The sequence below is a fragment of the Schistocerca piceifrons genome, chromosome 3 (genome assembly GCF_021461385.2).
Source record: "Schistocerca piceifrons isolate TAMUIC-IGC-003096 chromosome 3, iqSchPice1.1, whole genome shotgun sequence".
Lineage (NCBI taxonomy): Eukaryota > Metazoa > Arthropoda > Insecta > Orthoptera > Acrididae > Schistocerca > Schistocerca piceifrons.
In genome coordinates this window covers 20,925,215-20,997,303 of record NC_060140.1, presented here as the reverse complement: position 1 = coordinate 20,997,303, position 72,089 = coordinate 20,925,215, and positions in this window count along the sequence as shown.

Genomic DNA, 72,089 nt, shown 5'->3' with positions numbered 1-72,089 from the left:
ATATTCTTTTGCAGGGGACTACCAACGACTAGCTGAATAGATTACACATCGTGCTGCTGATCTACGCTGGGGAAAAAGGAGGTCCTACGCCATATTAGGAGGTTTCCCATGACTTTAGGCACCTCATTGTGCACTGTAAGTAGCGAGACTGCCATTGCTCCAGAACCAGAGGGGCAGACAAGAGGACCAAACACTGAGACTGTGAGCTCGGAAACAGTCGTATTTAAGCTGGATATAGCGTCATTGCAGCCAACGATGCAGTCGTTTGTCCCCTGTATCTAAAGGTGTCAGTGGACTTCTCACGGTCGTGCTGACTCAGTTATTGTCAGTTCCCCATGGCTTCGGAATTTCCATCAGTGCCACCACGCCGTGGAGCAGCTGAACTCAGAGGTTGTGGCCCTGTAGTGCAAGACTGAGCAGAATGAGCCATTAGGTGGTGTCTGCACTTCTTGATTACAGCTCGGCTCAGTGTGGAAAAGTTTTCCTCTGCAACTTTGCACTCCTTCCTTGCCCCAGATTTTCTTGTAACTCACAGCATGAGCCAGATCTGGTTCCTCGGTACCAACGCCAAGTAATAACATCAAAAAGTTACAGATGCACCGAGAAACTTATTTTGACGTGCACCAATATTCACTCTATTGTCTTTTCCCATACGACATTAGCGAATGTGTCTGTCTCTGAGCTGGGCTGTGTGTCATCAGCATAAGTAAGAGGGGCAGTGGTACCTCAGTCTGGGCTGGGTTGCTCCCTCTGTCTGGCAGTGACAGGTGAAAAGCTGAACTGACACAAAGTAACCGATGAAAAAAAAGTTTAAGAGCTCTAGTATTTATATTTCTTTGCAATAAAAGAAATTGTGATGTGATATATACTGACGAGACATATGTGCACAAACCATGTGAGAAATCAGATTTAATGAGGACATTAAATGACAAGAGCATACAGAGGATAATTTCATGCAAAATTTATTGCAGCTGCTGTGATAACCGACCGGAGCTGATTATTGATCGCATGTGTGCTGAAGGAGGGTCATTGGGCTTAATGTATGAAATACTGAGGTATGTGCGAGCAAGAAGGTGAGAGAAGGGGGGGGAAACATAAATTATTACTTTAAATCGCAACATTTCACACTTTAAATACAGTCATTTATGTATGTCTTTAATGCATATCTTTGACCTTAGATTCAATTTAGTATTAAGCCAGATTTGTGTATGAGCAGGTAAATAAAGCTTAACTTTGAGATTGTTAGCGCTTTAATATTATTTCTGTGTATGTCAATAATGCAATATGACGCCATTTTTATGATGGGAATAATGAATATCTCTGACTCTCAAGTATGTTATGAAAACCTTTGACTATCAAGTGGAAGTCACGAAATTTTTATTATATAAAAAGGAAGTGTGCTTTGGAAATAATGTAATTTGACACCATTTTTTAAAAATCATTTAAATACTACACTCTGATTATTTCTCAGTAATTTATTAAAATAAGAAACCATTTTGATGCGGTTGTGTGTGAGACAAGAAATTATTACTTTGCAAAAGGGACAATGGACATGTATAAGATATTTATAGATTTAAAAAGTATAGAAATATGTTTACGTATAAATGATACTTAACTTTGTCCTTGAAATAATTTTTTAATATTATACTTGAATTATGTCTGAATACACAATCATCTTTGACTTCTCATAGAAGTGATTGAACTAGACAACATTTATATGCATCATAACCATTCGTAGACAACTGTAATTATACTTCCATGTTTCCATACCGTTTAGCGTTTACCCTTAATCATTTATTGTTTATCGTTTAGCATTTCCCATTTCGCATTTACTGTTAGGCACCCAGCGTTCACCATTTAGCATTTAGCGTTTACCGTTAACCTTTTAGAGTTTACTGTTTACCATTAGGCCTGCCGTACACCTTCACCTAAAATGGAATGCTAGTTCCTGCAAATCGTTTGCGCTTTGGGACTGTTAACTGTGTGGTGATACATACAATACCGGCCGTGATCAATTAGAGAAACATTACTGCTGGAATCGAGGAAAGCACAAGCTAGTTCTGAAGCAAGGAGACGCTCTCTGTCAACGGCGTGTACCTTACGTCAGCCATTCGGAGGCGAGTTGCCACTGAAGTACCTCAAAACGTCTCAGCTGCGCCACTTCCTCGGCCGCGACTGCTCACAATGCTCAGAGAAATCACCGAACTTATCACAGTGAAAAAACGTACTCCAGGACTAGTCCTGCATTCAGCTGTGGCGGTAGAAACGGCTGTAGTACGTAGCCTTTCCCCTCCCACCCCCCCTCCCCCGGAAAGCAACCCACTTTTCGTCATTAAATCGCATATTCCCAATCTCCGTAACCATTTTATCTAAACTATCAAACGTGTGTGACCCGGTTTCCGGCGCATTCCTTCCGAAATATTAAGTACTGCCTTTTCTTCAAAATTTCTAAGCAGAGCGCCATAATTACCGTACGGGCACTCTCAATAGAATCCCCTAAAAATCCGTTCATCGCTTGTACCCCTAAAAATGCTGCTCATTGAATTTCTTTAGTCTATGGGTTCCAAATTATCAAAGACAACTTTTCTCCAGACACCCCTAGTGAGCCAACACTCTGCAGAACTTCAGCAAATAGTCCACTTAATTAGCAGACTGATAGTAGCTAAATATCGTGGAACGCAGCACTATATATAATTGGCATCACATTGACCTTGCAGTTAACCACAGTATTCTAGCATTTGGTTAGTACATTCAATAAGCAAACCTCAGAAAATTCTGAATAAGATAGAGTCTGTTTTAACATATGATAATTCAGCACGAAAAAATTTTTAAACCTTAATGAACAAATAAACAATGCAACAAAAATATTTTATTTTAATGGACACAACAATTAGAAAAAAAACCTTTACCGTTCCATGTATTTAAACCCAGTACAAACAAATTTCCAATGTTGCACGTTAAATTACAACCCAGATGTTATGCTGGTGAACTCCAAGGCCACGTTGAGAAAACTTTGCCATGACACTGATATTTGCGTTTGACATTGGTCGCAGCGGGCCATCCCATTCGTCTTACACAGGTAAAATAAAAACAGTTAAGTTCTAGAGCTTGGTACCTTATTAAATTCTTTTCATCAGTTATGTTCTTACCTGGTCTAGCAAACGTATTTAAATTTTACTTGTAATCACTTTTAAATGCTTTATTCTCTGCATCAACAGTGTAGGAGACGGCAAAAAAAGCGACTACTATATATATTGCTACGCACCACGTACCCAAAGAGGAAACCCCGCCTGCTTTCAAAGTCAACAGTCTCACCTGTCCTTGGCAACCTTCACGTATTCCTCACTACCAGTAGACTCCCACTAACGTAATGAGTCACGGCCTTACTTGACGACAAGCAGCACAGAATGCTCACAGTGACCGCATGCTGTACAGCAGCTGCCACTCAGCATGTGCGACGGTCTGTTGTGCAAGGTAGCTAGGTTAGGGTGACAGGTAGTGGTGACAGCTAAGCTACACGAGGAAGTCCTGAGAGAGGCACATTATCACGTGCTCTCTGGTCTTGGAGGCTGCAGAGTGACAGACTGACGGGTGGCCGAGAGGTCTCGTTAAAGTAAAGGAAGGGAAATGTGTATCAGTATGTGAAAAACTTGTGTGCAGAGTTCACACAACGCGGACTCATAAGCGAAACGGGAAATATCGCACCCGTTCCAAGTGATTAGGATGGATGTGTAAGGATGATTTATCCGGGCTTCACATGGAACCTGTTTTCTTTCAATAATAACAGGTCACCTTTCCCGGTATGTGGATATGATTGCTACATCAAACCGGCACTTACAAAACTTATTCACCTTACTAGTTGTTGTGTTCAGTGACTGTACTTTATGTTATTTTAAGAAATAGAGCAACCAGACGCATCTTTATGTTGAAATTTATTCCCGAAATTTAACTTAATTGTAATTGGTATAGATGTGCTACCTAAATCGTTTGCATTGTGCTACGATCTGAAAGGTAAAGAAAATGGGCAACGGCTGATTTCATTAATCATTAACAACTATTTGGTGCAAAAAAGCAGGGCTTACCTTGATGTTGTGTATAATAAATGCTATGAGACAACTGTTACTCGCTCTACGTCCAAACAAAAACTATCAAAGGCAGTTTACACTGTGCGTCTCGAACACAGAAGACTGTTGCACTCTCAGTATCGTGAATCACAGACTGGGCAACATTATTCTTAAAAATACGCTAGTAACATAGGAAATGGATACTACACCGAAGAACCAAAGAAACTGGTACACCAGCCTCATATCGTGTAGGGCTCCCGCGAGCAAGCAGAAGTGCTGCTACACGACGTGGCGTGGACTCGACTAATGTCTGAAGTAGCGCTAGAGGGAACTGACACCATGCACCCTACAGGGCTGTCCATAAATCCGTAAGAGGACGAGGGGTGGAGATCTCTTCCGAACAGCACGTTGCAAGACATCCCAGATATGATCAATAATGTTCATGTCTGGCGAGTTTGGTAGCCGACGGAGTTGTTTAAACTCATTAGAGTGTTATCAGAGCCACTCTGTAGCAATTCTCCACCTGCGGGGTGTCGCAATGTCCTGGTGGACTTGCCCAAGTCCGTCGGAATGCACCATGGAAATGAATGGATGCAGGTGATCAGATATGGTGCTTGGGTTCGTGTCACCTGTCACAGTCGTATCTAGGTGTATCAGGGGTTCCATACCACTCCAGATGCACGTTCCCCACACCATTACAGAACCTCTGCAAGCTTTTAAAGTCCCCTGCTGACATGCAGGGTTCATGAAGTCATGAAGTTGTCTCCAAGCCCATACAAGTCCATCCTCTGGATACAATTTGAAACTAGACTCTCAGCCATCAACAGTCCAATGTCGGTATTGACGGGCCCAGGCGAGGTCTAAAGCTATGTCGTGCAGTTATCAAGAGTACACGGTTCGATCTTCAGCTCCGAAAGCCGATATCGGCGATGTTTCATCGCAGGCTGACACTTGCTGATGGGTCAACATTGAAATCTGCAGCAATTTGCGAAAGGGTGGCACTTCTGTCACGTTTGCGAAAAGGCAGAAGCATAGGTGTGGACACGAGAACGTGGATGGATACATCTGTAACTTACCGTCTGCATTGAGTTCAGCTATTATTTTGCGTTTATTAAAATTGCTTAGAGTCTTATGAGTGGAGTGACGGATTGTAATGAATTGTAGGTAAGGATTGAGTTCCGTGCGTAATAATGGTTAATGTAAGGATTCATTTTAATTTACTTTGCTTGAGAAAGCTGACCAGTGACAGCGGTCCTTCTGGGGTGCGTGGCAGGGTGATAGTAGTCCCTGTGCTCAAGTTGCTGTGAGGGTGGAGGAGGTGCCGGTCGCGGCCGCACTGCATCTCTTCGCCTGGAGCGAAATGGAGGCGCCACAAGGTCAGCACCTGGAGGGGGGAGTTCTTTTTGCAGGCGAGAGCGTGTGGTGGTGATCAGCCGTCAATGCACGCTAAGATTAGTTATCAAGGCTTGGAAACTGAGAAATGAAGTGAGGAGGCTGGAGGACGTGTTTCATGTCTTCAACGAGGAGCCAAGACCAGAAGTGTGCTCGGAAGAGTTTCAGGGGAATGCGAAAAGTTACAGAAATCTTATGAACGATAACGGGAACACATGCAGCAACCAGTCAAAGCTGTACAGCATTCGCGATGTCGATAAAATAAAGGTTGGATATTTGCTTGTTGGAGAATTTTGAAGACTATTTTCGGTATGTAAAATACCACTGGCCTCTAAGAGTTCAACGGGAGTGTAGAGGCAGTGAAGAAATTGGCAGCGGGTAGCACGTCCTTGGTCGAGTGGCACACTACGCAGATAACACGCTAGGAACGTGACTTCTTCAACAATGCGCGTATGTTACGGAAGGCGCAGAGCGAAGTGATGGAATATCCAAAGATATCAGGGGAGGCCATAAATAGCGATACGGGAATCATGCAAGCGCTGGTGGATGTATTAGCTGTGAGAGTGAAATGGCTGTTGTAACCACTAGTGGACTGCATTTGGGACACGTGGGTGGTGATGACGAGCTTGTAGGAAGCTCTTCAGCAGATGTCACATGGGCAGTTGAGTCCATTTGTGTTATCATTAGAGCAATAGTTTTGGAGCTATAGAAGGTGCGAGGGTAACTTCCGCAAGACTTGGGACTGATTACAGAGCTCAGGGACAAGGCGACTAGGACTGAAAGGTGCGTTGTTGATTAATAGGAAGGCATATGGCATAACATGGAAAATATTCCATCTACCAGCTATGCTCATGGGGACAACCAAGCTGAATGTAAGAAAACGCAGTTGTAGCGGCTAGAGTAACCACTAGAGGTTCTTCCGATGCGGAGTTCTGCCTCCTTCAGTAACACACGGAATTCAGAATGTATCCATTCCCTGAAACGACTCACAGCCGTGCAAGAAGTACCGATTTTATAAGAGCTGTTGATGTAGCATGTGCAGGAGAATGAGGCAGAGGAACGACCAAACTGCGACCATGCGCATTAGATACCTGGTACTGTTGTAATTCTGACGCTACTGTTTGTAGACTTCATCTGTCTATATGTAAACCCACCCATAAGTGTGATCCACTGGTAGTATACACTCTCGTAGAATGGATCCCTGGGTTTCGAGTGTGAGTGCAAAGGAAATCTTGTAGTGTGTGTGTTCATGAGAAATGTGTTCCCTTCAGCTTAGAAGGATAGAAGGCCCTGAGCATCCTGTGTGGTAAGGTGAAAGAATTGCCAAGGGCACAAGAAAAGCAGGATAGTAAAGGTAGAATGTGACAAGCGTTCCAAGAGATCCAGTGTCCTGTTAAGTCAAGAAGTAAATTAGTAGTCTAAGAAGAAATATGATGAGTTATCATAACATGTTAAATGCAGTCTCCAAACCGTATCGTATAAGCCACCAGACACTCTTGTGATGGGATTTTTTTCTGTAAAATGCGATATGGTATTCACTCGATGTCGTAATCTTAGATGTAGATCTTTTCTAAATGCTGACCCAGAAGCTATGTCTGACCATTGGAGTGGGAAGAGTGGTGCCATTACTATTTTGTGGGTAAATCTGTGGGAGTATGGTGGCAAAGCTTTGCTGCAGATGGTTGCTGCTGGCATGTGCGTGGTTTCGGCGTTTCATTTACAGTGACAGGGCTGTTTATCTGTTTATTCGACTTGAGACAGACCAGGCTTGGCCCTGATAAATCTGCCAGCACGACTGTAGGATAAGGTTCCTGCATATTGGCACTCCACTGACAGGCTTCAGCGGTGTTGTCCAGAAAGCGAATGAAGGCGGCGCATTGGCATGACAGGCGCACTGCTGTCCCGTAGCACTAGCTGTCATTTTGAAGCCAGCAGTACCAGCAGAACACGCAGGCTTCACCCGCTGAGGGGACGATATGGAGCCGTCAGCAGCAGCCACAAGTTGGAGCCTCTATCACTATACCTCTCTACCACGGCAGGATAGGGCTATCCCAGGCTCATTTCGTCTTTGGGATTGGTGCCCGCCCAGGGCTCAACAACGGCAGCCGCTTTCGGCACTGTCTTAAGGGGAGTGGCCGCGGTGCCCACCATCAACCACGAGGACATAGCCGCCTGTTGAGGAAATGGCTATCGCTGCGAGTACGCCATCTGTCAGCGAGCGGAGCGGATGCTATGTGACTGCGTCATAACTCACACAACGGTGCAGTAGGCACAGGCGTCATTAGTCCTGGGTACACGTCTCACAGTGAGCCAGCTGTCTCCACGCCGGCCACGCAACGCCCACCAGATTCTGAGTGAAATAAATCGCTTTTTTTTTCATAGTTGTGTTTCTCTGAGTTGCCGTTCGATTCCCAGCTGAGGTGTCGAATGTAATAAGACCTGCACCAAGGATGCAGGACCTGCCCCGTAAGGGGCCTCCCGGCCAATGAAGCCAAACGCTCATTTCCATTTTTTCTGAGTTGCCACCCACCTGCAACTTCGCCACAACCCTGCACCACGCACCTTCTCCCACTGGAGCCACCACATTCCTCCCGGGGTTTACTTCATTATCCATAAGAATGGCATAATTTACCTTGCTGGTACACTTGCTAACATTTTACCACTCAACGCTCAGAACTATTTTTTTTATTACCATTACGAATTGGTTAGTGAAATTCGTTATTTCACGGGTATGTGAATGACATACTAATTTTACTTGGTGGATATATATGTGTATGTGTGTGTCTGCTTCTGTTTTTCGGGCCATTTTAGGTATTGTGTTCTCATCGCCTTCTCTTTTTTCCTGTTCGCCCAGTGTTCCATCATCCCTTAGCTGTGTTTTAGTCGAGTCTGTTCAGTCCATTGTGTTCGTTGTGTGGTATCTCTTGCAGTTTGTTTCTGATGATCACGTTGCTAAGGAGTATATTGTTTTGTATTGTTTCCTGTGTGATGTTGAGTTATTCCATGCCATTTCCTGCTGCATTCATCCATTTGTTGTTTTTCCTTGTGCTAACCCAGTCAAAGATCCGTCTCGTTATGCTACGCGGTGTCATTCTGCTGAGGTGTCCGTAAAACTGTAGTCTTCGTTTCCTGATTTGGTCTGTTATTTTCACTGTGTGTTCGTATAGTTCTTCAGTTGGCCTCTTTATCGATAGCCCATCTTTTTGCGTCGCCCCGAATATTTTCCAGAGTATTTTTCGTTCCGTCTTGTCTCCCTGTTTGATTCGTGTCTGTCCTTGTACAACTGTGGTCTCGGCTGCGTGTAGTACTTCTGGCAGCACCACCTTCTCGTAGTGTCGTAGCTTGACCTTTCGTGAGATAGCCTCCCTATTGTAGTGATTTCAAGTCAATTTGTAGGCCATCTCTAGTTTCGCTCTTCTCTCTTCATTAGATACCTTATTTCTTCCTGTAATTTGTATTGTTTCTCCTAGGTACTTGAAGTTTTCTGTTCTGTGCATTGTCTCATATTTTGTGTGTAGTGATGAGTGTTTTTGGGTGCTCATTAACTGCCTTTTCTCGTATGATATCTGTAGTCCGGTCTTGGCTGCGATTTCGTGTAGTTCTTCTATGGCTCTTATTGTCTCTGTTTCTCGTACCTTTGAGATGGCTAAATCGTCTGAGAACGCTAGGCACTTGACTCTTACTTTTCCTAACATGACTCCTTTCTGTTACTTTTCCCATTCCTCCATTATTTTGTCCAGTACTATGTTGAACAGCAATGTCGAGAGTCCTGAGTCCTTTTCTGACTTCGAATTGTTCTGAGAGCTCTCAACAGAACTTCACTTTAGATGTCGTGTTTGTTACTGTCTGCTGGATGGTGATTAGTGTCTTCTTATCTACTCTGTATTCTTTCAGTATTTTAAAGAGGGTTTCTGTGTCTATTGAGTCGTACGCCTTCTTGAAGTCGAGGTGATGGTTATGTTCTGTTTCTGTTGCAGTATCATCTCAAAGTTTTATGTCTGTTCAGCGCACGACATGTGTTTACGAAACCCAGCCTGCTATTCGCCAGTCTGGTGGTCTGTTTGCTTCTCCAATCTATTTGGCAGTGCTTTCGAAAGTATCTTATATGTGACAGGTAACAGTGAGATGCCCCTATAGTTGTTTGGGTCCGACCTGTCCCCTTTCTTGTGTAGAGGGTGTATCAGTGCTTAGCGCCATTCTTTCGGTATCGTTTCCGTTATCCATATCTGTTTTAATGAAATAACTTCCACAAAGTTATTACATCTATGATTAAGCATGATCAACATAATAAAATAAACCTCCTCAGTCCAAACAAAACAATACAAATAAGACGATACATACAACGGCAAAAATCCACAATAGTCAACCAACTTCATATTAAATAGCTGCACACGAATTAAAATAAAACAAAAGACAGCGTTACGATAAGAAAAACACGAGGAAACGAAAGAGATCTCTAAATGTCATAAACTATTTGGGAAAATTTTGAGATAAAATAATAAAATGCACTTCATACAACCAACTTGCCAATAAGTGTCAAATCAAAAACAGAATGCTACCATGTATATCTCACAAATTAGAACAATCCCACAAATTTGCCCAATCCAATGTTTCTAAGTTAAAATAGATAACCTAGAGAAAACATACGCCGGACAGAGAGGAAGAAATTTCGAAGCAGTATTCACAGAAGATCTGAATCACACAGACGTCAAACTGTCTTCATTTTGCCCACACCTAAACCTCAGCCAATCACACAATATCATGTCTGTCAGTCCCCACAGCCGCCGAGAAAGGTAGCTGCTAAATATTTTAGAAGAAATAGAGAGTTTCACATATATGAGGAATCATCCTGACATCATTTAGAACGAAAAGCCCGACCTAAAACGTAAAGAAATTTATCGAAAATTCCATCAGCGTTGTTGTAAATGTTGAATGAGGACGTAAATACCTTGTGTTTAGAAATTTCATTAACACACATAATACAATTTAGGAATGAAATTACATAAGTTCTGTCACGATCAATTCAATTGTATCGTTAGATATACGGCAGATCGTCACTGAAAACTGCACTGTACCCAAACCTATAGTTGACTACCACTGACATACAGCAAGACAACAATATGTCTGTGGCTAAAAAAACAGTACATGTATAAGTCGAATTAAATTACACGCAGAAATGGCAGTCAAATTAAACAGTATGGAACACTATACACTAGAAGTTAATGTGCTCTGGACGGTGCATGTATCAGTTGTCACGCAAAATACAGATCGCTGGAATAGTAAGTGAGACGTATGATATCATGGAAAGGTATTAGGCCACATAATAACTGAACAAAACATAATTACATTTATCCTGATTTGGCTCCTTCATTCAAATGCCCAAACGAGAACATAGAATGCTCTTGGTTCTACATAAGAACATTTACGACAGTGACCAAAGATTGCCTCTCCCTCACACTCCGCAGCATGTGCATCTATCCATCTCCGCCCCAACCCCTCTTTCATCATGTTTGCAGTGTCGTTTTTAATTTTAGTTTAACTATATAAGCTGAATTGTTAATGCTATAACTTTTTATGAACACAGACCAACTGTGCTAGAATTCGTAGAAACGTGTGTGAAAATAAAGTGATGGAAAGGGTTTAATACAAATAACTGAATCAGGTGCGTTATTCAACTTGGGGTTAACGTACGTAGTTCAACTGAAAATTCTATGACGTTCATTACGACAGAGTTACGTGGAGAGATAATGATTCTCAAACCTACCCAAAATCTGTAAATGAGTGTTTTCACTGGTCTGATGTCGATATAATACGTCGTTTCAATTTACGTAAACCTCGTCCGTAATTTCAAGCAAGCACACACTAGAAAATACAGTGTAATTGTAATAGACAAGTGGCAAACTTGATTGTAAACTGCTAAATGGAGTACTTATTCTCTAAACACCTGTGTTGGAGAAACTGGGCAAGAATTTCCGTTTCTCCCGATGATTTAGGTTTGTTTAGTTTATCTACCGGGTGATCAAAAAGTCAGTATAAATTTGAAAACTTAATAAACCACTGAATAATGTAGATAGAGAGGTAAAAATTGACACACATACTTGGAATGACATGGGATTTTGGCAGAACCAAAAAAAAAAGAAACAAAGTTCACAAAATGTCCGACAGATGCGGGTCGTTTGGTGATGATCGTGTGCTCAGCCGCCACTTTCGTCATGCTTGACCTCCCAGGTCCCCAGACTTCAGACATCTCTAGGGATGCTGAAAGACAACATCCGACGCCAATGCCTCACCATAGCTCCGGACATGCTTTACAGTGCTGTTCACTACATTATTCCTCGACTACAGCTATTGTTGAGGAATGATGGTGGGCATATTGAGCATTTCCTGTATAGAACATCATCTTTGCTTTGTCTTACTTTGTTATGTTAATTATTGCTATTCTGTTCAGTTGAAGCGCCATCTGTTGGACGTTTTTTGAACGATTGTATTTTTTTGGTTCTAATAAAACCTCATGTCATTCCAAGCACGTGTGTCAATTTGTACCTCTCTACCTAAATTATTCAGTGACTTATTCAGTTTTCAAATTTATACTGACTTTTTGATCACCCGGTAGATGACTGTCTAAATTCTCCTGCAACAGGTAAGCGTCATTCCGTTCTCCAAGAGCTTTAGCGCGCCGTCTGTGTTGCTCCCGACTGTGAGCGTGTATGACTTCTCATGTCTTCTTATTTGCTGTGTTCCTTATTTTCCTTTACTCTACTCATGATGTTTAGAGCTCTCATGCTCTCTCTTTCATCTATCAAGGCTTCTACTGTGATACTCATTGTACTGAACGTTGGGAAGGGCTAAGTCGATGACTTTTACGAAAGAATTGTAAAAATTATCGCAGTTGATCACTGTATTACGGTAACGTCAGTGCTATTAATTGCGTGGAACGAGTATAGCTACTTACACTCAAGATTACATACTCTCATACGCAATAATTTGTATCTCATTTAACTTACCTCAGTTTTCTTTATCTTTATTTGCGTTGTGAAGAGATCCAGCGGCATATACTGATAGTCGAGTTTCTGATTTGATTTAAAGGGTCATATTTTCATACCGATGTTCGTTGTTCTATAGTTATGATTACAGCTGCGTTATTAATCATGATACATTATTCTCATAGTGGTTTGTGGCAACATGTGCTAAGAAAAACACATTCGTCAAGTAAATGCTACCTCATGGCTGTGTTAACACTGTTTATCAGTTATATATCGAGTAATCTGTATGTAACGGAACTTTCCCCCTTACTATAACTGAAGATCTGTTTTCTTCCATCACAGGTACTGGAGATTCCTGCAGTGCTAGCCGGTGCTCAAATGGAGAGCAGGAGAGACCTCTTAAGGTCTGTGGCACGATACCACGGCATCTGCAAGGTTTTTGGGCTGACGCCGTTCACAGTGGACACTGAGAGGTGTGAGCTGCGGAGGACACGTCTTGGTACACTGTACGCAGCGGTTGTTCTCTTCATGACCCTGGTATCATCAACACTTGTGTGGTACTCGGTGCAAATTTTGCGCGTCAGAAGAAAGGATTCCTTAAACTTTGTGTGGCTGGTTGCCTATGCTGCGGCGCTCTACGTCACCATGATTACGGCGGTCGCTACAGACCTGTTTCGAAACACCCGCAGGTACCAGAAGATCTTCACACTGTTGTGATATCGGGACAGCGGCGTCTTGGATTCTCATCGTTTCTCCAACGCAGCAGTAAAGACCTCCTATGTGGCAGTTTACGCCATGTCTCTAGCTCTGATTGTTGCTCTTTTTTCGTTGGATTGCCGGAGAAACGGCATGAGCTGGGAGCTTATTCCCATGTTCTTCACACATAGTATTGTACCAACTGCTGTTTCCAAGTACGTGGCACTTGTTCTTCTGGTGAGGGGTGACATACGACAACTCAATCATAGCCTGGGAGCTTCGGAGCAAATGATCAGCCAGCGCCGACCACTTGCAGATCGCTACCGGAAACTGAGGAGAGTCTACTCGGCACTGTGCCACATGTCGCAGGAGGTTCTATCGGCGCACGAGCCATTCTTAGTTTCTTGGTTGGTGACAGCACTGTGCAGCATTTCCTGGAACGTTGTTGCGATAATCTTATTAGAGCGGGACAGATGGCTACACGTGATATATATTTTGGTTCTCTCGTGGCAGTCGTCACAAGTGTTAATGGTAACGTCGGCCTCTCACGCGCTGTCCAGGGAGGCGGCGCACACAGCTCCTGTCCTGTGCCGGCTACTGCTGGGTTCGAATCTCAGCAGCACAGAAGCGGTGGAGCTGCGTTGTTTCTGGCGTCTGGCACGCAGCCAAAGCCCCGCTCATCAGCTGTACGGCGTCACTCCGATAGATCTGCGGATGTTGGTGACGTCCTTGTCCTTCATCACAACCTCTATTGGCATACTGTCGACTTTCTGGGCAGTATTCTGAAGAATCACTAGTTCTAAGAATTAATAAGAGCAGTATTGCTTACAGTGGGGAGTTCTCCAGCGAACCCTAAAACAGTGATGCTATGACTACGGTTTTATAGAATATATCATATGTTATATTAATTTGTACTTGAAGTGTAGGACACTATTTAATTTATTTAAGTTACGCGTCTACTTCCGTTGGACAAATTTGAAGAACAGATCTCTGTGGTCATGGAATACCTCAGTTCATGAAATTACAACAGAAAAGGAGTTTAGACCAATAAAATGTTTATGAATCCCAAACATACGACTGACTATGAGTTTATATAAACGTAATCAATAATGTAACACAGGAATTAGTTTAATTTTGCAAGGAACTTCACTGCTGAATAAAAGGAGTGACGCATGAGGAAACTCTTCAGCTTGGATTTGAAAACGCGTAGATTACTTCTAAGATTTTTGGATTTTTGTCGTGCTGCACAATACTGCACCCCGTTCTGTAGAAGAGTGGAGGCGGTACAATCCAAATGCAGACTGGCTTTCTGCCTGGTATTAACTGAGTGAAAACTGCCAACTCTTGGGACGAGGCTGCCATTTTTAAACAGAAACGAGATTAAAAGTCATGCTGGGTGGACCATTTTAATATATAAATGAGAATAATGTGGGATAGAGATGAGATACATCAAATTGTTTTAGGTGTAAGTTGTAAATAGCAAAGACGGTCACGCAATGCTACTAATAACCCTCACCTAGATCGTGATTTTCAAGTTAACTTGGACGTTAAAGTCATGTTCTTTAAATGGGAACACTAATATTTGATTTAACATTTAAAAAGACGGCAAATTACACGCGTAATATGATACATTATTCAAGGTCATGGCTAGCTCAATGAAAGTAAATAAGCAAACATGTTTTTTTTTGTTCTAGTAGAGATTATTCACATAAAATAGAGAAGGGCACAGCAAAATATAATGTTCGATACCAATTGGAAGGAGCATCCCGAGGAATGAGAGATGAGGGGGCTCATTAAACGACTTGTAAATCAATGATCTACGTTTTATTTATGTTTGTTCTGTTTTACAAATACCACAATAAAACCTAGACACTGTGATACATTTATTTTTACCAATAAATTCATTAATTAAATCTTAACGACCAAATCTGTGTTTGCTCTTTCCAATTGCAACAACACGAACAGGGGTTTCCATGAAACGTTACGGTAATGATACGTGAACCCTTACAGTCTGCATCTAGCAACGTAATTTGCTGTATCCCTCCTCTATTCCGAGTTAATCCCTACTAGAACTAAAAACGTATATGCTTATATCATCTTAACTGAACCTTACCTTGACCATGAATAATGTATCATTTTATACGTGAAATATTTCTCTCTTTTCAAATTCTGAATCAAATGTTAGGGTTACACTTCTGAAAAACTCACGTTGACCTCCAAACCACCAAGAAAATCGCTTTCAGGTCACGGTAATTAGTAGCAATACATGACCCTCCTTGCCACTTGCAACTCCTATCTAAAACATTTAGCTGTATCTCATCTCTGTCCCGATTTATTCCTTGAGAGGCCAATACCAGAACATCCAGACTAATGAACAGAGGCAGACAATAGGTTCTCGACCATATGCCCGTTTCTGAGTCAAAATTGCCCTTTAAGAATGGGAAGAGCTACTCCAAAACATAATATTATACATCATAAACAAATGAAAATAAGCAAAGTAGACTATTTTTCGTATCTAACTGTCACTTACTTTAGATACTGTTCTAATAATAAAATGGCAGCATTAAGTCTTTTAACAAGATCTTGAACATCGGCTTTCCACGATAGTCTAGTATCTACCTGAACGTCATCTGAACTGTTCAGTCTCACTAATCACATGGCCATTCTGTGTAATTAGAATGTTAGGTTTTGTTGAACTCTATGTTACAAACTGTAAAAACAGAGTTTTACTGTGGAATGTTTAGTACTATAACGATTCTGCTGTGATGAGGTCATTATTTTTCAAAGTAATATCATTACTTAATATTGCACAAAGTAGCTACACGGTAGGAGAGGACGTATTCAAGGCTTTTGCGTAAAACAGCCAGTAATGGTGGAATGAGTTTCATTGAAAACCAATACCCAACATTCATCTTAGCTAACTGAAGAACTAGAGCAGCTCATGAATCTCAGAGACGCTGGGCCGCTGGTGTACAAAATGCTCCCCACGTCTAAAAGCCATAGTGCTTACAAGCGGAATAGAGTCAGTCATGGTGCGAGAAATGCAAAATTCACGCATCCACGTACATTAACCGACAGCAGAAGTAGGTGACCTCTCCTATCGAAAAGCGTGCGCGTTTTTCGTACAGAAAAAGTGAATGCTACTACACCTGACCACACTGTCTCAACCGAAGAACTGAACCGATACTTCACATTACCCTCAAACACAACTGATCCACAAACAAAATGGAGTCACATTGTTAACGTCATGTCGGGTAAGCTACTGTAGCCACGAAAAATTCTTTCTAAAGCATGTTACTCTCAATACCGTCAAATAGGCCGTCATGTATATCAGATCAGCTACTACTGGACACGATGGTATCACGACACAAACGATGGAGCACGTAACTGACCCACTAGTGGCCACTACAACAGAGGTCTTCAACCACTCCTCAACAACAGTTGTTCTCCTAGATACCAGATCAGCATCTAGTGGACACAATGGCATCACGGCACAAATGATGAAGCTAATAACTGACACATGTCTTCAGCCACTCCTCAGCAACAAGTGTTCTCCCAGATGCCTCGAAACAAGGACTAGTTAAGCCACTAACAGTGCGACTCTTATGTTCTTCTTACAGTCCAGCAAACTTTTGACACTGTCGAATTTGACGTTTTGCTTATCAAACTTACCATCCTAAATTTCTCGCCAATCACAGTGCAACGGTTTCCCTCACACCAGACATCTCGACAGCAATGCGTCATATCTGGCACCATACAGAGACAATGGAGGCAGGTTGTATCACGTGTGCCCCAGAGTTCGGTATTAGGTATTATACTCTTTTCACTGTGATGTGTCATTGATTTTGTCTTGCTGCAAACAGCACGTGTACGCTGATGACCCCCAGCTGCATCTAATTGCAAAACGAATAGGCCTGAAAAACAGCTATCGGGAATCTCAATATCCATCTCTGCGCATTATCAAAATGGTCGCAGGATATAGGACTAAACTCAACCCAAACAAAACACAAGCCGTACTGGTAGGTCATTCTAGGCTCATTAGCCCGAAATATCGGGAATCGCTACCATCTTTAACCCTGTATGGGAACGTATCAGCTTCTCTCCTTGGGCAAACAGTCTGATAGTAATAGATGAAAATCTAAAGTGGACTAAGCCCGTAACTTCAATGTGCCCTGCATAAATACTTCCATTTACTGATTACATTGATATTATACTGCAAGGGAATTCTCAGGAAATCTTATGCACTTGGAAGTGGTTATGAACGCCTCTGTTCATTATATGTCGATGTTCGAGTCTCTGATCAGATTTCACCATCGTATGTGTAACTACACAGCTGGATGCACACAAGCGCAGAGATTTCGACACCCTTTGTTTTCTCTGCTGTTATATGAAAGAACACTGTGCGTCATAAGTTTACTAAGCTTTAACACTCTTTTTTGAAAAAAGTAACAGTAACACGCGTTCCCATCAGAGTAAAATCCTTTTGGTCTCTCTCCACCGTTCGGCCATTTTCTTGTAACATTTTTAGTAGCAGTGACGCAACTGTGGAATAACGTCTCACGTCATATTAGAGAACTGAACAATATCTCCAGTTGAAGGAGACAGTTAATGACGTATCTAAAAGCAATACTGATTATTACTATTGTCCCTGTACACAGACGTTACCCTTGCACATCCTTCATTCAAAACAGATCTCTCTCATTTCCAAGTATTCTTCGATGTCCAGTCTCCTTAAATTTCCTTTCCTAAGAACTCGCTATCTCATAGCACGTATATATTCTACACCTATAGTTTGTTAAATATCTTCCACTGTTATTATTGTGATGTTATACTGTGCAGACTGAAGCGACGAGTGAAAATTCGTACTAAGGCCAGGATTCGTACCGAGACCTCTTACTCACTAGGCAGATTCGCTAACTGTTACGCCACCCTAGAATACTGGCGTTGCACGACTGCATGGACTATCCTAGCAGGCCTCGAAAATTCCATACAGGCCTCAGCCCACTTCAGATTCAGCCTACATATATACACCGTAGATGTTTGAGACTTGAAAAGGTCCCTGGAATCATATAGTTTCATTTGATTAAAGAACTTATGCCTCGGTTTGGTTCGACGCTGAGGTGATATTCCAGTACAGTCGGTCAGCCTCTGCAGTGCTGCTGTTAGTGTCTAGGGGCAATAGCGTGAGGTCTGAGGGTGGATTGGCTTGAGTTTGGACAGAGGAGGGAAGTGCGCCAGGTTAGCCCGCGCAGATGTGCGAAACCACTGTGCCAGGGTGGCGCGGTGGTTGGCGCGTCTGCCTGGCGAGCAGGGGACTTGGGCTGGAATTTTAGTTTGTCGCTTTGGTCTGCATGAATACATCATAGATGCCTGAGACTTGGGAAGGTCTCTGAAGTCATATAGTTCTATCTGACCATCATCATTATTGCTATTATTACTATTACTATTATTATCAATATTATTACTACGAATATTAGTAGCAGTAGTAAAGAGCTGCCAGTATTCACTTTACTAGTTCATTATCAGTACTATTTCCTCACAGTGCCACAACAGACATTCATATCACCTTAATATTATTTGTCTTATTAAAACTGTTATTTACTAAGTGACTGTGATGTAGAGAAGGCACTGCGTGTTTGAAACCCTCGTGTGGTGTAACAGAGGGCTTCACGGTCGTTATCACATCAACCTCAAAAATTAATAATTAGAAAATAAAAGTAAAATAAATGAATAAATATCACTCGAAATATAACAGAGGGATTAACAGTCGTCATCAGAGCAAGCTAAACAAATGAATAATTAGAAAATAAAACAAAAAAGTAAAATAAATAAATATCACTCTAAAACATAGGAGGCAAAATAATACTGCTGCTAGGTTAACAGTGACAAAAATCAGAAGGTACATTGCTGGTAGCAGAGTGGCGGAAGAGAGGCTGTAGAAGGCTGTTGTCAGAATGAGGCCGAAGTTTGCCAGTGGAGATGGACTGTTCAACGGACCTACGGGAGTGGCCGCGGGGACGCCGGTCCACCGGCGCAAATGAATGAGGCTGCACAAAACATCTGACGTGGCTACGTGCAGGTAGTTTTCCACCATGCTATCTTCTATTGGACGTTAACTCAAGTAACCAGTTTCTGTATCGCGAAACGCCTAAGGCTACAATAATTTGATGGACGTTTGTCTTGCTAGAGTCCACAGTCCTCTAGATAGTTAACAATAATAAATTTCACAGAATCTGCGCTTCTGCACTTCAGAAACAAGACAGTGCAGGAATTTTAAAACATAGTACCGAGAATGCATCAGGAATTGGAAAAATCAAACTAAATATTCCAATTGAGGAACACTTAAAACACCATACCCTTTATCCAACCAACTTAGAACGCGATATGAAAATAAGTATAGCAAATGTCCACAACAAACAAGAATAGCATAATATTCAGAAAGTCTTAGGAGAGAAGAAACACGTTTAAAGGACTAGACACATATCGACGCAAACAGCCTGCTAAACTTACTAGAAGAAATGAAATAGTAAATATAAAAATTCTAAAATGGTACCCACCGAGCTGTCGGAGTGGTTAGGTTTACCGTAATTTCTCTAAATCGCTTCAAGCAAATGGCGGGATGGTTCCTCTGAAAGGGCACGGCCGGCTTTCTTCCCCATCCTTCCTTCATCCAATGGGACCTATCACTTCGCTGTTTGGTCCCATCCTCCCTAACCAACTAACCAACCCGAAATGTATACAACCATGTTAAATCAGTACATACTACCATGTTAAAGAACGCATGCATTGCGACACAGGGATGGTTCACTAGTAACAAAAAGAGGTATTCAACAGTTCGTAATAACATCCAACAGGAGGAAACAGCATTCGAAACATCAAGTAAACAGATGTTCGTTTCCTAGCTTGCGAAAACGAAATATCGTATGGCAGAAAACAGAAGAACAGCTGTAAAAGAGGAAAAAGAATGAATGTTGACTCGCATCTACGGAATTTGTAACCAGAAATTTATACTTCACTATATCATAGATATGAAGAAAGTGCTGGAACTGTTTATAACCTCAATGCACAATGTCCAGAACGTAAATCAAAACAGCTTAAACGTAAATCCACATACATTCCAGGCCACGGAAGATGCCTTGCAGATAATAAAGGTGAAATGTGTATGGAGAAAAAAATATATAATGTGACCTTTGCATATCAGTGACAAGGGGACATTCTCAAGAATCAATAAACGAGCGTAATAGAACTTGGTGTGTGTAGAGGAGGCAAAATAATTCATTATGTATTGCTGTTGTTTCTGTGTAGCGTCACTTTCGAGCGCTAAAACACATCCCGAAAAGTGATGTGGAATATTTATATAGAAATATTTCTCATATAAAAGTTCATATACAATTAGTGTTCATGAAACTGATTTTTGTAATAACTGTACATTTCGCAAAATATACCAACACCATTAATGTATTTTGAGAAATGAAAACTTTTGTTAGAGCAGTAAATTAAAGAAGCTTTCAAGCGACATATGTCCCTCTATAATAAAGCTTGGATCTGAAGTACCATTTGTGCAAAATAACCTATATACAACATGCTGACAGAGTAATTTCTATGTTCCTCATTAAAATAGCGAAACATTCTCTATTAGGGCTTTGTCCGCAGCTCGTGGTCGTGCGGTAGAGTTCTCGCTTCCCGCGCCCGGGTTCCCGGGTTCGATTCCCGGCGGGGTCAGGGACTTTCTCTGCCTCGTGATGAGTGGGTGTTGTGTGATGTCCTTAGGTTAGTTAGGTTTAAGTAGTTCTAAGTTCTAGGGGACTGATGACCATAGATGTTAAGTCCCATAGTGCTCAGAGCCATTTCTCTTTATGCTTTTATTTACTTTAATTGTATTTGTTTCATGTATCAAACTGTTATTTTACATTTTACATTCTTTCCTTTGTTTCTTAGTTTACTCTTTTATGTATTTGGATTTTGTTAATTGAAAATAATAAGTAATTCATTATAATGATACAAATCATTTCAATAAAGATATTTTGTAAATAAAGGGTTAAAATATAACGTTTTCCTTCACCATGCACATAAAGTGAACGGAATTTCTCCATATAATTTACGTGACAGAGAACAGGAGAAAGTTGGTGATTGAAATGTCGTGAGAAGGTGCTGGCTCAGTGAAAGATTCGTGTATCATATCCGTGACACTCCCTTCAATATATAGCGATAATACGAAACGAGCTTCCCTTCTTTGAACTTTTTCGATATCTTCCTTCAATCCTACACTACCGGCCATTAAAATTGCTACACCACGAAGAGACCTGCTACAGACGCAAAATTTAACCGACAGAAAGAAGATGCTGTGATATGCAAATGATTAGCTTTTCAGAGCATTCACACAAGGTTGGCGCCGGTGGCGACAACTACAACGTGCTGACATGAGAAAAATTCCCAACCGATTTCTCATACACAAACAGAAGTTGACCGGCGTTGCCTGGTGAAACGTTGTTGTGATGCCTCGTGTAAGGATGAGAAATGCGTACCATCACGTTTCCGACTTTGATAAAGGTCGGATTGTAGCCTATCGCGATTGCGGTTTATCGTATATCTACATTGCTGCTTGCGTTGTTCGAGATCCAATGACTCTTAGCAGAATATGGAATCGGTGGGTTCAGGAGGGTAATACGGAACGCCGTGCTGGATCCCAATGGCCTCGTATCACTAGCAGTCGAGATGACAGGCATCTTATCCGCATGGCTGTAACGGATCGTGCAGCCACGTCTCTATCCCTGAGTCAACAGATGGGGACGTTTGCAAGACAACAACCATCTGCACGAACAGTTTGACGACGTTTGCAGCAGCATGGACTATCAATTCGGACACCATGACTGCGGTTACCCTTGACGCTGCATCACAGACAGGAACGCCTGCGTTGGTGTACTCAACGACGAACCTGGGTGCACGAATGGCAAAACGTCATTCATTTAGTTCTGTTTACAGCATCATGATGCTCGCATCCGTGTTTGGCGACATCGCGTTGAACGCACATTCGAAGCGTGTATTCGTCATCGCCATACTGGCGTATCACCCGGTGTGATGGTATGGGGTGCCATTGGTTACACGGTTCGGTCACGTCTTGCTCGCATTGTCGGCACTTTGAACAGTGGACGCTACATTTCACATGTGTTACGACCCGTGGCTCTACCCTTCAGTCGATCCCAGCGAAACCCTACATTTCAGCAGCATACTGCACGACCGCATGTTACAGGTCCTGTACGGGCCTTTCTGGATACAGAAAATGTTCGACTGCTGCCCTGGCCAGCACATTCTCCAGATCTCTCAGCAATTGAAAACGTCTCGTCAATGGTGGCCGAGCAACTGGCTCTTCACAATACGGCAGTCACTACTCTTGATGAACTATGGTATCGTGTTGAAGCTGCATGGGCAGCTGTACCTGTACACTCCATCCAATCTCTGTTTGACTCAATGCCCAACCGTATCAAGGCCGTTATTACGGCCACAGGTGGTTGTTCTGGGTACTGATTTCTCAGGATCTATGCACCCAAATTGCGTGAAAATGTAATCACATTTCTAGTCAGTTCTAGTATAATATATTTGTCCAATGAATACCCGTTTATCATCTGCATTTCTTCTTGGTGTAGCAATTTTAATGGTCAGTAGTGTATTTGATGTGGATACTACTCCACGCAGCAGTGCTCCGGAAGAGGCGGACAACTGTAGCGTAAGTAGTCGCTTTAGATTGGGTTGGTTGTTTGGGGGAAGAAACCAAACAGCGTGGTTCAAAAAATGTTCAAATGTGTGTGAAATCTTATGGGACTTAACTGCTAAGGTTATGAGTCCCTAAGCTTACACACTACTTAACGTAAATTATCCTAAGGGCAGACACACACACTCTTGTCCGAGGGAGGTCTCGAACGTCTGCCGGGACCAGCCGCACAGTCCATCACTGCAGTGCCTTAGACCGCTCGGCTAATCCAGCGCGGCCAAACAGCGTGGTCATTGGTCTCATCAGATTAGGGAAGGATGGGTTGAGAGGTCGGCCGTGCCCTTTAAAATGAACCATCGCGGAATTTTCCTGGAACGATTTGGGGAAATGACGGAAAACCTAAATCAGGATGACCGGACGCGGGATTGAACCGTCGTCCTCCCGAATGCGAGTCCAGTGTGCTAACCACTGCGCCACCTACTTACATTACCTGTTATATTTTAAGTGTTTTACCAATGAATCGCAGTCCTTGGTCTGCATGATCGTTCCCTTTTATGTTATTCATAGTTGTAGTTCCAAAGTATTTATTTGAGTTTACAGCCTTAAAATATGTGTGATTTATCGTTTAACTGGAACTTAGCCGACTATTTTTAAAGCTCATGTGCATGACATCACAATTTTCATGAACTCGAGTCAATTGTCACTTGTTTCACCATATAAATATCGTGTGTAAATCGTTTTGCTATTCCTTTTGATCATTTCATGGCATTATATGACGGTAAACGATAGCATCATCAGCAGAAAATGTTAGAAGACTGCTCAGATTGTCTCCTAATTCCCTTACGTAGTCCAGAAACAAAAAAGGGCCAATAACACTTCCTTGGGGAACGCCAGATATTACTTCTCTATTACTCGATGAAGTTCCAGCAGATATTAGGAGGTGTGACTTTCGTGAGAGGAAATCGAGAATCTTGTCAGACAATTTGGAATCAATTTGATTGCCCCTCTCGATAACACTCATTACTTCATGTGAATAAGAACCAAGCTGCGTTTCACAACAACTCTTATTGCATGTTGGCTATGTGTCAATAAATCGTTTTCTCCAAAGTGATTCATTATGATCGAGCATACCTTACAGACTACACGCAGTCGCCATCTTCGCCTTCAGACTCGCTTGTTAAGTTCGTCACTGTCTTGTCGCGTACTCTCCGTTATCAAGGTCTGTGGAATACGAGGTGCAGTGTAGCACGATCGGGCTGCTGACACCTGGCACACTGAGCCTGCAGGTTCCGACTGGACTTGTAAGCCTGGTTGAGGGTACGTTACGCCGCAGCCCTGCTGCTGGGAGCCCGCTGACCGCTGCTGTCACATCGCACCTCCCTGCCCGCCAGGAGCGTGCCTCGCCTCTCACTGGGACCTATTACACTGCATCTGTACACACCTCTAGGCGAGTGCATTAATTTCAGTGTGCGAGCTAAACTAAAAGCTAAACTCCATCCAAACAGGCCTTGATGGTCCAACGGTACCGACCGGCTGCCGTTTCATTCTCAGCTCATAGGCATCACTTGATGCGGATATGGAGTGGCATGTGGTCAACGCACCGCTTTCGTATCCGTTGTCAGTTTACGTGGCTGGAGGCGCTACTTCCCAATGAAGCAGCTCATCAATTGGCTTCACAAGGGCTGACCGCACACTGCTCGCTAGCAGCGCCTGGCAGACCAGTGCAGACAAGTGCTAGCTAAGCCCGACGTCACTTAGCTTCCGTGATCTGACAGTAACTCGTGTCACCACTGTGGCAAGGCTGTTGGATTCAGGGTGGGAAGCAATAACTACAAGGGGATGCAAAAAGACAACGCCACCAAATTTCTTTCTCGGTTCTTGATTATCGCTTCAGATATTACACGGTTTTCATGTTACTCAGTCCAGTTCGACCTTAACTGACGAAGGCTGCAAGCCTTTGCCGCTACAGTGATCCGAGTTGTACTGTGTAACATGGTGGTGTGTAATGTAACTGTCTCGGTGTGTGAGAAACAGTGCCCGTAATCGAGTTTGCATGATGATTGCCTGAAATGCAATTCGGCCCTGGATGCACGATCACATAGCCAAATCAGTTAAGGCACCTTCGTAAACTGGGAAATACGGGCTCAAGTCCAGGTCTGGCACAACATTTCTTTTTGAGCGTGAGACTGATTGGCTCCTTAGCAGTATTGTGACAGGTGCCGAAAGCTACATTCACCATTTTGACTCCGAAAACAAGAGAGTATTAATCGAGTTCCACTACAAAAGATCACCAGCCATGCTGCCAGGAGGGAAAGTCACACACATAGTACTGTAAGATGTTCAAGTTCCGGTGCGTTTGGTATTCACTTCCAATGGCACCACCACTAGCTCTGGAACGGACTGCGAGACCCATAGAAAACTGAAAGCACGAATTCGAAGAGGTCGTCCATACATGGAGCATCTTCTCCTTCAACGTGACTACGCTAGAACACACATGAGCCCTGCGGCATCTGCAGCAATCCGACGCGATGCCTTCGCTGTCACTGATCATCATCTATGCTGCCGCACCTCGATCCGCCCCCCCCCCCCCCTCCCCCCTGATTTTCGTCTGTTTCCGAAACATTTACTTCCAAACACTGTTGATGACTTCACTTTGATAGTGGTGAAGCGGTACAAGCAGTGGCGATATTGTCGCTCTGTCAACAACGTTAAACACTGCGACGGAATCAATGAATTCCGCTCTCCTCACGAGAAATGTGTTCGTCGCCAGTTGAGTAATAAATATTTTCACGTGAAGAATAAAAATGATCAATGTTAATAAACTTTATTTAAAGGATTTTGAAATCACACATAAAAAATTCCTAGGCATCATTTTTCACAATACCCTCTTGTATTCCATGCATCGTATAACTGCATAGTACTGGTTTGTTCACATAAAAAATGCAGCTATTGACAACGAGAGAGGAGAAGAAGTAAGGATGTATCCTTTTCATGCAGACCATCCAACTTGCAGATACTTTCGCACGTTCTCACAACAGCTCAAAAGTCATGCAGAGCACTTTTCTCTAGCAGTTACTAATGTCGTAAATAATTTTTCATTTTATGGTAAATATCAGTGTACGAGAATAGTCTAAGATATGAAGATTCGAACAAAAATTATTATAATAATTTCTTGTAATGAGCATTCCGTAGGTCTACTCACTCTGAGGTAGCATGTCCTCTGGCATTGCCCACAACTGCTTCATATACTACATCTGACCCTTCTGGATTCTCGTGCTGATATTCTGATATAAACTCAAAAGAATAAATTCCGTGAAACAGGGGAAATAACTTCCCAAACTTATTAAACCTAATATCATCCATCATGAAGCCCATGTCATGTTCTTTGTGCCTTGGCTCCAGATACCTTTCCGTCAAAAGCCGGCTGAAGTACACTGCCAGAAAAGAAGTACACCCTTCTAGAGGTTTCCAGTTCACTTTCGATTTATTGTTTCAACAGTGCATATTAAGTACAAAAAATGATTACACTTACAGATCAGTAGCAGGAAGCATAAGTCGTTCTAAGGTACCAGGCATCGACCGTTGGTGTGACACCCGTATTACTCCGTAGTGCGGCGTCCACAGGCGGCAGCGTTGCGCTGACCCTGGCGTGCAGTCGATCGTACAGGTGGCGTGTACTGTCCTGGGATACGCCGTGCCGCGCCTGGCCGACCTGTTCACGCAGCTCTGTGAGAGTTGTCGGCTGACGAGTCGCACGAGTCACTTCTCGCCACGTCACAGCGCACGGGTGCTCGACTGCTGACGGGTCTGCTGATCGTGCTGGCCAGGGAAGTTGCTGCGCGGCATTCACAGGACGTCGACTTTCACGGGCACTGTGTTAGCGAGCATTTTCCTTTTGCAACAACACATCACCCTCCCGTTGCAAGAACGTCGAAAGAACGTGTTAACAACACTCTGCATTAGCATCTCCTCCAGAAGAACAGAAGGTGAATGAAAGTTGTAGCTTATCGCACCCCAGACCATGGGGCCTCGAACTAGGCCAGTGCGTCTTCGACGAATGCACTCTACGAAACAGAGGTCAACAGGTCAGTGTCGTAAGCACGAACGACCATCGCTTGCATGCAGGCAGAATCTGCTTTCATCGCTGAAGAGCAGCTGCGTCATTCCACCTTCCAGGTGATACTCTGACGTCACCAGTTGGGTCTTGCACGTCGATGTTGTGGTGTTGGAAGGGGATGATAAATAATAAAAAAGGATAACGAATTTTTGGCCGTATATGTACAAAATTTATTGTCAAAATCGATTTTTCATTAGTAAATTAAATTTTCGATTGACAGGAATATCCTATGTCCTTAAAAATGTCCCTCACTATGGCCTGGTGTTAATTGTACTGATCTTGCCTCTAAACTAGTGCCCCCTTCCTACTTCGAGTCATACAGCCTTCCGCCAACACGTGCTACTCGACGTAGCAGTTCAGTGGAACGAGCAAAACTCCTACTCCTTCCTAGTTTTTCAGAAGAGCCAGTAGCTGTTGGTTTCTCCAAATCCAAGCTGTGGCCGCTGGGCTGCGGCTGGGCTGGACCTGCTTTGCAGCACCGGGCTTCACTTTCCACTCCTCCTTCTGTAGAGTCTCAACGGCCCGAGCCCCTACAGACGTGTACTGCTGAGAGACGGCTTTCAGCCGTCGGGCCCGCACCCCCTGCTGTGCCACTGACTCCGGAATGTGGCCGCCCCAGCGACGCAGGCCCTCAGGCAGCCCAGAAACGCTGATCCATCCGTGACACGCAGCACGGAATGGCCCGCTAGTTCACAACGTCCGTCCTTGTTCCGCGTCGTTTCTCAGCAAAAACATTATGCCGTACTCTGCTTGCCAATTATACCTTGAGCAGGTAAACAGGCGATTAGTAACGTCATCCTCATTGCCTGCTTACATTAAGGTTCTATATGTGGTGTCACCGCCAGGCACCACACTTGCTAGGTGGTAGCCTTTAAATCGGCCGCGGTCTGTTAGTATACGTCGGACCCGCGTGTCGCCACTATCAGTGATTGCAGACCGAGAGTCGCCACACGGCAGGTCTAGTGAGACTTCCTACCACTCGCCCCAGTTGTACAGCCGAATTTGCTAGCGATGGTTCACTGACATGATACGCTCTCATTTGCCGAGACGATAGTTAGCATGGCCTTCAGCTACGTCATTTGCTACGACCTAGCAAGGCGCCTTTATCAGTTGGTATTGATCTTGTGATTCATGTACCGTCAGACCGACGTTCACCATTAATGGATTAAAGTTAAGTATTCCACCAGCTACGTCCGTTTTTCTAAAGTTTAATTTCCCTGTCCTGTTCCAGACCTCACGCCAGCCTGCGTGAGCTAAATCGCGTGCCTTTCGGCTTCCTCTTGTAACCCGGTGTTGGCTCTCCTGCCAACCCACAACACTATATAACTTGTACTGGGTCTCTTACAGCTAGTAAAATACAAGTGCTGCACGTCTTTCACTGCTGCCACGACGATCTTGACGGGTGTCTGCGTTATGTGGACATCCAGAACCTTATCTGCACGTATGAGAATATTCGTGTGACCACTGATACTGGCACGGTTACGCAGCTGACGCAGCACACTCATCCTGTGTGGAAATTCTCCGAAAGCACCATCCCACCACCCGGAAGGCCACAATCTGTCCCCTTTCTGACTCGCCCATTTGGCTGCAGGAAGCACGTGCAGCTGCCTGCGTGATCCCTACCTACGCACCAAACTGAGCCTCCTTGCTCCTATCAGAGGGTAGACACAGATGGCTCTGTGGTAGCTGTGTCACTGCACTGTATGTCGGCGGACGACGTTTAAACCATTGTCAGTACATCTGCTGTCCGTCAGGTGGTGCATGTCGTCACTAGATGACATCTCCTTACATACTGAGTCAACTGTCCAAATAATTTCAGCTTGGCGCCAGTAAGGGTACGACCATCACAAAAAATTTCATTCCTCCTTTTTTGATTGCTTTCTACTTTCGAAAATATTGCTTTATTGTTTTAAAGAGGCTAGGTAAAAGCTTAGGGCCTCTATTTGTCATTATAAATGTTTCTTCGTGCCGTTTTTAATTTCTGAATGTGGGTCAAAGGGATGCTTCTGGTTATGAGGGTGACATTAAGCGCCAAAGTAGCACGTGACGAGTTCTTCGTATGTCATACTTTTAGGAATACTCAAAGAAGTCATGTAACAATTTCATAAATTGCGTATGATTAATAAAAGCACCAAAGCAGAAGTAAAAACACTGTCATGATGAAATAATGAATTCATTAAATGTGTGCTTGTCATACTTTCAGTTTTCATTGCAGGCCTTCCATACAACACTTTTCCGATTTCCCTTCCGCTATTAGGAGGATCGAGCAGCCCCACGCGTGAGCGCTTCAGCTGCAGCGCGAGTTTCTCGCAGCGCCGCCTCCGAGCAGCTGCCACGGACACCAGCTGATCATTACGTGCGTGCCGACTGCCTCTGCCACAGGCAGTCACTTGCTCATCTGTCACTGCGGGAACTCGCCCTCGCTCCACATACGGCCCCCGCCCTCCGCCACTACGACAAGTCGCCAGCTGCTCCCCCTCCCCCCCTCCCCACCACTCCGCCGCTAAGGTATAATACACGAATCAAAAAGGAGAAAAAACAAAATTGTTGTTACTATCGAGATCTTTTGCACAAGAGTAAACTTTGCTGGTTGTAGCGCTTCCACTATCAGTGAAAAATACACCAATGAATCCATAACAGACTGCACGAGAATCAGTTTAGGTATCGACGGCGAAATAAACTTACGTAGAAAAAGGAGACTGCACTTTGCCGAAGACCACAGGCATCGGTCGCTAATGCGCTGTTCTGCGACGAAAGCAGAGTGAACTTCCGTGGTATCGATGTTCGTACCGGGGTATGGAGAACTCGTGAGGAACGTAATAAGGAAGCTGCAGTGTCTCCAACAGTCAATTATGGACGGTACTCTATAAAGCTGTGGTAAGGAATTACCGCGTACACTGGAACAGAATTGGTTATGGTCCACAGGAGGCATAACACACGTGTAATAGGGGAGAAGTATATCAACGAAATGCTTGATCCTTTGTACAACCTTCGGCACAAGATGTTGGCTAAAGATTTCTTCTAATGCACGACAACGCTCGTGACCATGTTGCAGCTCCAGCGCAAAATTTTCTTCGGCGACACAATATCAGTGTTCTAGAGTGGCCAGCATGTAGTCCCGAGGTAAACCCCATAGGACACATATGGGATTTACTGAAGAAAGAGTCAGGACGCGTGCAAATCCTCCTGAACCGCTGCAGCGGTTGCAGGGAGCCTTACTAGTGGAGTGGCAAGAAACACCACAGGATTTCATTCTAAAGCTGATTCGAGGTATGCCGAGACGCTGTGCTGCCATTATTGAGCATCAGAGGTCAACACGGGCTACAAGTGTGCATCAAGGCAAACAAACCTGTTTTTAACAATATTTTGAGAAGTTAATGCTGCCACTCACCGTATAGCGGAGATGCTGAGTCGCAGATAGGCACAAAAAAAGACTCTCACAAATAAAGCTTTCGCCATTAAGATCTTCGTCAACACTAGACACACATACGCACACACACACACTCATGCAAAGGCAACTCCCACGCACAACTGCAGTCTCACGCATCTGAAACCACACTTTTTTATGTGCAGTAAGATCTACTTCACTTTTGTGCTTCTTCACAGTTTTCTATACAAAAAATGAAGCATTTTCTTGTGATAAGACGTGGACTGTTGTGTAAACTAAGTTTTTTTTTTGTAAAATCTAATATATTGACGTGTCTGGGACACCTGCGCAATCTCGATACTTCACCAGAAGGTGATGAGAGTGACACTCATCGAAACGTCACGGAATTTCGACGCAGCCGCCAGGACTGGAACTAGAGAAGATTTTATCAGTACCAGTAACGTTCACCCACTAGCATGGCACATTTAAAAGGCGGAGAGGGATACATGACAAGTGAGTATTGTTATTCTTAGCCAAGTCTTTGACATCAGTAACCTTTTCGCGTAATATAAAAAGGGTTGATAGATACACACAAAAAGCCGGTCATGGATGGTTGGATGAAGAGGGTTGTACGGGCGCACGACGGCAAGGTCTTCAGCGCCCGCTCATTAACAGATTGAGACGGGTGTCAACAAAAGACTCAGAACAGAAGGTAAAACACAGGTAACAAGGTTGGAAAAATATGGGCCTACCCACATCGAAACGTGGGACGGAGCATGCCGTCAACAGTAAAACATGGACAACACAAGACGAAAGTGGTAGAGGGATCTAAAACAATATAGCAGATGGAAGTGGCCGGCTGACCGCAAGGAAAAAAGGGGGAGCCAGCCACTTTGCAGTACAATAGAGCCTCCAGCCTAAAAATTTAGGCCAGAGTCCAGACACATCACAAAACTTTAGAAACCTAGACACACACGTCTTATCATTAGCTAAAACACAGGGCAGATCCCCCATCAACTTGTCCTTCTGCCCGTGCATCACGGTATAAAATGCAGTCTGTTAAAATGTGGCGGACAGAGATCTACACACAACAAGCATCACAAAACGGGGGATCCTCCCGCCGTAATAGAAAGCTATGTGTGAGGACAGTGTCCGATCCGAAGACGCGTGAGGGTCACTTATTCCCGCCTGAGCAACCGACAGGAGGAACGCCATGGCCGAGTTGTTGAGTTCACCAACCGCAATTTATTGGCCGTCACCGCCAGCCATTCTTCCTCCCACAACTCCATGCACTTCTTGTGGAGTGCAGAAATGACAGACTGCAAGGGAATAGTACACTGGACCACATCCTGCTCTCTGCAGGCTTCCTTGGCAGCCCGATCTGCCTGTTCATTGCCCCATATTCCTACATGACCAGTCACCCAGCAGAAGGACACCTCCTTACCCCGCCGCTGGAGCAAGTATAGTTGGTCATATATCAGCTGGACCATCTCCTCAGTTGGGTACAAATTCTGTAATGATTGTAAGGCACTAAGGGAATCGGAGCAATCGATTGCCCCGAACAGGATTCATCTGCTCCAGTGCCTTCAGGATCCCGTGGAGTTCCGCTGCGAAAACAGTATATTCATCAGGGAGGCGAAACCGGGTAACATGACCAGGGAACACTACAGAACAGCCAAGGAAATTCTCCTGTTTGTAGCCATCAGTGTAAACGACGGTGAAACCGTGGTGCGCATCTAAAATGTTAAAAAACTGAGACTGCAATGTAAAATCTGGTGTACTATCTTTCTTAAAATTAGTCAAATCTAAAATAAGTGTGTCTCCGGAGTAGCCAAGGGGGAAATTTGCTCCAACCACGACGGAAAACCTGAAGACCAGCCGTATCCATCGCAGAGAGTCAATCCTGTGTGCGAATCCAATAGGGCTGCGTCGCTCGTTGCCGGTTATGAAATAGCCGTGCCAGAGGAAGCTGAGCAACGGTATGATATGCTGGTGTGTCAGGTGTGGACAAAGTTTTATACGCCTGGCGCACCGTATGTAGCCGTCGCCGCATATGAAGTGGCGGTTCACCAGCCTCTGCACAGAGGCTTGGTATGGGACTAGTTATGAATGCCCCAGTGGCCTACCGAAGCCCTTCATGGTGCACAACGTCCAACATGTTTAAGTGTGAAGGCCTCGCAGACCCATACACCGTGCACCCATAATCGAGCCGAGTTCGCACAAACGGCCTGTAAAACTGGAGCAGACATGTCCTGTCGGCTCCCCATGTACTATGGCTAAGACATTTTAAAATACTTAAAGCGTGATGTGACCGTCGTTTCAGGTCTTTAAGATGAGGTAACCACGTAAGCTTCGAGTCAAAAACGAGACCCAGAAATCTCACCGTGCCTTTAAAAGTAAGGACAGTGTCCCTCATCCTCAGGGATGGTTAAAATCGAACGAGAACGGTGAAAAAGAACACATAGGGACTTCTCGGTGGAAAACTTAAAACCACTCTTCTGCGCCCAGTCATCCAAACGTCTAAGAGTAAGTTGCAACTGATGCGTTGTCGTTGGAAGGCTTGAAGAAGAAAGAGAAAACATCCACAAACAAGGACCACTAGACAGGACTTTGCACTATAGAGGTAGTGATATTAATAGCTATGACAGAAACAGTCACACTTAAAACGATACTCTGAGGGACACCGTTCTCCTGCTCAAACTGGTCAGACAGGACGTCACCAATTCGGAATCTAAAATATCGTCACGAGAGGAAACACTGAATAAAATAGAAAGAGAACCACGAAAACCCCATTCGTGAAGCTGCTCCAGAATGAGACACCTCCAAGTTGTATCGTAGGCCTTCTCGATGTCAAAAAATACAGTTGGTTACCAAAAAATTACAGGTCAGTGTATATGGAAACATATTAAGTAAGTGAGTATTGACGAAGAAACGTGACACAAAGAAGACAATGTACAAGGATGTCAAAGCTTTTCCAGCAGTCAAGACAGAAAGACCTACATGGTTTACATGTTCGTCTTCAACAAGGTATGACAATGTAAAGCGGTTATTCGGTGTCATGCGTAAATCATAGGAACCCACCAATTTCATATTTTGATGGAGTGGAGGTGGAGCCCCTCCACGCCCACACCGGCAGGGTGGCCAACTCGAAAGGTCTATCGCCATCTGTGCATAAGGGTTAGTGATCACTAAAGTGAGGTGTCGCAGGATGTGGGCACTGCGATGTTTGCGTACGTCTGGTTAAGGTTAACCATTTATAGGCGCTCATCTGGAGATAGATTGGGTCGAAAGTCGAACGAAGGGTAGTGGTTTGAAGGGCAGAGGCAAAACAGTGTGATAGTTAGGTCGGGTAGCAAGAGCAGTAGCGGATGCCTTGCTGACTGCGACAGTTCATGCAAGGGTAGATTTTTCGAAACATCGTGCACGAAGATATCGTGTCAGTGCCGTGGTCGTTATAATTAAAGGAGACCGGTGCGGCAGCGTAGTGCGTTGCCTCGAGCCCTCTGCTGCGCCGCTTCGTCAGTGACCTGGCACAGCATCACCGGGCTGGTGCTGAGCAGCTGCAGCTCGCTGTCTGCCGGCGCCCCCTATTGCTGCGTGGCGAAGTTCTGCCGCAGCCGCTCCTCCGGCAGCTCTGCTTGCTCGGCGGACTGCGCCGCGGTATCACCGGAGAGCTGCAGGCCGTTCTCTCGCGCATGCGCGACGTAGGCTGCCCTTTTGGCTTCTCGGTCCCTAGCGGGGGCTGCCCCACGGCGGTCGGCGTCGCCGCCGCTACCGTTGGGGCGGCGTTCGTCTTCACGGTATCCTTCCCCTGCGGCGCTGCTGGGGCGGCCGGCGGGGGAGGCACCAGAACGCCCTTCTGCGAGGCTGCAGGAGCGTTCGCACGGGTTCGAACTTCTGCTGCACGGTGGCCTCGGGCGAGAACTGCAAGCAGCTGCCTCGAGGCCCCTTCCTTCTCTGCAGCCAAGGCGGCTTTGAGGACTGCTGTGGCCGTCTCTACGGCGGTGCTGATGTCGACGCCGCTGCTCTTCACAGGGGCGCGGGCTGCATTCGAACGTCTGCCTCCGGCAGGTCGTCCCCGATTTTGGCCGGAGGAGCTGCCCTCGGCTGAGCACGGCTGGTCTGCACCCGCCGTCGTCGCCGACGTCGTCGTCTCTTCCGCTGCGTCGGTGCTGCCGCGGTCGTCCCGCCGTCTTCGGCGCGACTGCGGACTGAAAAAGCCGGGCAGCCGAGCCAGCTGGCGACTTGCGGGCCGCCACACCGGGCGCAAGTCGGCGAAGCTTCTCTACCGCGGTCGCAGGCGCGGCTGTCGTGCTCTCCAGAGCACTTGACGCACCGCGCCGCGTTGCGGCAGTACTTCGCGACATGGCCACACTGGCGCTGGGGGTCTGTGGCGGTGGGGAGAGCCTCCGTCGTAACCGGTAAACCCAGCAGCTTCCGCAAGTCGGTCACCCTCGCTGTTGGCCGTTTGGACGGTCACGGCACAGAGCGGCGCTCTCTCCTTATTGGTCTGGTTGTGTAGCCTTGCGGTTGTGTTACCGAAACCTGCTCGCAGCAGCCCTTCCCGAACCGTTGCTTCGTCACAGCAGCAAGGCAGCCCCCTTAGGAGTGCCTCGGTCGTCTTCTTCCTTCCATCGGAAGGCGCCTTTTCACGCGTCGGCGGCGCGTCGATAGTGTGGGCGGCCACAGCACTTCTGATCGCCCTGTGGTCGGCCAGGTGTGCTGCCCGAACGCAGATCAGCGAGTCTGTGGCGACAGGCCCGTAAACCACCTCGTTCTTGGCGCAATTCGTCATTAAGTCGAACAGCGCCGTAAACCCGTCTTTGCACTTGACATACGAAGGCGGAACAGGCTGCGACTCGTCTTCTCGGGTCTTCCTTGCTTGATCGGCAGACTGAGTGATACGCAAAACCGAAGGCCCCCTAGTGGCAGCAGGTTTCCTCTGCGCGTACGTCTTTCCTATGCTGTGGGGCGCAAGACAAGACAATTTGCTGGCGTTGTGAGAACTACACGAACGACAATTTGCTTTTCGCGGCGCCCACAGCACATAAGTGAATCTGGAGCTGTCCTCGGCCGAGAAAGCGTAGCCCGCAGCGGCACCGATGCGCGCGCCTCACTGGCTCAGGCCGAACCGCCGCGCGAACCACTCCGCATCACTCCTGATCTTGTCACATGGTGCATTATCGTACTTAAAACTGTCACTGGCGTCGGGAAACACGATCGTCATGAGGAGGTGTGCGATACTCCTTGGCGCGTCATGGCGCCTTGCTAGAGCTGCACTGGATCCACGGATGCCCACGAGAATGTTCCACAGCGCGTAAAGGAGCCGCCGCCAACTTACCGCCGTCCTGCAGTACAGGTGTCAAAGAGGTGGTCCCCTGGAAGACGATGGATTTGCGCCTTCTCATCGGCACGATGAAGATGGTATCGGGATTCATCAGACCGTGCAACGCTCTGCCACTGCACCAACGGTTCAAATGGTTCAAGTGGCTCTGAGCACTATGCGACTTAACTTCTGAGATCATCAGTCGCCTAGAACTTAGAACTAATTAAACCTACGTAACATAAGGACATCACACACATCCATGTCCGAGGCAGGATTCGAACCTGCGACCGTAGCGCTCGCTCGGCTCCAGACTGTTGCGCCTAGAACCGCACGGCCACTCCGGCCGGCACTGCACCAACGTCCAGTGCCGACGGTTACGTGCCAATTTCAGTCGTAGCTGCCGATGTCGTGGTGCTGAAATTGGCACATGCATTGGTCGTCGGCTGTGGAGGCCCACAGTTAGGAGTGTTCAGTTCTTTGTGTGTTCAGACACACTTGTACTCTGCCTGGCTTTAAAGTCTGATGTTACTTCCGCTGCAGTTCGCCGACTGTCCTGTCTTACAAGTCTGCACAGCCCACGGCGTCCAACATCCGTAATGAGATGTGGCCGCACACCCCCACGACGTTTGGACGTGGTTTCATTTTAGTTCCGCCACTTGTTGAAGACACCCACCGCAGCACTCCCCGAACATCCGACAAGTCGTGGAGTTTCCGAGGCGCTCCTGCTGAGCCTCAGGGCCGGCCATCACAATCTGCCCTCGATCAAACTCACACAGGTGGCGCGGCCTCCCCATTCCACACGCGGACAGCACGCCCACGTATACTACGTGCGCCGTGCGTGTCTCTGACTGCCACTCATTCCTAGCCAGTTGACGCTGGTGTCTTCTTGAGTCGTTTATATCGACAGTAGGCTGGTGATCACAATGTCCTGGCTCATCAGTGTATATCATTTATAAATGTATACGCTGTTGAGCGTAGCTACGAGACGATGCATTCGCCCGTACAATCTACTAACTCAAATATTTGTGTTTAATCCGGCATGGGGTTTTCTTATGAATGCTTCCGAATATTGCCTTTGTCGTATGATACCTTTTACAAGGAAAGAGAATCGACAATAAACTAACACCGGCAACAACAGCTCAGGAATACATGCTGACGTCGCAAGTCGAATATAAAGAGATAAAGAACGTGTATGTGGATATTGAACGGGTAAGTCAGCATGTAAAGAGAAATGAAAATCTAATAGTCATGGGGGACTAGAATGCGGTTGTAGGGTAAGGAGTAGAAGAAAGGATTATAGGAGAATGTGGGGTTGGTAATAGGAATGAGGAAGAAAGCTTAAATTGAGTTCTGCGATAAATTACAGCTACTAACAGAGAATAATATGTTCAGGAAACACAAGAGGATGACGTATACTTGCAAAAGACCTGGAGATACAGGAAAATTTCAGTTATATTATATCATGGGCAGACAGAGATTCCGAAATCAGATACTTGATTGAATGGCATATCCAGGATCAGATATAGACTCGAATCACAATTTAGCAGCGATGAAGAAGTTTAATGAGCCTAGTCAGGAAGAATCAACGCTCAAAGAAGATGGATACAGAAGAACTAAGGAATAAAGAGACACGTTTGAAGTTCTCAGAGTATAGATACTGCTATAAGGAAACGTTCAGTAGGCAGTTCAGTTGAAGAGGAATGGCTGTCTCCAAAAACGGCCATTATAGAAGTTGGAAAGGAAACTGACGGTACAAAGAAGGTAACTGGGAAGAAACCGTGGCTGATAGTAGAAACACTTCGGCTGATCAGTTTATCGATGAAAGAAGGAAGTGCAAAAATATTCAGGGAAATTTAGGAATACAGAAACACAAATCTCTTAGGAACGGAATAAATAGGAAATGCAGGAAAGCTAAGACGAAATGGCTGCACGAAAAATGTGAAGAAACCGAAAACGAAATGATTGTCGGAAGGACTGGCTCAGCATATAAGAAACTCGGAACAGCCTTCGCTGAAACTAAAAGCAGGGACAGTAACATTAAGAGTGCAATCTATTCCTCCAAATGAGTACATAACATTCTATGAAAAACCCACATTCACAAACCTAATCACAATATTCCTTAGGGGATGAAACTGATGGAATTCAGAAGTGGTAAATCTATCGAACAGGATCCGTTTCGCACTTAAGATTCGTCGATTTTCGCGCCGCCTTATTTTCTTCCACGTATTCCTGAAAACTTGCATAACGGTCTGGTGACAGTTGGGACTGCTAGAACCTGTGGGCCAGGAATCACGATGAGGAAACAACTGGGAAGAATGTTGCTTGGAAAAGAATGTGCGATATTTATGCTGGTAATGATTGGTATCTGGCATTTAGTAACTAGTAGCTACAGACCTGCCCAGATATCCGAGCGCATTAATGCACCACTTCAGGGATTCGAGGAGGTGAACCTGCCTCAGATTGAATCCCCCTAGTGGATTAACGACAAGCGCTCGTTAGCCAGTCACCCTAGAGGTGGTTTTTACGCGGTTTTCCTCAGCCATCTAGGTATATACTGGGCTGTCTCTTCTGTCCGGCGTCAGATAGTACCACATAAACGTTTGGAAGAAAGTTGTCGCACTTAAACATGAGCAATACACTACAAGCAGACAGATCTGGTACACAGACTCTGTCCCACGGGGAGCGGTGGCGTTAGGGAGGGAATTCGGTCGCTAGCAGTCACTATCATTACTTTAACCCATATAACAATATCGATCACGTAGGAAACTGGTAAAAGCAAAAGTAAAGGAGAAGAACCAGGAGATACATAGTACTTCACTTCTGTGGGAAGGGAATGAGCTGGGGCCTTCACTTCTGATGGGACGAGTGTGCTACATTAAAGCCAATAAGATGGTTTGCTCTCTGGAATTACTTTATGCCTTGTGACGTGGAGATTGTTGAAAGGGAACTGGAAAAAAGTTGTTAAGCGTTGAAATACAAAAGGTAGGTGGAAAGTGCTGATATAACATATGCAACAGATCAGAGCGGGAAAGGATTGGTGGTAGAATAAGGCTGACTGACAAATTATCCTCTAGATTATATTCTTATTTATTTCTATACGGAGTAGAATTGAGACATGTTGTATATATGGTTCTCGGGCGAGGCTTCTGATGTCATAGTGAAAACTCCACAATATTTCGTCAGCGCAACTGGCCGACATCTTCAGGTGCGACGAACACACTGCTAAGGCAGGACCAGAGCCCCTTATTTATGCCAGTCTTGGGCAGGAAGTGCGCATGCATGGAGGCGCCAAATTCGATGGCCAATAGCGACGATATCAACCGATAACTGGAAGGACAGCAGCGCCACCTACAGGATGAAGAACCAAAGACTTCGGCGCACGCGCGGAGGCTGCCGCCGCTGCTCTGCGCTGCCATCGGCCGCCCCAGCGACCTCTGTCGGAAGCCGCAAGCAAAACTGCGCATCCACGTAGGCGCCTTGATTATCCTCCCGTTGTCAACAGAATATTTATGTTGCGGGCGAATCGTCATCCGTTTTATGACCAATAGCACTCCTGTCTGCTCGAAGCGACTTCAATATGGCCAGTGCTGGATCCTAAGCAGTACTAAGCTGAAAGCACGTGTCTCTGTTTACAAGATTCGTCGAGCTACGTACTTCCACTGCTTCCTTAATAACACTGTCCCAGTACGAACTCGTCGATGCGAGAATTTTGGAATGTTGATAATTCATAGAATGGCCTGTACTGAGACAATGCTCGGCCGCTGCAGACGTTTCTGGTTGCTCCAGACGAGTGTAGCGTCTGTGTTCAGTGCATCTCTCTTCTACAGTGCGACAAGTTTGTCCGATGTACGAAATGCCGCAGCTACAAGGAATCTCGTAAACACCGGGTCTTCTTAGGGCAAGGCTGTCCTTAGATGAGCCCAAGAGAGCTCTGAGTTTTGCCGGCGGACGAAAGACACATTTAACTTTATGACTCTTCAATAATCTTCCTATTTTTGAAGAGACACCGCCGGTGTATGGCAACACGACCATTCCCCTTTGTTCTTCGCCTTCTTCCACTTCCTCACGTTGGGTAACCCGCTTCGGTTGCAAGGCACGGCGAATCTCCCGTTCGGAGTATCCATTTTGTTGGAAAGTGGTACGTAGACTGGCATAAATAGGGGGCTCTCGTCCTGTCTTAGCAGTGTGTTCGTCGCCCCTGAAGATGTCGGCCAGTTGCGCTGACGAAATATTGTGGAGTTTTCACTATGACATCCGACGTCTCGCCCGAGAACCATATATTCAATATGTCCGTCGGGAAAGCCTCAAGCAACACAGAATTGGGACATGTACCCATCATCAGCGGTACTTGCGCTACAGAGTACATTTACCTCAGGTGAAGAGTGTTCCATATCAGTTTTTTTATAGTTCAACGTACAAGCTACGTGTACTGCTTTTAGGATTTGCGAACGATTTTTGCCAATAATTTACCCATTATTACCTCAGCATATACCAGTGATATTCAGCACATACAGTTGAGTCATAATTAGTGCACACTGTTTGACAGAAATTATTTACTCAGGGATGTCATTATATGGAGTCGCAACCTGACAACCAACACGATTGATGCACTCAAATCAACGTGCAACAGTATAGTTTTGTGATAATTGTCTGCTACTAATCGAGTTGATACAAACGTTCTGGTAAATGCGATAAATTGTGAAAAGAGTTGGCGGCCATCTGTAAGGAAATCATTCTACAAACCTTCGTCACACTTCTGTCGCCGACTGCACAACGTTCCTTAAGCTATCTCCATTCATCCCTGTTCAAATCTCTTTCATCTGTGAGTATCAACAACATGGAATAAAAAACGGTAAATTAAGATTGTTCATATTATTTTGAATCGCACTGTAGATTTTGTTAAAGTTTAATTGTCAAATTTGATGTAATTTACATCCAAAGGTAATGATTAACTGGACTGATCTCAGACCATACAAATTCGTTTATATATTACATTATTTTTGTTAACATGATATCATACAAAAGAATGTATTGCAACAACAGACACAGAAACATGACTGCTAGCGGCGATTATAAGGTCAGCATTGATAAGCTTGAAGGACCTGACGACTGGGCCAAATGGAAATGGCATATTTCTATGGTGCTACGTTCATATGGACTAGAAGATATTATTAACGGTACACGTGAACGTGTAGAGTTGCCGCAAGATGCGACAAGTGAACAAAAAGAAGCGTATGTGGAATGGCTCAAGGACGACGCAAAGGCAGCAAGTCTTATAGCAAGTGCGCTAAGTAAACCTGTTGCAGAACTCGTCTTAACGTGCAAGAATGCTAAAGAAATCTGGGACAAATTACGCGCCCGATTTGAACGTAGCAGTACTCAGCGTTTGAATATGTTGATTGAAACATTTTTCCGTGTTAAACGTGATGAATCGGAAGATATTAGTGCATATGTGGCCAAACTGCAAAAGTTATTTGTGGACCTGAACGATGAATTATCAAAACATGAAGAAAATACGCTATCTGAAAGAATCTTAAATGGTCGAATTTTGTCTACACTGGGAAAAGACTACGACAATTTTAAGGATCTCTGGGATACGATACCAAGAGAAAAGCAAAGCTTGAATTTATTGATTGAAAAACTCTGTACTATTGAACTGTGTGAACAAAACGTTAATGGAAATGCAGCTTTTGTCGTTTCTAAAACAAGAAAACGGCAAACAAGTAATCAGCAAGTAAAGATGACGAAGTCACAATTAAAACAGAAATTTCCGTGTAATAAATGCAAACAATTAGGTCACTGGGCAGCAGAGTGTCCACAGAACACTCGTGAAAGCAATAAAAGAAAAGAGAAGAAGCGAGACAGTGAACACGCTGCATTTACTTCATACGCTATGGGTGTGTGTACCAGTAATCACAGTGACCCAAATAAATGGTATTGCGACAGTGGCGCTACAAATCATATCACTCCCAACAAACAGTATTTTGTTTCGTATAGTGAATTTGATGTTCCTCAAGTAATTTCATTGGGAAAACAAGATGTGAAAATGTGTGCGTACGGTCAAGGAACAGTGACGAAAATATTATTTAAAGGCAAGAAAACATTTTATTAGCTTTGTAATTACACCCTGGATACGAAAAAAACACATTTACTGTAAGAAAATACACAGAAGTCACACACAAGCCAAGAATAAAGATATTGACAGCAGAGTCATGGAGCAGCACACAAATATAGACGTCAAGGAATTTTTTCTTTTCTTTTAACACTTCCTCCAAAAGAAAAAATCATGAAATTATTGCTTTGTCTCTTGCATGCCAATTTCTGAACATAGAAAATTAAATCGAACTCGTTCAAGAGGTTTCGTCAAAATATCTGCCAACTGGTTGTGTTCATCAATGTGTTCCAAGAAAATCTCACCGTTCAGATATCTTTCACGAACATAGAAATGTCGGACCTCTATATGTTTAGAACGTCGATGATATTCTGGATTTTTTGCCAACTTCAATGCACTAGCATTGTCAATGTAAAGAACTGGAGGCTGCCCCGACATTTCCACTAATTCTGATAGCAGACGACGTAACCAAACTAACTCTTTTGCTCCTTCACTAGCTGCAATTATTTCCGCCTCGGTTGTGGATGTGGCCACTACTTTCTGCAACTGACTTGTCCATGACACTGCACCACCTGAGTACTTTGCAAGAATTCCAGTTGTTGAGCGCCTTGTCCGGTTATCACCTGCGAAATCTGCATCAGAGTAAATCTTTAACTCTTCTTTTTTATTATATACAATTCCAAAATTTAAGGTTCCTTTCAAATACCGGAAAATGCGCTTTACTCCATTCCAGTCTTCAGTGGTTGGTTTCTCCATAGCTCGAGCAGCTTTATTGACTGCAAAAATGATGTCTGGACGAGTTACTGTTGAAAGGTAGATGAGACAACCAATTGCTTCACGGTAGGGTACAGATAACGAAACTTCTTCATTTTGATTATTGTGCTCACGTCCAATAGGAGTTGAGATTGTATTGCATTCTGCCATTCGAAACCTTTTCAGAATTTCTGTGTATTTCTCTTGACCTATCATTATTGCTCCATCTTCATATTGCTTTATTTTTATGCCAAGAAAATTGTCAAGACTGCCAGTTGCTATTTCGAATTCATGTTGTAAAACATCCATAAAAACAGCAATTTCTTTCTTGTTACTGCCGACAATCAGGCCATCATCAACGTAGATTGCCACATAAAGGCTATTTCCATTTTGTCTACGATAAAATAGGCATGGGTCTGCATCACTGTTTGAAAAACCAGCTTTCTTCATGAACTCAACAAAACGTTTGTTCCAACAACGTGGCGCTTGCTTCAACCCATAAAGACCTTTTTTTAAGAAACATACTCGGCCTGTACCATCTTCGAAACCCTCTGGTTGTTCCATATATACTTCATCTTCAAGTATTCCATTCAAAAAAGCTGTCTTTACATCGAATTGTTCTAGCAGCATTTTCTTTGAAGCAGCTACAGCCAACAGAGTTCGTATGGTGTCATAACGTGCCACAGGGCTAAAGGCGTCGTCATAATCAATTCCTGCTTTCTGAATACAGCCTTTTGCAACCAATCTGGCTTTAAAGCGAGTACCTCCATTGACTGCGACCTTTCGCCGTAGAACCCAGCGGTTTTGCAATACTTTGGCATTCTTCGGACGGTCAACCAGCACCCAGGTATTGTTTTCCTTAAGTGATTGAAGTTCTTCACTAATAGCTTGCATCCATTCTTCCTTCTCGTTTGACTGCAATATTTCTGAAAAACAGTTTTGATCTTTGTATCCAAGTGCATCAACTTTTGTTGCCATACAAAATTCACCACTTTCCATCCAGGTTGGTTTTCTTCGTTGTCTTTTATTCTTCTGTTTCTCTTCATTAGAAGATTCAGCAGCTTCTGCTTTTAGAAATTCTGTTAATTCTTTATTTTCTTCAGATTCACTCGACTCTTGACTTTCTCTAGAATCGAGAGTGCCAATTTTTTCTTGAGTTTGGCTTCCTCCAGAAGTGTACAGCCTAGGAGATTTACATTGGTCATCTTTAGATGAATTCGGATCATTAAATTCTTCCCGAGGGACTTCAAATTCAACTTGATCACTATGTAAATCACAAACAATTTCTGGCTTAAATTTTACATCGTGACTCAACACCACTTTTCTTTTAGATGGAATCCAAACTCTGAACCCATCTTTGTCATTAACATATCCAACAAGTCGTCCAAAAACTGCCTAATCATCAAACTTGGAACGGAATTGTTTGTTAATGTGAACATAGCAGCCTGTACCAAAAATTCTGAGATGATCAAGTCGTCCTACTGGTCGATTAAACCATAGTTCATAAGGGGTTTTATTTTCAACTGAAGATTTTCCAGTACGATTTATTAGGTAGACTGCTGTGTTACATGCCTCTGCCCACAACCCTTTAGGTAATTTACTCGGATTTAGCATTGACCGGGCAGCTTCAACAATGGTCCTATTTTCCCGTTCAGCCACACCATTTTGTTCAGGAGTGTAAGGAGGAGGAATCAGTAGCTCGTTTCCCCTGTCTGCAAGCAGTTCACTGACATTCTTATTGTTAAATTCTTTGCCACCATCACATCTAAATTGTTTGACAACATGTCCATTAGTTCGTGCTTCATTTAAAAACTGCTTAAGCACAGTACACACTTCACTTTTGTGTCTTAAAAAGAAAATTCGACGAAATTTACTAAAATCGTCTTTGAAACATACATAATAATGCTTGCCTCCAAAAGATTTCGTGCTCATTGGTCCATTTACATCCACGTGGATTAATTCACCAGCACTGGTAGCGCGTATTGTTCGTGTTTTGAATGGCAGCATATGCATCTTTCCAACCGCACAGCCGTCACAAAATTCACTCTTGGCATCTTCTACGTTAATGTTCATTCCTTTTAAAATATTCTTCACATGTTGTTTATTCTGATGACCAAACCTTTCATGGTACACTTGCAATGTTTCAGATGAAGTCATCAAGCTCATACGATTCATTTTTGCATTTCTAACAACACGCATGTTCAACACATAAAGTCCATTTTTCACATAACCTGTCATAACAATATTGCCACTGACTTGTTTTCGAACACAGACGTTATTATAACTAAAATTGGTACTGTAGCCTCTGCAGGCAATGGCTCTCACAGAGAACAGATTAGCACTTGCATCAGGGACGTATAAAACATTGTCCATTCTAGCATTGTACCATTTATTGTTTCGTCGGATTTGGATGTAAACTGTTCCTTGACGTCTATATTTATGTGCTGCCCCATGACTCTGCTGTCAATATCTTTATTCTTGGCTTGTGTGTAACTTCTGTGTATTTTCTTACAGTAAATGTGTTTTTTTCGTATCCAGGGTGTAATTACAAAGCTAATAAAATGTTTTCTTGCCTTTAAATAATATTTTTCATCAGGTTATGGGCCCAGTACACGTGTAAAGGCAAACAACACAGTTTAATTAAAACAATATTTGAAATGAGCGTATGTCTGTAAAGAAACATGACTGCTAGCGGCGATTATAAGTTCAGCATTGATAAGCTTGAAGGACCTGACGACTGGGCCAAATGGAAATGGCATATTTCATTGGTGCTACGTTCATATGGAATAGAAGATATTATTAACGGTACACGTAATTCGAAAAACAAGAAGGTATTAAGCTATCCTAACCTTCTGTATGCCATCCAACAAGTAGGGCATGGTGCAGATTTGCCAGTTCCTGAACCACCATATGATTTAAATTTTATTCCAACAGAAGTATTTTCTGATGAACAATCTGATTTAGATGAAACAGGTGATGATGAATTCAATTGTAATACAGAAAATCTACAGCCCAAATTGTTCGCTCAGACCGAGCTTAACAATTTGGTTAGGGATCTGTGCTTAATGAAAGAAAAAGCTGTATTGCTTGGCTCTTGATTAAAAGAAAAGAATTTATTTTCAGTTGGAACCAGCATATACATGTATATATAGAGAGAGCAGCAATTTTCCAATTTTTTTAACAAGAATGTAAATTAGAGTGCTGCTCAGACATTCCCGGTTTAATGAATGAGTTTGGTATTGAATACAAAAATGAAGACTGAAGGCTGTATTCATCTCAAACTAGTTTAAAGTCTATTTTATTACACATTAGTAACATGTATGCATCTGTACCTGTTGGAGATTCTATACATATGAAAGAAAGCTATGAAAACCTAGAAATAGTGCTAAATAAGACAGGATATTCTGCTCATGGTTGGATGATAACAGGCGATCTAAAAGTAATACGCATGTTCCTTGGTCAGCAAGGTGGCTTTACCAAATTTCCCCATTTACCATGTAACTTCGAATTTTTGTAGTATATAATAAAAAGTATATTGCTCGAAAACTATAGGTGATACAAAAAAAAACTAAGGCTGTATTTGGATTCAGCTCATAAAAATTTATCAAGAGCAGCTATCAAAGTAAAAAGCAGTTTTTCAAAAAAAGTTTTCGTTGGCCTTGTAATAGTTTCCCTTCAACAAGACCCATGACAGGCTCTGTGCCAAGTTCATCACGTTCTTCCACTACCATAATGACCCCTAACTCCTATTGTACACTTAATTTAAATAATTCTAACATAGATTCATCTCTCAATCTTGGTTTTACATGTACTGTGTGGTCAGCAGGTGCATCCATCAGCTCCACCTAAGACGCTGTGAGCTCAGCCACAAACACTGGCTTGCACTGGGCTATCCGAGCTCTGCTTACCACTGACAGGCAGCTGGGCTACAGCAGTAGCCAGTTCATCAGCCTTGTATCTTTCCTGAAATACTATTTTCTCTCATCTGACCACTCAGTATAGCTACAAGTTCCTCTTGCACTAAAGCAAACGAACACAAGTAGAAAGCATAAAATATCGCAGTACACATTTATTACTTCAGTTCTATTTCCCAAAACCATGGTTTCATGAAATCAACCGAACCTATTAATACGTCAGGCTTCATAAATAATGATTTATCTACACACAAATAATGGCACCAGAAAAGCACAGGACAGTAGTTTAGTTTAGCAATAAGCAATGGAACTGCACTTGGCCACATGTTAATGTAACATTCCTCTTAGTGTGTACTCAATGGACTCTATTAACATCGTGAGAACAGGAGTGCATATACGTGTGTATCAGTTATTGTGTCAGTATTTAACAAGCAGTATAGAAAAAAATTAAGAATCACTGTCATGAGAAATTGTGTATCGTTAGAATTAAAATGCACGACTAAAACAGTTATTCACTCGAGTATATTGCAGAATATATAAATTACTGTTCATTAACCGAGACCAACTTAAAATGAAGTTTAAAGATCGAGTGAAAAAAGAAAGTACCATCACAGCTACGGCACATTTTAAAATATGCATTGCATTGAATAAAAGGGGCACATGCTGTGTGATCTTTTCGCAGAAATTGTTGTTCTTGTAGGTACAGAACCCCTATATTTCCGAATATTATTACACATGTTTAGTGGATTAAAGTAGTTGTTTAGAAGTAGACGGACACGTACGCTGGAGTTTGCAATCTTCGGAATATTTGTTCGAATTCATCGTACGAAGCAAAATAAGTGAATAACAATGTTAATGGTCAGTTCAGCGAACTTGTAACACGGAGTGTAATCCACGTAAATAAATCGGCAACCGCAGAGACAAAGAAGAAAAAAATTAAAACCTGTGTATGAAAGAAGAAGTAATCGTGTTACTAATAATCAGTTCAAAAGTATTCAAGTAATTTAATTATATTACAATAGCTCCCTCAGAGCAGGACTATAATAAGTTGTAGAAACTTTGTTTGTGTTATTGTATGGTTTTGACTCACACTGGAAATATTGAATGGAAGACAAAAATAACATGTGGTGTATAATTAAAGTCCAGCTACCTACAGACGCCCACTGTGAACTGTAATTATCGTATGGCAGCGAAACGTCATAGATACGAGGGTTGGAACATTCATAGTGGCAAGTATTTGTTTACAACTCGTACAAAATAGACGCGTGTTTCAAAGTTTTACTCACCTTCAAAATGGTCACCAGCGTTGTACATAACCCGTTGACAGAGATGTGGAAGTCGTAGGATACTCTTAGCAGTGCCAGTTGTGTTGACAGTTCGAGCGGCGCGGTCTGTTGCCCGACGAATTTGTAGCAGTTCTGAAGCGAATGCCTTGAAGTGTTTCCTTCAGTTCAGAAATCGAGTTGAATTTACGAGGGCTTAAGTCAGGGGAGTGCAGTAGGTGGTATAGCACTTAGCAGCACCATTACTCAAACAAATCAGTACCAGCTTTCACTGTATGTGCTTTAGCATTGTCGTGCAAAATGATGTCAAGTCCTGTAGAAAGTTTTATCACTTTGTCTCTAAGCTGTTCATTTTTGGAACACAACCTACGACCACTTTAGTGGATGTGGTAAAAGAAATATATGATCAATTATGTTTTCAAATAATAACTAAACTGACATCTAAAATACGTAATAAAATGTTGGAGAGATTTCTACCAAGTTTTCTGCTGACATATGAACTAAATGTGATCAATTGTCCACTAAATTATCGGCGAAATTTCCACAAAGGATGAAGAGTCTTGTAATGATATTTCTACACAAATAGTGGATTTATCGGCGGGCGTATCAGAATTAAGATTAAAGTGTAATACCCCGATAACCGATGTTACAAATTTATCGCTGCAACAAACGATATGTTGTTCTGACAAAATGAAATGAATGCTGAAGTAACTACACTGAAAGATGTAATCAGTGATTGTCTGATAAATGAAACGATTGTCTGAAGAGATCAAACGTAATGGTAAGACTGTGCGTAAATTAAATCTTAAAGGAGAAAAATTTACTAGTGAACAACAGGATAATGTTAAACTGCAATTACAATCACAGCTACTCAGCTATGATAAAGGTAATTCTGAGTGGCATCCAAACAAAAATAAGTTTGTAAATGGACGTTTAGATTCTGAACTGTCACACGTAGTTCGGCAGTATGTGAATGAGCGATTGTCACAAGGAGGCAGTCCAGCCAAGGTCCTTAACTGAGAAAGTAAACAATTAAAGGTCTTAGCGGATAGAGACTTCCCACAGTGGCGAGAGAATTACATGTCACAAGTCCAAGAAATGCTGCAGGAATTACCCAACGTCAAGCAATGTGTAAATAGTTTGTCGCATATTAGAACTAGAGCAGACGGCAGCTCTAGCCTTGTGCCTTGTGGGCATGAGCTAAATCATAGTGGTATGTCTCCTATCGATGTGTTGTATGGTATGCGGATAACGCCATAATTATCGTCTGTCCTACTGGATGAAGGCTTAATCAAACATAGGCAGTTTCAAACATTCATTCCTGAGAAAAAGTGTTTATGCTGTTGTATAGATTAAGGATTTTCAATGTGTACTGCCCAGGTCATTTACGGACAAACAGAACATACATTACCTTACAAGTTTCATACTGGAGGAAGACATCCCTTGGGCCACAACAACACCTGACAATTGGCAAGATTATGCTCAGTTTGAGCAGGCATTTCTAGCAAAATATTTGTCTATTTCTGTGCAAGAGAGACTTACGAATGTCTTTAGCACAGAGCCCTTTAACAGCAAACAGGGCAGACTCCATAAATATTCCGAAAATTATATAAACAAGACCAGGTACTGGGGCGACTTTTATGGATTTCCTTGGCCTGATACAAGAAGAGTCAAGAGCGGACAGCCACCGGAACGATGGTGCGGCTCAAGCTTCGCCATCGTAGACACAGTTGAGTCACCACAGACAACACAGTACATTGAGTGGCACAGTCGGGGCCGTCTCATATGCAAAATTCGCTGTAAACAGATACAGGCAAGCCAAGGAATAGTAAAATAAAACGATGTGACACTCGATGCTCTGTGGCTTATTATGGGTATGGAACTGGGGACTGGCTGAATTATCATAATAACCTTGACAACAATGAAAACAACCCTAGGTGTATTTCCGCTACAGGAATTGATGAGCAACACTAAATACTCGATAAATATGATAGACATGAGATGTAGGAGTCAACGGTGGAACATATATTTACCGTTAAAGGAGACTGGCGGAATAGACATCTGACTGTAAACATAATTGTAGTGCAAACGAACCACATTTCTCAGACACTGGGTCAACAACCTAGACACGGTTACATTAAGCCTTCAAATGCAGACCATGGGTTGGTTCTGGAGGCATCGTAGGAAATACACTTAAGCTGCTACATTATAATGACGATAATGATATCAGGGAAGAATTAGTAATCAGTCACTTTAAAAGTCATGTGCAAAGCAAAGAAATTGCACTGGTTACTGCACATGCGCTGGTAGGAAATATTGCAGCTGATACAGGGACAATGGTAAATATTAGCTCCATCAGTTTGAGTAATAACCCTCTCAAGAACTATCGACTTCTGGATGCTATTGGGGTTAAGTCACAGTATTTCAGCATCTAGGTACTACTAGAAGTAACGTTAGGAAATTGAGTAATATTATGCCTGTTCTTAATCACATATGGACTAATAGTGAAGTTTATTTCGGTCCCAGACGTTTTACATGCGAAGAACGCGGTAATAACCTTCTCCATGGGTAAATGCCATTTGAACGTCGACAACCTAAGAATCCAACAGATCTTGAAAAAGGCAAAAGTAGACCCTCGTAAGTACCGCCAAGAGATAAAAGTTGAATTAATGTAACCCAAAAGAGCACCACGTCTTCACACAGTGGTCAAGTTGATGATACAGGGAGTCAATAAAGTAATTCACTCTATCACTGTTGCCTCACGCATTGAGTTAGTAAGGTTAGTGCTGAAACATGTACACATATTTAGTGAGCGACCTGGTTTCAAAACCACTTACCAATATCGCATCAGTGTCCATTCGGAAGAGATTTGTTGCTACAGTACATATTCCATTCCATTGTCAAAGAAAACAGCAACTAGTAATGGAATGAAACACATGCTGTGTGGTACATAACGGAGCCACCAATTGCACCACAGAGTCCGTTGTTAGAGTTGCGAAACCTGAGGGCAATGTTCGTTTGTTTTAGGATGTGAGGCCAATTAACGAAACTATCTTTCCTGTACAAAATCATAGATACTGCAAGAGGAATTACACAATTTTTTGGAATTACATTCGTCACTAGTACTGGTTTCCGAAGTTCCTACAAGGAGATAAGACCAACCTAAGAATACAGGAAACACACGGCCATTATTTACGTTGGTAGAAGCTATCAGTTGTGTGTGCTGCCACTTGGCTTACATGTAAGCGCAGAAGTAATCGTAACTGCACTGCGCACAATATTGGATCCTGAACTACTTGACCATACACAGACGGGAGAAGAAGATACACAGTCACCCGAAAAGACACAACACAAGTTTTCAAAGGCAGAAGTAACAGCTAAGTTACAAATATCAGAATTTGTCAGCGAAAAGATTAAATTTCTTGGTGATGTTATTACCTCAACTGGAATTACACCTGACTGTGGTAAAAATCAATGCCACCAACAATTTTCCGTATCCAAGTACTAAGATGCAACTTGAAACACCCTTGGCTTTATTCTAGTATTTCAGTAGATTTGTATGTGATAAGCTTTTGAATAATTCAAACTTACTAGCTCTTTCAAACAAAAATGCGCTATGGATGTAGACGACTGATTGTGTGATCCACTAAGAAGAGTTAAAAGAAGCCTTAGCAAATTACTATATTCTGCAAAATCAGATTTCTGTGTAGTTACTGACATACGAAGTCACATGTGATCCCCACTCTACAGAGAGAGGTGCTTTGGAATCCACTGTTTTGGTGGATGGTGGAGCTCCACCTCACACTGGTCATGAGGTCAATCGCTTGCACAGCAACACATCTGGAGCAAACAAAATCATTGGCTGATCGTTCGAAATTGTGTGACCACAAGATAACCAGGTTTGCACACTTGTGATTTCTGACTATGTGGCTACTTGAAGGACAGAGTTTATTAATGGGACATAAACACATGTTGGAGGCTGAAGACGAGCATAGAGACGGAGGTAGTCGAATGCCGCATGAGAAGTTTCGGCACCAGTAGAGCTATAACTAGCGCTTCGTAATAAACCGTGACAGGCACGTTTATTAGAAGGTGTCCAGTTTCGATCATCACACGACCATTTTCAGACCCACAGCCATATTGATGGACTATTCCTGTGTGTGGAGCAAGACCCGCTGAATGACGACAATCAGCAATTGCCTGTCGTCAGTCAGTGCTTCCTGCTCCACAAGAAGATTGTCCATCAATATGGCTGTAGGTATGAAGACGATCACGTGATGATCTAGACTGGTCAACTTCTAATAAACGTGCCTTGCGATCTAGACTGTTATGATTTATTCCAACGATTATATTTTGTTCGCTGATTTCACCGGTGATGTTTTCAAAACTTTTATCTCTAGTACAATCCTGCCTATCGTGGATGAATTTGGCTGTCGAACTGGGCTACATTCTTAATCTGGGACATAACCACTGTTTGCTATTAACAAATGTTAGCGACTCATCTAGAAATAAAAATATGTTACTTTAAATGGTTTACTTGTTATTTCTCTTCCTCATGATCGTACGAGCAAGGAAGATTGGTGTTTAATGACCGGTCGATAATGGAGTCATCAGAGATGTGGTGCGAGGTCGTACTAGGACAGGACAGGGGAACAAAACCGACCACGGCCTTTCAGAAGTAACATCGCAGCGTGTGTCTTAAGTAATTTACGAAAGTCACAGAGATGCTCAGACGAAGATTTTGACCTTCGTCCTCCCGACTCCGAATCCAGTGCGCTAACCGCTGTGCAGCCTCGCTCACTTACACTGATGGACCATCAAAACAGGCTGACCAGATTTACAAAATCAATATATTGGACACAGCTTAAAAGCTGAAATGAATGGACATTTTGCGTATATTAGATTTTTGTCAAACTACTTGGTTTACGGAACAACTACACAGATCATCGAACAAAATACCTGCATTACTAATCGAGTAAATACTTTACTGTTTTATTGTTGCGACATGCAAACACAGATATCACTTTAATATAACTAAGTCCTTGACTAGGGTAGAAAATTAACCACATAGGATACTTATTTTGTCCTCGCAATTGGTCTGGAAGATCTTCGGTAGATAGTTTCTGAAAATGTTTCTTTCTTATATTTTGCAGAAGAATGTATGTCATTATGAAAGTAGCTAGGATGATTGCAGGTACTAGTAGATGGGAACAATGGCAGGAGGGTGTCCGCAATGAGGAAATCAAAGAAAAACTGGGAATGAACTCAATAGATGTAGCAGTCAGGGCGAACAGGCTTAGATGGTGGCGTCATGTTACACGCATGGGAGAAGCAAGGTTACCCAAGAGTCTCATGGGTTCAGCAGTAGAGGGTAGGAGGAGTCGGGGCAGACCAAGGAGAAGGTACCTGGATTCAGTTAAGAATGATTTTGAAGTAATAGGTTTAACATCAGAAGAGGCACCAATGTTAGCACTGAATAGGGGATCATGGAGGAATTTTATAAGGGGGTTATGCTCCAAACTGAACGCTGAAAGGCATAATCAGTCTTAAGCAATGATGCTAATGATGATGATGATGTATGTCATTCAGGAATTTTACACATTTTCAAGCAGAATTTTATAAAAATCAGCACATGAATAATCCTGAAAATGTATCTTACTTCTGTGATGTTTAAAGCTTTCCCAGCGTACTGATTATTCCATAAAAACACGGGAGAACTGCCGGATATTAGTAACGTCCTACCACGATATTTCGGCGCAAAGTCATCTGGCTATCTTCAGGTGAGTACCACTGTAATAGTACTGGCGAGTACGCGCTGAGCTCCGCTATTTAAAGCCGTGCAGAGTGATGAAGACCTACAAACGACGGAACAAGGAAGAGGCAGAGGCTTTCAGGTCGATTGCTTATCTGCCATTTATTGCGAATATTTCTTCACAGATAGGCAGAATATTGCGAAAGTATCAAGTGAGATTTATCTTCGCCCTCCTTCCATAATTTCATCACTGGTGGGATCCGTTAATGACGACCAGGGTCTGCGTAAATCAGGTGTTTACAAAATTCCGTGTGAATGCGGCAAACAACACGAACTGTGCAGGAACGCATTGTGGAACATCAACGGCATACTCGCCTTCCCTAAACCACCAAGTTTGCAATCGCCGAACATTGTACTTCCACAGACCATTCCACGAATTACAATGACACAAAAGTTTTGGCTTATACATCAAACTTTTGGAGCTCGATAATCAGTGAATCTGTGGAAATAAGATTGTCTGACAACGAGACTCCCATCAATCGAGATAGCGGTTATCAGCTAAACTCTGCCTGGAATCCTGTTATAGAGAAACTTCGCAGTCGACGTAGTTATCTGCATAAATATGAAAATCGACCTGATATCGACACGCCAAGCTTTCACCGTGGAGGGCGCGAGGCGCAGCGCACGGAGTTGTTATGAACGCGCACGCTGAGCAGCGCATGCGCAATGTCACCTCAGTATGGCTATAAATAGCGGAGCTCAGCGCGCACTCGGCAGTACTACTACAGTGGTACTCACCTGAAGATGACCAGAAGACTCTGCGCCGAAGTATCGTGGCAGGACGTTACTGATATCCGGCAGTTCTCCCGTGTTTTTATGGAACTGTCTTACTTATAGTTATTTTCTTGACAGTTTCCACACTAAACCTCTTCTTTTGTCCGGTTCGTCAAGTGTTTGCGATTGGGAACACCATTTATGTAGTAGCGTTAGTGCCAGGTAGGGCTAGCAGAAATTCAGTAACGAGCTGGAAACTCCTGTTGAGATGCAAGGAAGTTGAAGATGAGAGACCTCCTCCAGTTTATTTTAATCTACGAGTTCATTTTCTTCGTCCCTTGGGTATGACCACATTTGTTCTCCATTTGGTTATGCTGCTCATTTCGTAATAACACAGTATTTCAAAATGTACGGGACGGTTAATGAAAAACGGGACAACATGCGTCCCATATGTATTTTGTGGCGCCAAAGGGACTCTCAAGCCAAACAGGGGACGATCCCGTAAAATACGGGACGTGTGGTCACCGTACATTAAAGGCAGTGCTGTACTGGAGGGCGATGAAACAGTGCGGCGCAGTAAGTGACCGGTCTGACGTCACACCTTTTACCAGCCGTCGAAGAAGGATGGACTGCACGGTCCAGACCTGCCCTTTTCATGGCGGCCGGACTGTGGGTCGCTGATATATCATAGAGATCGCTGTCTAGAGCATGCTGATGGCAAAGATCGCTACCGAATTTTGTGGATTGTGGCTACCTGTAAATCAAGTAGTGTGCAAAAAGTCACTCGGTAATTCAGTGATGGACAACACAAACCGGATTCTTTCAGGCGCCTTCCGGAACCACATCATACTTTTGGAGAAAGGAAGCCGCAGCGAACAACGTGTAACTCTGCTTCCTGTGGTTAGTGGACCGTCATAAGCGCAGGAACATAGCTGCCGTTTTGGTATGTGGTCACCTGGAGCGATAAGTATGCCTTGCTGCAGGACCACATCTCGTATTCAACCGAGACGCCAAGTAGGAGAGATTTATTAGCTTCATTATGAACCACCACAGACTGTGTGTGCACGAGGTGAGGGGTTGAAATAAACTTGTTGTTTAACTTCTAAACTCAGCCAACCACACGCTTCAAGTTTGCAAATTGCCATTGACGTACCGTCTGTAATCAACAAGGCTTCTCGATGTCTTCTTTATCTCATAAACGATGCCATTTGTAGTTTCTACTGCAATTATGTTTACGCGGTGGCCACGACCTAGGCGAAGACACGGCGCAATATTTGTTTGTCATACATTACGTTACGAAAGACAGTGTCCAACTGTAAAATAATACACTGGTATAAAAGCCTTTGAGTAAATGTGCGTACGAGACTCACTACATGAATATAGATAAAGTATATGATGGAATGACATATAAAATTCTGGTACATCACACTAATGGTTGTTGTTTTCGGTTTCATCGTGGAGCTGGAATCAATAAGCAGCTCCACATTCATTCTTAATATGGTGGAAGGCTAATAAATGACAGTCGCCTTTAATCATATAATCTTCCTGTTCCATCACAGTTTAATTTTTTATATATTTACGATGTACCATCTTTTGTTGTTCGTTCACAAAACGCAAAGTCAACTGCCCCAGTATTTCTGTGGCAATTTTAGCGATCACAGCGGCCGAATAGCGTTTCTTAAGGACTCAGAACAGGATCTGCGAACTCTCGGTAGAAAGGTTAGTGCTTGCTGGGCCAAATGATGTACAAAGCTAATCAATGACTGTGTAGCACAACATTCTGAATGGGAGAAATGAAACTACGTATCGCTGCGCCTCGAAAAAGTTTTGTGTGGGAAATATAGCTTCTTTTTCTTTTTTTTTTAAGTTTCACCCAGCCGTAGTCAGTTAGTAGCGATGAGCACAGCCGGTGTGCTAAAGAAGTAAGCTACAGGGCAGTATTGTTGACACTGCGAACGGATGAGCTTTGCGGCACCTGTCACGGCTGAGGCACACGAGACCGCTAACACTGCAGCACAGTGTGGCCCAGAGTGTGGTGAGCAGCCCGGCTGTGCTTCATTCCCCAACCCCCCTTCCCCAACTTATTTCCCAAGAAATCGTAGGAAAGTATTAAATCAAGGCATCCTGTTAATGGAAACTTAGAAAGACTGTCCTCCTCACCTCTTCCCTCCCCTCCGTATCTTCAACCATTCAGAGCAAAGTACTCTTTATGTCGATCACTATATTAAAAGTCTATGGTGATGGAAACAGACAAGTGCGTATTTTACTCCCCCTCATTTCTCTCGTCTTTCCAGTTCGTCACAGTGTAGTATGAGAACATAGCCTATTTGCATGAATGGGAAATTAAAAATATCTCCCCATCCTCTCCCCGAATCCTCCCAAGTCCATATTTCTAATGAATCATAACACAGGATTAAAACTCCGTTATGACGGGAAGAGATCAATTGCGTGGTTTATACCGCATGACCCTCCTCTCTATCAATAAATAACCATACTAAAAAGACGGTGGCAAATTACGTTATTTCTGATGCATTCATCAAGTAAAAAGTAAAGCCTCTTCCTCTCCTAATCTCCACTCAATTGTAATGACGGAAGCACATCGATTGTGTGCCTGAAACCCCCCTCCCGCGAATACCATTCATGTTTCTAACTCATCAGTGTAGTGTTTGAATGCTGTACCAGAGATGTAGTAAAATCTGTGGAACCTACACTTGAACGTGAAAAATATTCATTGTTTACTACGAAGTCAAAGATGTGGATTATTTCCAACATAAAAATTGTGTCAAATTACACAACTAACGTACAGAATGATTGTATATTTTATAATATACCTCCTTGTGTTTTTCTACCAATCCCAGGGAAGTAATTAAATTCCAAAATGATTGAAATTGATGAGTTTTACGCTTTATGCCCCACACAACGTTCAGTAAATGCTAAACGGTAGACATTAAGCATATTATGGCAAACAGTAAATGCTACACAGCACAAACTTTGCAGTAAATACTAAGTGGTAAACGTCAAACAGTGAACACTGAATGCTAATGGTACATACTAAATGCTAGACGGTAAATACTAAACCCTTAACTCTGACTGCTAAATTGTAAACACTCAATTGTAAATGCTGTATGGTAAACAGTAAACCTTGAACACCTAACGGTAAACACACACTGCTTAATTGTAAACACTAAACGGTAAATGCCCAACAGTAAATCCCAAATGATGGACAATAAATGGTGAACTTTAAATGGTGAACATTAAATGCTTAGTGGTAAATGTTAAACACTGTTGAAATATCCGTATATAAGCACAGACCTCTACGAAATTTATCATGCGTAAAAATTGTGTTTAAATTATTTCTATGAAGTCAGTGCTGTATGTGTACATTAACACACCTCTGGAATAATATTAAAAAGTGACTCGAAGATCAAAGTTATGCATATTTATATACACAAATATATCTGTAACTCTTATATAAAAAATGCTATACTCTTGTGTTGCCACTATTGCAAAGTAATAATTTCATGTCTTTCTCCGACTGGCTCTCTCCTCATCTCTCTCCTCTCCCACCCCACCCCACCCCCTCTCTCCCTCCCTCTCTCTCTCTCTCTCTCTCTCTCTCTCCTCTCTCTCTCTCTCTCTCTCTCTCTCTCCCTCCCTCCCTCCCTCCCTCCCTCCCTCCCTCCCTCCCTCTCTCTCTCTCTCTCTCTCTCTCTCTCTCTCTCTCTCTCTCTCTCTCTCTCTGTCACACACACACACACACACACACACACACACACACACACACAACGTGAGAGACAGAGAAACAGGGAGAGAGAGAGAGAGAGAGAGAGAGAGAGAGAGAGAGAGAGAGAGAGAGAGACAGAAACAATACTGTATCATAATTACTTTATTATTTAATAACAGATTACTGAGGACGAAAGGGAAAGACAAACAATATACTGAAGAGCTAAGGATTTTTTTAGATAAAAATTTTCTCAGAGAACTGTTACAATGTATAATGTTGAAATATAGGAATTTCATGCACATTATTAATCGTTTTCCACACTTTTTTCGTATTGTCTATGGTAAGCAGCAATTTCTTTCGGTCTGAGATCGTATTTGAATTAACTCGAGTAGGCATCCAGAATTTCACTGCTGGATCTACGTTAACGAAATCGAAACAGTACTGAATAGTATTTTGTGTGCAATCTGCGCACATTACAAATAACATATTTTAAATATCGGTATCAGCTAGCTACTTGTACTGGAACAGAAAATTTACTGTCGTTTGTAACATCGTTGTCTTCTAGAACAGCGCCGTACTTGGAATCAGTAAACCACTGCCCCTGAAGCGACTGTCTTATGTGCTGAGTGACTACTATAAGGGCTTTTAACTCACCAATGACCTTTTCTGTGAGACAGCCTCGTGAATATAGCAAGGAGTCACGTCAGTCTTATCAGAGATCTAATATTAACATGTCTTATAGAGCGTAGTACTTTGTGAATATAAACTGATATTTTCTGACAAAAAATTACCTAATAAAATTTTCTAAATCGACTTTGCCTGTGTTATTGTCTCTTCTACGATATATTATGCACAGTCTACCACTGTTGAGAAAGTATAGTTTAGTGAGACTGATGATCGAAAATTTTGATGGCAGATACACCTTGCAATCCTTAAGATGAACCAGCACCGTTGCTCCAAATTTGTGGGGAACATGTTCTGTGCTCACTATTGGATGGCCCCGCCCTTTCTCCAATGCCGATAGGGCATACCGCACTCCTCAGACTCTTCCTGTTTTGTAATGTGTTACCCCTGTTTTCATTTATTACGATAAGTAGTCGATTAGCAAAGCCTATAAATTCTTATTAGTAGCAGGAAGGTTCAGCATCAGATGAAAACTTCCTAAAGAATTTTTCCCGCATTTATCTTACGCCCTCCTCCTGAATCAGCAAGAAAAATATGTGATAAAGAGGCATTAATCAGTCAGTTAATCACGATATCAAATAACGTTGTCATAGCTTCCGAACTGTTTGTGTTAGGACGTTAAAACTGCACGGTTGGCAGCGAGGCATGATTGGAATTAGTATGCGCTGTATGCTTTGGGTTAGTGACAAAGCCCGCTTTCATGTCGGTGGGTTCGTCAATAAGCAAAAGTTGGCGCATTTGAGGAACTGAGAATCCGCATTTCGCGATCGAGAAATCTCGTCACGCTCAACAGGTGGCTGTGTGGTGTGCAATTTCCTGTCACGGAGTAGTCAGTGCGATATTCCTTGATCGTGCGGTAACTGCCGAAAGCTACGTGAAGGTTTTGGAAGATGATTTCATCCCCATTACATAAAGTGACCATGATTTCGACGAGATGTGTTTCGCGCAAGAGGGAACTCGACCCCACCGAAGTAGGAGAGCGTCTGATGTCCTGGAGGAGCACCTTGGGGACTGCACTCTGCCTCTGGGGTACGCAGAGGCCACTGCGATGGGCCTCGATTGGCCGCCATATCCTTCGCATTTCAGCACATGCGACTCCTTTTTGCGGTGCTGTATTAAAGACAAGGTGTACAGCAATAACCCTAAAACTATTGCTGAGTTGAAAACAGCCTTTGAGGAGGTCGTCGATAGCATCGATGTTCCGGCACTTCAGTGGGTCATGAAGGATCTCGCTATATGTCTATGACACATCATCGCGAATGATGGTAGGCATATCGAATGTCATAATCTGCTGGTATATCCAAATACCTGTAGTGACGTTTACATGTTGAATAAAGTGTGTATCTGCCGTAGCTTGTAGCTAATTTACGTTTCTTTCATACAGTTCGATAATTGTCTCCCTGTACCATTCCCGGAGACGGAGTCTCTCTCTCTCTCTCTCTCTCTCTCTCTCTCTCTCTCTCTCTCTCTCTCTCTCTGTGTGTGTGTGTGTGTGTGTGTGTGTGTGTGTGTGTGTGTGTGTGTGTGTGTGTGTTGGAAGGGAAACCTAGTTAAGCAGACGGATTTTGATGGTCCAAAACAAAACCTTTTGTTAAAAAAGGTATTGCTGCAAAGCATATTTTTAATGAGTACGCCATAAAAATTGAAGTGGCAATGCACGTGTCATAGGTTCGATGGTAATGTGCTCCTACTCAGCATTCACTGCAGCCATGTGGCTGATAATTCTGCGGCGTAATCTCTTGCAATGACTGTAACCTCTTCTTGCTCAAATATCTTGCCCTGTACAATGTAAACGTAATCCTGACTCAATTATTTGATTAACATTTTCAGTTCATTTGAAGAAGCAAATATGACCTCTCACACATTATCCAATCTAAATCCACCCCTGTAATCTGTCTGTGAACCACTTTCAAATGCATGGCAGAGAATACGTCCTATTGCAACATTTATTAGTGTTCGTTCCCATTCCATTCACATACGGAATGTGTTAATAATTATTCTTTAAATAACTCATAATGCCTATTGGAGAGGTATGTGGATATGTAGGTATTATTTAGTTTTTGATTATTTTTAAAATTAAATATCGAGTGTTTTTAGCGAGTTATAATTTTTTCGTTATTTAATGGTTGTGCTCTTTTTATAGATGTGGTAATAACCTCTTTTTTCTATCCATCCCAGTTTTAGTGGTATTTTTGTCAGCTATTATTCTTTCATTTGCTTTGCCATTGATTCTATAATCTGTGTTGAAAAACTTTCTCTGAAAGTATATTTTCGGTGTCTGTAAAATCCACTGACTTTAATATTTCTTTTCTACTTGCAAATGTTGGAAAGGTTCCTATTTGAGCATCATAATGCTTTGGTAGAGTAGGTAAAAGCCATTCTAACCTTTTATTATGCGTGGCAGTAATGTGATCAGATAACTGTTTAATTTTATTCTGCATTATTCGTGGGACTCCTTTAAACTGTTTTTCGGCAATATGGTTTTGAAACTATTTTCTGTTCTAGTTACTTCTTCAGTCAGAAGACGATTTTTGTATAGATTTGTTTTTAGCAATCTGACCCAAATTAATTCTAATTTACTTTTCACCTTTTCCGCAGTGTGAAACGTACTTTTAAGGTAAATTCTTGTTTAATTCGTCGTTACGTTGTGTTTAGTACATACCTTGTTAAAAATAATGTGTAGGATACACTCCTTTATTTTCTGCTTCGTATCCTGTAATATATAGGTTTCCTACTGTGCGTGATGGGGCATAACTTGATTGAATTTTCCTGCTTTGAGAATCCTGAAGGAGTGATCTGTTATACTTGCTAAAAGCATTCAACATCTTATATCTCATAAAACATTTCTTTATTTACGACGATCAGTTTCGACAGACTTGCTGTCATCTTCAGGTCTGTAAGAAAACACACATACATGGAATATGTTTCATAACATGAGTTGTGACGTAATATTTGACATAAAAGATTTAGTTTGGCATTACAGAAAACAGAAGTTGAACTTTACATTTACATACCTAAAACTCTTTTTGTTGTGCAACGTTTTCACTTTACATTGGACCTTACGCCAAGTTGTTATGTGGATGAAAATCAACACCTCAACAAATTAGGAGTCAAACTTAGGCATAAAATAGAAGACCATGAGAATAAGTATAACTGCATAGGTGGCTATAAATTAAAATGTGGTAAATGCAAAAGATTTTGTTTCTTTGATATTTTACACAAGTTTGCAGAGCATAGTGGAAATTATAATACCACTAGCTTCAGTGAGCGCGTAAGAGAGTCCAAGCCCAGTATAGTTAATATAGAGCATGACATGAAAATTTTACGCTGTTCCCCTAAAGCTGGAAAATTAGACATTCTTTTAAAATTACAAGTATATAGCCGAGGAAAAAGACAAGCAAGTGATGTTCTTAATGAGCAGTTCGAATTTGTAGATAACAATTTCTTCATCCTGTATAATCATGTATTCTAATACTTCCCTTTAACACCAGCAGTTTTATGCCTTTTCTTATATGAGACATTAGTAACAGAGTATGATATAAATGACTAGCCTGAAAGCGACTTTACATTATATGATAATATTCGTCAGCACTTTCGATAATGATTGCTCTACCATCTTCCATATGTTGGAAAAACCCTTATCTTTTATATTATTCATGTCACATGGCACACAGAAACATAGCATAACGTAAGTACAGACTTTTAAAACTATGCTGTAATACAGGCATGCTGTATGTTGCACACTACTTAAACTATATATAACATATCTAAATAATATTAAATACTTCTGGCGCCTATAAAATATGTTGCACTTTCACATTTTTAGCCTTTACCTTGAAATGTTAATTGTGGTTTTTGTCCACCACCCACCACAACGCACTATTATGTTCAGTAATAGTTTCACACGAATTTCTTTGATATGGTCTCTCCTTACAAATATGTTACATCTTGAAGTCATCTATGTAACTAATTTACAATTGCTGTAAAATCATACTACTGTGTGAACCAGTGAGAAGCAAGATATATCGAAATAATTTTTAGCCTATGTACTAGCTTCACGTAACAACGGAATCTCCCTCTGATATCGCCCTCAGTTTTAGTGATAAGATGGTCCAGTGAAAAGTCTGTCAAAATCTGAACCCAGAACAAGCATGAAAATAAGAAGAAGGTATACTGAACTGTTAAGAAAAAGCGAAGTAGAAACAATGAGCTGTCCAAGTTTAACAAGTTCAATATTCAGCGAATATCTATAGCTGCGGCGTCGTGGTTAAGTGTTCAAGGGTTGGACTGTGTTCAAACCTCCATCAGCACAATTTTGTTCTCTGTATTCATTGTATTCAAATCTGTGTACGTCTCGTGGTGTAACATCCATTTGCAACAGCGGGATGTAAGGAAGAGTCCCATAACGTAAGGTGTTATTATTGTATATTTATGTCAGTAATTTGCCATGTTCTAAAAAAATTAAAAGAAAATTTGACTGCACATAGGGAGACAAGCTATGTCAGCTGTTAGATTACACCATCTCCTAGTATCCGTAATGTTACTATATGTACATTGATATTATGAGTACACCATATTTCTCACAATGTAAAGATCTACCAAGACTCTTTATCTTAAATGAGTGTAATCTTATGTTTTTAATGTTTGAGACTTTTTGCACAAATATAACGGCACTTCTTAGTTATACCTTTAATTACCCTTCTGCAGTTACCCACTGCAGAAATGATATGCACCCCAAGTTGTTACTATGCTAAGATCATTATTCTTAGAAATATTGTACTCCAAACACAGAAATGGAAAAGCAGCCATGTTGCTACCTGCATAACATAAATAACAGGTACTATTACTTTTTGTCATGGTTGGTCACATACTGCTGTTTATGTGATAATTCCTCTGTCATACATATCCATATACTTTTCCCTACATTGCAGTACAACACCTAAGTATGCACAGCCCCACATAGCAAAATACGACTGGCGCCTGTCTATAGCAACTTTTGTGAAGAAAAACTCTGTCCATCTAAAGGACGATTATCTGTGTGGCATGCTTGAACTGTGGTTGTTTCTAGTCTCACCAGGCTCACAATATTAGCATTCTACGCTTTTACACATAGCTGTATGTGAATAATTATACCTCAAGGTCACAATAAACTAGTTGGAAAGATTTGTACATATTTTGTAGTTTGAGGGTTTTTACTGAACCTAAGCACTGCTAGTGCTACTCTATCATTGTTCAGGACGTATCCTACCAAACCCACTCTCGCCCCACTCCCTCACCATCACCTGCAGCAATGGACCTGTGCGCTTTCGCGACTGTTGCTTTGCGGTATGGATGTGCGACAACAACAAAAATGAAGTAAACTGTTGCAAAGTAAATACCTTAATTTTTCTATTATGCATGCAGTAGTAACAACATGCGAATTGGAAAATATGAATAAAAATGTGATTCTGTTGTAAGTAAAGTGCAGTTTTGTAACTGTTATTATTCGTAAAGGTCACTTATTAAAGTAGTTAAATCTAAATGTGAAAAGAATATTATTTACAGTCTCTTACACGGTGCTGATGTTAGAGTCACATAGCGATTGTAGGACGCTTTACAAATGTTATCTTTTGCAATGTTACCGGTCAGGTGTACCTTATACACCGTTTCAAGCGGATTTTCACTGTTTAGATTACGTCAAGCTTACTTAAATAATGTGCTGCTGTGTTCTGCGTTCATGTGATGTAATATATTTGTTAGATCACATGAACGCAGAACACAGCAGCTCATTATTTAAGTAAGCTTGACGTAATCTAAACAGTGAAAAAAGTCCATGTTGCCATTATATATATATATATATATATATATATATATATATATATATATATATATATATATATATATATATATATAAGTAATGGCAACATGGCCATTTGTTAAAGATACTCTATGTTTTTTTTTAATATTTTAGTTATGGCAAGCCTTTTATAATGTGCTGATTTTTATAAACATGACTACTTCGCGTGACACGCAACATAAAATAAGCACGTTTCAAAACAAAAAAAAATTAAGATATGTAAATTTACAGTTCCACTCCCGTTCATGTAATGCCAAACTCAAACGTTTATCACAAATGTTGTCTCTTAAATCATATTATGAGACACTTTCCATATATATGCTCTTTCACACAGACCGGAACCGATTGCCTTACATAAAGCGATGTTTTATATGGTTTGGGCTGTTGAGTGTTTTTAGGAAACAGATAATAAGTTACCATCTAAAAAGGTCACTGTGGTAAAAACGAATTACGTAGGCTGTGAGATATTGCAAATAGAAGCAATAGCGAAAAGACCAGGGTCGTAATGAGGGGAAGAGAGGGAAGGTGGGAAAGTTAGATGTTGAGTGGGGGAAAGGAAAAGGAAGGGGGGAGGGATAGTGGTAGGGTGGTGAAGATGGTAAAACGAGTATAACACACAAAAATAACATAGCTGAAAAACTGTGAACAACAAACCTCTAGAAATATATTTACATCATAACGACGAAGAAACACAGTGCCACTAGCCTTAACTGACGGGGAAAATGATATATCCATTAGTCCTAAGCAAGCTCAAGCTACTTCTGTTACGTTAATGACAGTAGGAGTCTTCTGTAAAACACTACACAGAAACTAGAAGACTTAAGACTTTTGCACAAAGGAGGTAGAGGTTATAGGCTTCGTCTAGTAGATGAATTAGAGGCATTTCAAACATTGTACTTACAAAGATGGAGCCATTTTAAATGAACTGGTGCAACTTAAACATAGACATTATATATCTGTGTGTGTGTGTGTGTGTGTGTGTGTGTGTGTGTGTGTGTGTGTGTGTGTGTGTGTGTTTTCACTGTTAACGAGTTTACATTCTCAATATTTGCTTCTAAAGAAGACGTTTTTATGAACGTTGAAACTGTGGTAAAGGGGTTTAAATAAATCTTCAATTTACCAACTGTTTCGATGTTATATATATATATATATATATATATATATATATATATATATATATATATATATATATATGTATGTGTGTGTCCATTCATGACAGTTTACTCCTCTGCCCTCTGCAAGGAATGACACATCCTTTGAAGTACACCCAGTTGTTCTACTTACTCACATGCAATGAAAATGCGACACTCTAATATTCGTACGTCAAGTTTTCCCACAACCAAACGTCTAGGGGTTGGTGATGTGGGGGACAAGCAGGCCATGGTGTGGGGCTCCCCTGAACAATCCAGCGGTTCTGGAATGTCTGCGTCAGATGTCTGTGCTCATTGTGACTAAAGTGTGTTGGTGCGCCACCATGCATGAACCACACTCATAATCGTTACTGCACTGGTACAGCTTCCAACAAGGTAGACAATACATTAATGAAAAGTTCTAGATAATATGCCCCAGTTAACTTTCGTGGTCGCACATTAATCTATCGCCAACTATTTGAGCCCATACATTGTTTGAGAATCAGTGTTAACGTCCTCTTTCCTGAAATGCTTGCGGATTTACATCTGCACATATGCGACGGTTATGAAAATTCAAAACACCATCTCTTACGAACTGTGTCTCATTGGTAAATAAAATATTGGATGTGGACAGGGGATCTGTGACACACTTCAGCAAAGCCATTTACAGAACCACCGTCTACTATGATGATCCTGTGGCCTTAGGTCCCGAACACGCTGTAGATGATAAGAGCATAGCAATTATTCATGAATTACCCCACAGATAAGAGAGTGAAACTCGCCTTCTGCTGTTGTCAATCGTCACACGCCGATAATATGGTGCTTTTTTGTTTTTCACCAAACACAGCACACATTCCTCCATAACAGGATATCAGGCGTTTGTACTGTGCAACGCCTTCCACTATGAGTCTTCCGATGTGCAAGGGTACCTGAGTCCCTCAGACGTTTGAAACGTCTGATGAACAGAATCTGCTGAACAGAGTTTGAGAGCGCACTCTGTACTATGGATTTTTTATTATTATTATTTTTTTAGCGTAGATGGCACAGGCTCGCACTCTACGTCCATTTGCTAAACCATAGCAGAATATCATATCCGCCATTTCATTTGTCCAGTAGTAGGCTTCCGTTGGTAAGAAGTGGTGGAAGAGAGAAAATGTAAATATACTACACCATTTGTACGTACAGTAACAGTAAACAATAAGTGAAGAAGATAAAACGCCATGATACCTACCCACGGTTGACAGTAGTGTACAGTATGGCACAGAAACACGACGAAAACTAGCGTAGCCGACAACACGACTCGAACCGCACAACTGACAGCAGATCACCTAATGGTAGGTAGGATACTGTGAGTAAGACATCATAATACCCTGCCGACGCTTTTGATGGAGTGCCAATACAAGAACTGTGCTAATATCAGCAACCAACCGACATGCAGCCCTTCCTATAACAACGTGTTTATGTCGGAAAGTATGTATTTCTGGAGCCATGTTTATCGGACTTAGTTTTCTTCTTTCGGTGAATACGACGACCTCTCGAAGTAATCGACATTTTTTGAACAACCTATGTATCCTGATAACTCATACCTGTTTTTATTTTTATTTAATACGTATTTCACTATTAACAGTATTACTAATCACTCACGTGTGTTTCGTCATTTAATGTTATATTAATTATCGAGCAGCAACGGCATGAGGAGCTGCAATAGCAGAAGAACGCCTGAAATTTTTTGGACATCGTCATCATCATCATGACCGCCGTTCTTAGTATCAGACCTAAGAAAGAAGTATATAACTGTAAATAATGGGTAACCCATACATAAGGCGTATTGATACCAGAGATTATTGTCTAGAATGTGTTTGCAGGATTTCAGTTTTCGAAAATCGAATATTTATTGGCATAACGGTCAAAAATGATGGGTTCAAAGATCCCAAAAAGTTTCTTGTCGCATTACCTCTCGCCACAGACGATGGAGTCGCCCATGGCCTTCACTTAACGTCCGAGATCAGCGGCGTTTGAGCAGAGTTGTCAGTGCTAACAGACAAGCAATGCTGAGTGAAATACCCGCAGAAATCAGTGTGGGACGTACGACGAACGTATCCGTTAGTGCAGTGCCGCGAACTTGGCATTAATGGGCTTTGCATTAGACGACCAACACGAGTTCCTTTGCTAACAGCACGACAGCACGTGTAGCGCCTCTCCTGTGTTCATGGCCATACTGGTAGGACACTACAGTGGGACACCGTAGCCTGGTCAGATGAGTCCTGATTTCAGCTGGTAAGAATTGATGATAGGTTTTGTGTGTCATGGAGACCCTATGATGCCACGGATACAAGTTGTCAACAAGGCACTGCTGTGCAAGATGATGGTGGCTGCATTACGGATTGGACTGTGTTTACGTGGAATCGATTGGGACCTCTGATCGAATTGAACCGATAATTGACTGGAAATGGTTATGTTTGGCTTCTTGGAGACCAGTTTCTGACATTAATGGCTACATGTTCCCAAACATGTCACTGGGCCGCAATTGTTAGTGACTTGTTTGAAGAATATTATGGACAATTTGAGCGAATGATTTGGCCACCCACATCACCCGACGTGAATCACATTGAATAGTTATGGGACATAGTCTAGAGGTCAGTTCGCACACGAAGCCCTACACTTTCACAGTTATGGACTCCTACAGAAGCAGCACGGATGAATATATTTCAGCAGGCGACTCCCAGCGACTACTTGAGTCCAAGCCACGTCGAGTAGCTGCATTCCACTGGGAAAAAGGACGTCCGACAGAATGTTAGGAAGTATCCAATGAATTTTGTCACCTCAGTGTCACGTAAAACAAATCATGAATGAGAATATATTGAATATAAGCACTGAGACTGTTGGTTTGGAAAGATTCGTATTTAAGCTGGACATAGCCTCATCCAACCAGGAGAGACCACCGTTTTCCCACTTTCTCTAGAGGTGTCAGTGGATTTTTCCCAGCCATGCTGTCTCAGTTATTCTCAGTTAGCGTTGCATTCGAAATTTCACTCAGTGCTCGGATGTGAAGGAGTAGCTGAGCACACAGCTTACGTGTTGTGGCTACACGGCGCAAGGCGCACAGAATGAGCCGTTAGATGCTGTCTGCACCTCTTTATTACGACAAGGCTCGGTGTGGAGATGTACTATGAAGAGTGCTCTGCCTACTGCAACAGTGCACTCCTTGTGTCCGCTAGAAACTGATTGTGACTCGCAGTGTGAGCCAGATCTGATTCTCTGGTGTTTGCGTCAGGTAATAGCTACAAAAATTTATTTACGCATCCATGAATTGAGTACGGTGAGCAACACTCTTCGTTCTATGCACTGTTCCCATTAAACGTTAGTGACTGTCTCTGCCTCTCAGCTGGACTGTATCTTATCAGGATAGATGAGACGTGCAGAGGCATCTCAGTGTGGGCTGTGTTGCTATCGCTGTGTGGCAGTGGCGGGCGAAGAGCTGAACTGACAGTAACTAAAACGTGTAATGTGGCTTGCTGATGAGCACAATGTTTCAGAGGTCTAGCATTTATATTGTTTTGCAGAAAAAGAAGATATCCAGAGATGATATTTAACGGTGAGACAGATGCACACAAGCTATGTAAGAGAATTGATTTAATGAGGAAATTGAATTACAATGTAGTGCAGAGGGTAACTTCATGGAAAATTTATTGCAACTTCTGTAAAACCAACCAGAACTTATTACTGATCACATGTGTGTTTAAGGAGCCTAGTTGTGTTTGATATATGAAGTACCAAGATATGTGTGAGCAAGAAGGAGGCAGAGGGAGGGAAAGAGAAATGATTACCAGAGGTCGCAGCATTTGACATACTTAACACAGAGATATATGTATGCATCTATAATATAATGTATACATTTGGCCTTGGAGACATTTTGATCTTTAGCGAGAAGTAAATAATGTAGTATAACTTTGACATTTGTGGTATCGACAGTTCCGATGCCACAGGGTAGGTTGGCACTGCGAGAGCGGACGATCTACACGGACGACAGCGCCATCTAGGAGACGCTGTGCAGCTCCTCGAGCGCCGCTCCACTTTCACCCAGTTCACGAAGAGCAGGCGGCCGAGAACCATCGGTTCAGCTTAGCTTACTATGGAGATTTTCTTATCCGGACTTCGGCTTCGCACCTACGTGCTCATTTGTACCAAAGATACATATTCACTTGTATATTTTCATGCACCAGTGAAAACTTCTTTTAATTTACTTGCAGTACCGACGTACTTTACCATCCCTGCTCCTACTCGCTTCCTTTCATTCGGCCTCTTTGTCAGTTTTAAGGAGTAGAGCCACGCGCCGCCTTCCAAGCGGGATACAAAAACAATGACATCACATTAATATTATGTCACAGATATAACTGCATATGTAAATAATGTAACATGGCACCACTTTTATGACGGAAATGATGAGTATTATGGACTCTGAAAGGATATGGTGAAAATTTTTATCTTTCAACACTAAACTGTGGCTGAATGTATGTAGGGAGGACAGTAGAAGGAAGTGTACTCATACGTCGGAAATATTACAATTTGACACCATTTTAAAATTGTTTAAATACTATGCTCCCATCCCTTGTTCGTCTGCAATATATTAAAAAATAAAGTAATTTTGATGTTGTTGTGTGTGAGAAAAGAAATGATTACTTTCAAAGAGAGACAACGGTAAAGTGTACAGCACTTAATGATGTGAGAAATACAGAGATATGTTTGTATGTCAATGATGCATAACGTAGTCCTTGGAATCACTTTTTAACATTATACCGGAGGTCTACTTGGATTGACAATCATATTTCACTTTTCATACACTGATTCAGCTAAACAATATCTTTATCCGTCACAACTTTTCGTAGACATTTGTAATATTTTTGCATATTGCACTTGAGATTAGCATTCACCATTAAGCATCTCGTGTTTACCATTTAGCATTTCCCATTTAGCGTTTCCCATTAGACTCTTAGCGTTCATCATATAGTATTTATGGTTTACTGTTAAGTGGTTAGTATTTACCATTCACCATAAAGAATTGGGCCCTTGTTGTTTATCAGTTGCTGTTAGGCGATTAGCATTAGACATTTAGCGTTTATTGTTATCAACTACCTTTAGGCAGTCAGTGCTTACTTTATGGCATTCACCATTTTGCGTTCAGTGTGTGGTGTTTAGCTTTCACCATTAGGTGGTTGACGTTGACTGTCAACTGTTGAGCATTCACCGCTTAGAATTTAAAGTTTGCTATTTAGCGTTTAGTATTTACCATTTAGTGTTCACTACTTAGCATCTACCGTTTAGTGTTTAGTGTGTCGTCGTATAGCGTTCCCCGTTTACTATTATGTTTAATGTACACTCTAGCTTTTACTGAAGGAGATGTGGGGTATAAGGCTCACAGGTGGTCTATTTTCATCATCTTGGGTTGTTAATATTGCTCTATGAGTGGTTGAGAAGAAACGGACTCTGATTATAAACCACACAATTGGTCTTCTTAGATCATCTTGGACTTTTAGTAAGGTGATATGATTGTATGGAAATACAGAAAAAGGGGAGGGGAAAAGTGTTTTAAATTTCCCGTTATCACAGCTGGGCTATTTGTTAATACACTCCTGGAAATTGAAATAAGAACACCGTGAATTCATTGTCCCAGGAAGGGGAAACTTTATTGACACATTCCTGGGGTCAGATACATCACATGATCACACTGACAGAACCACAGGCACATGGACACAGGCAACAGAGCATGCACAATGTCGGCACTAGTACAGTGTATATCCACCTTTCGCAGCAATGCAGGCTGCTATTCTCCCATGGAGACGATCGTAGAGATGCTGGATGTAGTCCTGTGGAACGGCTTGCCATGCCATTTCCACCTGGCGCCTCAGTTGGACCAGCGTTCGTGCTGGAGGTGCAGACCGCGTGAGACGACGCTTCATCCAGTCCCAAACATGCTCAATGGGGGACAGATCCGGAGATCTTGCTGGCCAGGGCAGTTGACTTACACCTTCTAGAGCACGTTGGGTGGCACGGGATACATGCGGACGTGCATTGTCCTGTTGGAACAGCAAGTTCCCTTGCCGGTCTAGGAATGGTAGAACGATGGGTTCGATGACGGTTTGGATGTACCGTGCACTATTCAGTGTCCCCTCGACGATCACCAGTGGTGTACGGCCAGTGTAGGAGATCGCTCCCCACACCATGATGCCGGGTGTTGGCCCTGTGTGCCTCTGTCGTATGCAGTCCTGATTGTGGCACTCACCTGCACGGCGCCAAACACGCATACGACCATCATTGGCACCAAGGCAGAAGCGACTCTCATCGCTGAAGACGACACGTCTCCATTCGTCCCTCCATTCACGCCTGTCGCGACACCACTGGAGGCGGGCTGCACGATGTTGGGGCGTGAGCGGAAGACGGCCTAACGGTGTGCGGGACCGTAGCCCAGCTTCATG